At 42.8% G+C, this 71,695-nt stretch overlaps 4 protein-coding genes across 6 annotated transcripts in view; 1 reads left to right on the forward strand and 3 right to left on the reverse strand.

The window, feature by feature from the left end:
- Positions 1–1,883: 1,883 nt before the first annotated feature.
- LOC110501057 (ataxin-7-like protein 1) lies at positions 1,884–24,322 on the reverse strand. Of its 3 annotated transcripts, XM_090214176.1 has the most exons (13): positions 24,133–24,274; positions 23,620–23,688; positions 20,707–20,811; positions 20,557–20,599; positions 18,116–18,220; positions 14,002–14,191; positions 13,393–13,796; positions 12,001–12,083; positions 11,507–11,799; positions 10,845–11,061; positions 6,495–6,616; positions 5,407–6,139; positions 1,884–5,172 (listed from the first exon to the last, which is right to left on the reverse strand). In XM_090214176.1, the coding sequence occupies exons 5-13, from the start codon at positions 18,129–18,131 to the stop codon at positions 5,155–5,157; spliced, it is 2,076 nt and encodes a 691-aa protein (XP_090070302.1). In that variant the 5' UTR covers positions 18,132–18,220; positions 20,557–20,599; positions 20,707–20,811; positions 23,620–23,688; positions 24,133–24,274; the 3' UTR covers positions 1,884–5,154. The 3 variants fall into 3 exon arrangements, with proteins under 3 accessions (XP_090070302.1, XP_036813481.2, XP_036813479.2); XM_036957586.2 differs by lacking the exon at positions 20,557–20,599 and having other exon boundaries at positions 24,133–24,280; XM_036957584.2 differs by lacking the exons at positions 18,116–18,220; positions 20,557–20,599 and having other exon boundaries at positions 24,133–24,322.
- A 1,336-nt stretch (positions 24,323–25,658) lies between these two features.
- Positions 25,659–38,141, reverse strand: LOC110500206 (synaptophysin-like protein 1). The gene is made up of 5 exons (XM_090214177.1): positions 37,371–38,141; positions 35,121–35,239; positions 33,276–33,480; positions 27,368–27,559; positions 25,659–27,131 (listed from the first exon to the last, which is right to left on the reverse strand). The coding sequence occupies exons 1-5, from the start codon at positions 37,440–37,442 to the stop codon at positions 26,991–26,993; spliced, it is 729 nt and encodes a 242-aa protein (XP_090070303.1). The 5' UTR covers positions 37,443–38,141; the 3' UTR covers positions 25,659–26,990.
- Positions 38,142–46,452: 8,311 nt separating this feature from the next.
- On the reverse strand, positions 46,453–64,179 carry LOC110500207 (nicotinamide phosphoribosyltransferase). The gene is made up of 11 exons (XM_036957589.2): positions 63,951–64,179; positions 60,437–60,593; positions 58,123–58,226; positions 56,809–56,937; positions 54,181–54,339; positions 53,406–53,542; positions 51,422–51,647; positions 50,804–50,923; positions 50,575–50,715; positions 48,423–48,557; positions 46,453–48,245 (listed from the first exon to the last, which is right to left on the reverse strand). Exons 1-11 carry the CDS (start codon positions 64,002–64,004, stop codon positions 48,132–48,134), a joined length of 1,476 nt encoding a protein of 491 aa, XP_036813484.1. The 5' UTR covers positions 64,005–64,179; the 3' UTR covers positions 46,453–48,131.
- Positions 64,180–66,123: 1,944 nt separating this feature from the next.
- The window catches only part of LOC110500208 (phosphatidylinositol 4,5-bisphosphate 3-kinase catalytic subunit gamma isoform), an 8,262-nt gene continuing 2,690 nt past the window's right edge, over positions 66,124–71,695 (forward strand). Inside the window, exons 1-10 of the mRNA XM_021577421.3 lie at positions 66,124–66,371; positions 66,988–67,387; positions 67,497–67,759; positions 67,943–68,300; positions 68,507–68,802; positions 69,011–69,537; positions 69,760–69,994; positions 70,794–71,003; positions 71,381–71,462; positions 71,560–71,663. Of these exons, the coding sequence (XP_021433096.2) occupies positions 67,000–67,387; positions 67,497–67,759; positions 67,943–68,300; positions 68,507–68,802; positions 69,011–69,537; positions 69,760–69,994; positions 70,794–71,003; positions 71,381–71,462; positions 71,560–71,663 (2,463 nt within the window). The 5' untranslated portion in view covers positions 66,124–66,371; positions 66,988–66,999. The remainder of the gene's footprint in view (positions 66,372–66,987; positions 67,388–67,496; positions 67,760–67,942; positions 68,301–68,506; positions 68,803–69,010; positions 69,538–69,759; positions 69,995–70,793; positions 71,004–71,380; positions 71,463–71,559; positions 71,664–71,695) is intronic.

Genomic DNA, 71,695 nt, shown 5'->3' on the forward strand with positions numbered 1-71,695 from the left:
TTAATAGTGAAGAGCTAGGCTAGGTGGAGAGATGGGGCTACCCACAGGTTCCATGGAATGCCATGATGATGGTGCCTTCCAATAACCGTATGGTCCTCGCTAGCAGGGTGTTGCAGCATTTTGTTGCTATGCTACCGCAAACTGTCGCGTGAGCACCGAAAGTGTCGCTTAGCTAATCACGTGCTGAATAAAAATGTGGACATGGCAAACAGTGCACTCTAGGCCTAATGGTACGAAGATTGGCGCAAAGATGGTATATTATTCATTATAAACTGGGTGGTTCGAGCCCTGAATGCGGATTGGCTGACAAAACATTTATTATTTTTACTGCTCTAATTGCGTTGGTAACCAGTTCATAATAGCAATAAGGAACCTTGAGGTCTTGTGGTAGATGGCCAACATACCACGGCTAAGGGCTGTGTCCAGGGTCTCTGCGATGTGTCATGCATAAGAACAGCCCTTAGCTATGGTATATTGGCCATATACACCCCCCCACGTGCCTTATTGTTTAAATAACTCAAATATCAATAATTTTAGGCTAATCATTCAAACATAGGCCTAAAAGTCATGGCTGTAGGACAGCAATATCTCACCATGTGATATGTGTTTTAGACATTATTTAACAGGTATTATTGGCCTAAATATTGTTTAGCCAATGTCCACGTAATATAGTATTAATAACTAGTCGAAAAGTAGTTGGAACCAACTTCTTGCATAGCCTACAATTTAGGTCTTCTGAAAAATATAGTTGTGGTATTTGAGTAGACCTCTTGAGTTATAATCCCCCAAGACCAGACCCTGTCCTTTAGGCCCAGTGAGAAATACAACAAAAGGTGGCCACCGCTATCGGCCAGACAATTAACCAAAGGACCAGCATTAAACTATTATCATAAGAATGCTGTTTGCAATGGGGGGGAAAGCCCTCGGAATTCATTGACATGCTGCATAGTGTTGGAAACCTTTTATGTCATCAATTACATGCAAGCTGCCTTTGCCATTTAACCTACTGACAGCTTCTTGACATTTTGTAGCGCTAGTTGTCTATTTGCTATAATAACCACTTTACAACACACAAATATATTATTTTAAAAGTGAATAGAAAAGGCTCCAGCAAGCCTACCAATTCTGGCACTGAGGCGGCACCTGTTGCTGCACAGTCTATAACGCAGAACTTTTTACAGGTGAACGGATAGGCTACTGTGAAGAATAGGATGAACACAGCTCTGTATTCGCTATCCCCACACACCAGGACTTCTTGTTCACTTCATTATGAGGGGAAGGATGCACCATGCCTAATACGGCTCAGATGCCAGTTTGTTCACCAACGCAATTATCAGGTCTGGTTCCAAAATGGATTCTTGCTCACCTACTAGACTGTATACCAAGTGATCGTTTGTGGTCACTTGTACAGGGGGACACAAAGATATCCTAAACATCAATACTACGCCCACCTCGGCCTTTTCTCACTGCTCCAGTCCATATGGCACAATCCATACATTTTATATTAGGTGGGCCTTTAAAGTGCCACCCCTGCAGGAACGAGGGTAATTGACTTTGCAAGTGTACAGGGGACTAATTCAAGTAAAGGGAAATGTGTGCGTGTCTGTCCTTCTTTCAGGCATAATTCATTGTGTACATCTGCACCCCACGGGAAACAAAGAAATCTCAATTGCATACTCTCGTTTACGCCTTCTAAAAACCCATTGGAGGAGAAGGTCAGAGGGGTGGGACCTCTGACTCCTCATCCAATGGGTATTGAGGAGGCAAGGAGAGAGGACGCTTTTGAGTATGAAATTGAGATTCTCCCACGGAATTACTATCCTGCTATGCTGAATCATGCACCTGGGTGGAGTGATTCCACCAAGAAGGGACAGGACAAAACAGCAGGTAAAAAAAATATTTTATATATATATTTTTTTAATCCAAAACATTGTCAAACCTGAAAATACACATCTAAATGTGTTGATAACACCATGGGGACAACAGGATAAAAGAGTCACCCAGGAGTAGAAAGCACATGATGGACGCCACCACAGACTGATAAAATGAACCAGTGACTATTTCATAGTAAGAGCTCAACAAGAACCTGGTTCTGCTTTATTTACAGTGAATACAAAAATAAGGCCTTACTAACAAAGAGACATCCATGTCCTGGGTTAGTGAGGAGACTGCACTGAACCACTAGTCTACTCAAGTCTGCGTCATTCTCTATAGTGCACTACTTAGGCACTGTATTTCCCCGATACAGTGCCTTTGGTTTGATCAGGGCACGCATATTAGGGCATTGGTCAAAAGTAGTGCACTACAGGGAACAGCGTGCCATTTCAGACCAACACATAGGGAAGACCTCAATTGCATACTCCTCGTGTCCTCTCTCTTGCCGTCATTATCGAAACCCATTGGAGGAGAAGGTCAGAATGGGCGGGACCTCTGGCTTTCTCATCCAACGGGTTTTGAGAAGACGAGGAAAGAGGACACGAGTTCAATTAGACTGCTTATCTGCTGTTCCACACTCAGTAAAAAATAGTGAGGAGAGGAGAAGCAAAGTTAACATTCAGGAATAATACCTAGTCAGTCACGTGCCGTTTGCTTACCTAAATGACTGGAGAGGGGCATTGGTGGCTCCAGACCTGACCAATCAGTAGTGCACACATTTTCAGTGATCGAACAGTAACTTGTAATTGATGAGTTATAAACTGATATGTATTCTGTAGGTCTATTACTATTTTGGGACAAGTTACATGCCATCGACATTGACCACTAGCAGAAAGCGAGCATATAGGAGTCATTTGAGTGTGTCGGAGGTCATCCAAGATGGTGAAAAGAGCCAATACTTTCACCTACGAGAACTTCTAGAAATATAGAGTGCTGCAGGTGAGGGCCTAAGGACTTGGAAGAGAGTGCACTGCTGCAGAGGCAGGGTCTGAAGGCAAAACGGCAGGCATAGAAACATTCCCCCACTGTACCTACTTTTCCCAGCCCCTCCCCCTGGACCATGCAGACCTACAGTGTTTGTGATTTCCCTTAGCCATGGAGACACATTCAGTAAAATTGTAAAAAATAAAACATTTAAAAATTACCTTGTCTGAGATTCAGATAGCCTATACATTTCAAACTCTGGACCTCAATGTCAGTTCCAATGCATTTTTTCATTGTTCCCATCTAAATTGGGGACTGATTTAGACCTGGGACACCAGGTGTGTGCAATTAATGATCAGGTAGAACAGAAAACCAGCAGGCTACAGACCTCATGGGGTAAGAGTTGAGTACCCCTGCCCTACACTGTAGCCTAAAGTACACTGGTTTATAAAGGGGATTGAAGTCACAAGGAATACAGGCCTAGTCTTCATATTTACTGTTGTTGACAAAACACCTTTACAAATATATACAGTGCCTAGTGAAAGTCGACACACCCCTTGCACAGTCTTCGCATTGTGCAGCCTTACAATTCCATCTAAAAGGGGAATACATTAGATGTTTTTATCCTTCCGATCTACAAAACCGTCAACGTTTTCAAAGCAAAAGAAAATGAAAGAACATTTTCCAAATTCATTACAAATAAAATAAAATAAAAAGTTGTTTTGATTGTGCGTGTCTTCCCACCCCAGAGGTCATACTTGGTGGGAAGCAAATATCTATAGAAATAGAAGTAGATTAACGATCTGGGCATATGAGGAAAAAGTGCAAAAGAGAGTATCTGAAAAAGCCTTATTCTTCCTTCAGGCAACCACTGAACATCCCCATGTATGGAACAGTAGGGGCGCCACCGCTGTTCTGAAAAACACATCTAAATAACCTAAAGTAACTTCCTATCACAAGAACTCTCGAGACGGAAGTCAAATTCCTGTCTGGCAACCACCACATTGCTCTAAACGCCACCTTCGTTTTCAGATCCGGAAAGACAAAGGAGGAGAGGAGGAGAAGATTAGACTATTGAGATGCAGCCCATGTCAGTGATGTCCCTGTAGAGCATCTATCACTGACAGAACAGAAGAACACACTGCAGTGGAAACCAGAGGTATTAAAAGGACTTGGCTAGTGCCATATGTACATTTCTGTAATGTACATATCAAATCAAGCACGTCTGTCAGAGACCAGTGGAAGAGAAAGAGAAGTCATGTTGAAAGGTAGAAACATTGGAAGAAGTGTGAAAAGGGAGAACCGCCGGCAAAAAGGACTCTTAAAAATACAAGTCACCAAGCGGTTAAAACACTTTAGCTCGAGTTCTTTTAGTAATAGGAGGCTTATAATAAATATTAAAAAAATAATAAAATATACGTACACATTTCAACAATAACAACTATGATAATAATAATACTGTTTAAAAATTGACATACAAATATAATTTTGCTCAATGTCTGTAGCTCTACTCTGGTCAGTAAGAAAATTAAGAAATTATAAATTATTATACATTAAAAAAAAATCCAACACCATCGTTTTTCCATTTAGGGTGTAGGTCCTCTCTGTGTTGCAACATTTGAGACAAAGAATAAAAACAATCCTCGATAACCTGAATTCTTCCTATTTGAAAGACATTTCATGAAAAAGTGTCAGTATAAAGTCTTCCCTTGTGTGACAGACAGGTTGTTGTGTAGCCTCTGGAGTCCAGGAGGAGGAGAGTAAGTGCACTTTGAACTCTGGCATGCTGGAGAGAAGGGTGTGTGTGGTGAGAAGTGGAGGTCTGCCTGAGGAAGTTTTTGGACATGGGAATTCCTTCCTGGTCACCTGACCACACAGGAACGGGAAGCTACAACAACAAAATGTCTAAATGCATGTAGAGGGGTGATAAAGATATCAACCTAAAGCAGGTTCCCTTTTCAGAGGGCAGTTTGTGATGATGAGTATCTTGATTTGAGTGCTTCACCCTGGAACCATGGAGACTACCTCTGCAGAACCGCCCATTGGCTGATCAATGTGTGGGCGGGATTGTGAGGAGGGACCACACATCCTAATATGGGATGGGCAGTGTGAGAGGAGGAGCCAAATCATTCTGACCCACCAATGACTCCAAGTCCCAGAATCCCTCATGGGTACAGGTGCAGAGCTGAGTGACATCACTGTTAACAGGGCAGGGCCCCGTGGTACTGACATTGGGTCAAAGGTCACAGATACTAGTCCAGCTGCCCAACATTCTGTCCATGTCTCCTGTTATTGTCAATGATGCAACTTGGACTGCAAGGGGAAAGAGAGAAACAGGGGGAGAGGAAGAGCAGGGGGAGGGCAAGAAAGGGAGATTCAAGTTGACAGTCAAGCTCAACCCATATCCAAAGACGACATCAATCTGTATAATCCATGACAGTAAAAATAAATATGAGGCAGGCTATTTTTTTGTTGAGCCAAGGTAACTTCAGTTGTCAAGTGAGGTGAATTACCATGTGAGTAACCAGGTGAGTTAGGTGTGTTTACCTGTCGAGGTGACTCGGGGCCTGAGGCCAGAAGTCCAGTGCTGTTCCTCCTGAAGATGCCGTCCAGCCCTGCTGCTGCTTTGGTCACCTTACTGGGCTTTCCTCCTCCTCCGTACGCACTGGGGCTCCTCCTCTTTCTCCCCTCCACCCCTCCTCCGTAGGCCAGGGGGCTGGGAGGAGGAAGGGAGCTGGGAGTAAGGGGTGAAGGGCTGGGGTGGTCTTTAGTGAGGGGGTAGGGTGTGGTGGTGGTTTGGTCAGGGTTGGAGTACCAGTCCTCAGCCCTGACCCCCACCTCCCTGGTACTGTGTCCTAAGGTATTTCTCCTACCACTAAGGGGGGGCACGCCAGAGCTGAGCATGGGGGTGGGAGTCAGAGTGTGGTAGCTGCTGTTGTTCCCCCTGAGAGTGTCAGAACTAGGTGGACGGGTGGTCCTCCTCTTCTTGGCCGCGCCACCATTGGCCCCTGGGGGCCTGATGGGTTTGGTGGTAGTGCCATTACGGGGTTTCCCTAGGGCAGAGACAGGGGCCACGGGCTGGGAGGGGTCCCTGATGCCAAACAACCCTGCTGCTGATGCATCCTGGGGAAAGGCTGTGGTGTAGGGCCCAAGGGAGAAGGCTCCGTTGGTGGAGGGAGGGAAGGAGAGGGGGGGAGGAGGGCTGAGAGGGCTGGGGGAGGGAGTGATGATAGGAGGGCTCCCGAGGGAGAGAGGGCTCTCAGCAGCCAGGGGCACCTTTCTGTAACACAGCAGAGGACAGGGACGTTAGAAAAACCAGAGCAATAATGAAATACATATGGATTTACAGGGGTTCAGAGACATTTCTGTCTATAATATGAGCTGGCTGCTGATGTCCTATGCCAGAACCCCAGCAGAACCAGGTCATACTAACATCCGCCATTCCACACCTATTAATAGTGTCTATGAGTATCTGTGTGTCTTCCCCAGACAGCTGAACTCACTTTCTCCATAGAACACCTCAGAAGTCTAAAGCTGGATGTATATACATTGGAGTTTGTCCCAGAGCCCCAGAACAACGGGTCGACAAAATCATTTATGCTGCTACAATTAACACACGCACACACTTTCCTCACCTCCACATCTGAGCGTTGACATGTTTCTCCACCATGCAGTGTAACGCCAGCCTCATCCTGTCCCACCGCCGGTCAAACACATAGTGACCACGCCCCATCAGCCTGCTGCTGAACGCACAGCACTGAGACACGGAGGGAGGGGTTAACACGATCAGAAACAAAATATATAGATCAAAATCAGCCTGTATGGATGGCTTCAAGCTAGGGGTGTAACAGTTCACCAAACCCATGGTTCGGTTACGTATTGAGGTTTTGGGGTCATGGTTCGGTTCGGTTTCGGGACAGCGGGAAGACTGAAATGACATTCACAATGTTCAGCATTCACAATGTTCCTGGCATTGTCTGTTGTGACAGGATTGTTATGTTGGTTTCCACTCTGACGAGGCGTTTGTAACCATGTGGGAGGTGGGAATTTACCAGTTGTGAAGTCGTAAATACCAGTGAGCTGCATTCATGTGATTTGAACTCATTGAGAAACGCAGATTGGCTAAAAGTACAGCTATTATACAGTTATATAGTTCAAATCCACATCTTCTAAATCATGTTTTGTTGTCGCATTTAACTTCATAAAAACGCTGTTATAGAGGCCATTTCCTTAGTAGGTGACGTCAAAGGTCAGTATGTGGGAGAAGGGGAGAGCTCAGGATGATAGACGAGTTTCCTACGAGTAATAACGAGTTGGAGGGCTGTTTGAGTGGTAAATTCCCACATCCATCTTGGTGACGAAAGCACCATGACACGGTCTCCTTCAGTGCCAGTGAACATTGCAATGTGACTCGGGCACTTTCACAAGGTGCTGCCGGAAACCCCCTATTTTCAACCACCGAAAACAGGCGCATATCCGCGGCTATAAACCAAAGACAGTAAAAAAAAATATATAAACATAGCCTACCTATCGCTCTTGTAATTTCTTCAGCCCGGTCAGAATCAGCTGCCAAGGGCTGCTTGCATGCGGTATGATGAGGTGATGTCAACGTATTTGTCAACATTTGAGGTGTTGCCAGCTGCATAGGCTATTCTCGCTGACCAGTGGCGACATACTGTTAACGTTTTACCCACAACTCTATGTCCACCGCTAATGTAATCTACTAGGAATGCAAAATGTTCCCAAACGGGAGATGTAAAACGATGGAGGATCCTCCAATTCTGGTTTATCGACCCCACTATAGAACTAGTTCCTGGCTGCGCCTCACAAAAAGGCACATTGAAATGCGCACATTAATCAAAATTAAAATCTTAATTGGCGCATAGCTTGTTTTAATGGAATAGGGGGGCGTTCGGCTCAGATTTACTCAAGAGGCGTAGGCCTGCAATGCAGCATAGCCTATAGGTCTAGTGCTTCTTATCTTGTAATATTTGTATGCATTCATTTGTGTTTACAGTGCGGAACAAACTGAGGTCTTCGTACCGAATGGTTCAGTACGAATACGTGCATCGTTACAGCCCTACTTCAAGCAGTACGGTGACATGGCAATAGATCCGCAGCCATTACTAAGGCATTGCTCTGAAGCATTACCATCAGGCAGGCCGGATGAGGTTTCCACCATATCGCTTACACAATCAAATCTCTACAAATAGTGCGCAGGGGGGGGGTTGGGAGATATTGACATAAAAGTAATTTAACGATACATTTGGTTCGATAACAATAAATACACTCTTTTTTTATTATTTAAAAAAACAAACTTTCCATTAGGGGCAGGGATCTAGTTTTACAGTGCCAAGTTAGACATGAAAGAAGTCAGCTATTTCATCTAACATGTTCAGGGAATGGATGGATACTTTGAAATAGGATCCAGAATGATCAGATTTATTTTTGGCTGCTAGAGATTAATTTGCCTGCATCCTTTTTTTTTTTGTACATTTCATACATCATTTACCACCTGAGGAAGTGGGAACTCAAAACACATGATCTATATTGCTAACCCTAAATATATAATACTGATGCTAGACAGCCATGTAAAGGATCTAACAGTAAATGTAATGTCCAACAAAAACCTTCCATTGGTAGGCATCAATAGACGACTTGATGTATTGACTGCAAATGGCACATTCCGGCAGCTCATCATTTTAATTACATACCCTGTTTGGAAAGTGGTGTACGTTCCTCAATATTGAGAGTTGAGAAAAAGAGAATTTTTTAACAACAGTAAAATACTATTTTAAAAAGTTGTTTTCCCGCAATTCCATTTTGAAACGTTGCGGCAATGGTCGTATGCTTGCGCTTATCAGAATGCATCTGTCCCTTCACATGGTGCGCAAAAGTGGGGAGAGAGAGTGAGACCGGGCAGCAAAACAGGGACAGGGAAGATACTGTACTTTCAACGCAGAAAGCAGGTTAATGCACATTACAGTTAACAGAATAACTCTTTAGAACAAAAACATTGTGTAGCATATTCACCGAAAATTACAGACGTAAGCAAAATGCTTCGGTAAGAGGGCAATGTCCCTGCCGGTAGTTTTCGGTTTATCTTCCCAGCTCTAGGGAAGGGGCTTAGGGCTGATTTCAGTCTGGGTGTTAGACTGAGATAAGGGAACACTTTATAAAGGATTTACAATTAGTTTATCAACCATTTATTTGTTTACAGATATTTTAGAAGCAGCTGAATTTTTGTGATTACTTACAAACCCTTCGTACAAATTATACAGTTGAATTCGGAAGATTACATACACCTTAGCCAAATACATTTAAACTCAGTTTTTCACAATTCATGAACATTTAACCTTAGTAAAAATTCCCTGTCTTAGGTCAGTTAGGATCACCACTTTATTTTAAGAATGTGACATGTCAGAATAATAGTAGAGAGAATTATTTATTTCAGCTTTTACTTCTTTCATCACATTCCAAGTGGGTCAGAAGTTTACATACACTCAATTAGTATTTGGCAGCATTGCCTTGAAATTGTTTAACTTAGGTCAAATGTTTCGGGTCGCCTTCCACAAGCTTCCCACAGTAAATTTTGGCATATTTCTCCTGACAGAGCTGGTGTAATGGAGTCAGGTTTGTAGGCCTCCTTACTCACACACACTTTTTCAGTTCTGCCCAATACCTTGACTTTGTTATCCTTAAGCCATTTTGCCACAACTTTGGAAGTATGCTTGGGGTCATTGTCCATTTGGAAGACCCATTTGCGAACAAGCTTTAACTTCCTGACTGACGTCTTCTATTGAAGCTGTTGCTTCAATATATCCACATAATTTTCCTGCCTCCTGATGTCATGTATTTTGTGAAGTGCACCAGTCCCTCCTACAGCAAAGCACCCCCACAACATGATGCTGCCACCCCCATGCTTCACATTTGGAATGGTGTTTTTCGGCTTGCAAGCATCCCCCCTTTTCCTCCTAAAATAACGATGGTCATTATGGCCAAACAGTTATATTTTTCTTTCATCAGACCAGAGGAAAGTTCTCCAAAAAGTACCATCTTTGTCCCCATGTGCAGTTGCAAACCGTAGTCTGGCTTTTTTTATATGGCGGTTTTGGAGCAGTGGCTTCTTCCTTGCTGAGCAGCCTTTCAGGTTATGTCGATATAGTACTCATTTTACTGTGGATATAGATACGTTCATACCTCTTCACAAGGTCCTTGGCTGTTGTTCTGGGATTGATTTGCACTTTTCGCACCAAAGTACGTTCATCTCTAGGAGACATAACGCGTCTCCTTCCTGAACGGCTGAGTGGTTCCATGGTGTTTATACTTGTGTACTATTGTTTGTACAGATGAACGTGGCACCTTCAGGCGTTTGGAAATTGCTCCCAAGGATGAACCAGACTTGTGGAGGTCGACAGCTTTTATTCCTGAGGTCTTGGCTGATATCTTTTGATTTTCCCATGATGTCAAGCAAAGAGGCACCGAGTTTGAAGGTAGGCCTTGAAATACATCCACAGGCATCAAATGATGTCAATTAGCCTATCCGACGCTTATAAAGCCATGACATGATTTTCTGGAATTTTCCAAGCTGTTTAAAGGCACACTCAACTTAGTGTATGTAAACTTCTGACCCACTGGAATTGTGATACAGTGAATTAATTATAAGTGAAATAATCTGTCTGCAAACAATTGTTGGAAAAATGACTTGTGTCATGCACAAAGTAGATGTCCTAACCTACTTGCCAAAAGTATAGTTTGTTAACAAGACATTTGTGGAGTGGTTGAAAAACGAGTTTTAATGACTCCAACCTAAGTGTATGTAAACTTCCGACTTCAACTGTACATATTTTTGCACATAGCTACCTTAATGTTAAATGTTGGGTAGACAGGTACAGAGATAGGTACAAGACACTTAACCCAAATTGCTCCTGTAAGTCATCCTGAATAAGAGCGTCTGCTAAATGACTAAGGGTACAGGTACATACCCCCAGTGGTCGAGGGTGGTGAGGGGAGTAGTGGCAGGATGGTCGGTCATCGTCTCTGTCAGGGCCATCTGGTGTTCCTGGGTCGCCCTCATCACTGGACAGACGACCGTCCCTGTCCCCTCCTGCCCTCTGCCAGACAGGGACTGGGGGGTCCTGTGTTGAGCCTGGGGGGACGGGGGTGGAGGATAGGACAGCAGCACCCCCACTACCAGGTACCCTGCACACAGAGAGGGAGAGAGAACGAAAAAGAGACAGGCAGAAAGAAGAGAAAGTGAAAGGAAGAACATGTTTAGAACTAGACACTAACATGACTTACAAATACTAACAAGTGTCAAAATCAGTTTGTTTCACTTTGATTCTATCAACAGTAGGTTACACTCCCTAGTGGTGTGAGTTTGAACTGACAGTGATTTTCACAATCAAATAAGTTAATTGGTTGCGTACACAGATTTGCAGGTGTTGCAGAAGGTGCAAGAAAATGCTTATGTTACTAGCTCCAACAGCACAGTAGAATGTCTTACAAATATGCAACTTTGGTCTAACTTTGGTCTAATATTACTGAGCAGCAAAACACAGAATCTTCATTGAAAAATGTAACAAACATGATTCCATTGAATGAATAGAAGCCATACATTGACTTTGGCCTCAGTGCTGCCCCCTACCTGGGTCTGTGTGCATTAGCCAGCCGCAGTTTGAGAGTGGAGACGGTTCTGCCATTGTGGCAGTGGGGGGGCAGGGTGGAGGGGGTAGTATCATTGGCACGGGTGCTCTGACTGCCTCCCTGTGACTCCCTCCTCTGCCCTCCCGCCTTATCTTTCTCTTTCGCCCCCTCCTTATCTTTCTCCTTCGCCTCCTCCTTATCTTTCTCCTTCGCTCTGCCCTTGTGTTCCGCCAGGAGGATATCAAACTCTTTCTGCCTGCCTGGGACGGCCCGTCGGTGGATCAGGGAGTGAGTCTGGAACACACACACAATATGATAACAAAGACAAGTGGACACAAAAGGGCAATAAGAACACATTTAAATGAGACTTAAATTAGTTTTACCCTGGTATCAAGGAAAATAAAGCACACAAGGCAAAATGAAGTAATGCGCACGTATGGTCAGAATAAGCTGTGTAGCCAATCAAATGTGAGGTCAGAGGTCAGTGTGTCTCACCTTGCAGGTGAGTGATCGCGTGCAGGACCGTTTGCTCTCTGGGTCTTGGACTCCACAGTGCTTGTTAGGGTCAAACACCCTCCCTGTAAACACCAGACAGTCATCAAGAACCAAACCAGGTCATCACAGCTGATTTCAGAATTTTGTCTTCCAGAGTACCATGAAGTCATCTTTTGCCAAGAGATATTGAATGACGGGAGAGAAGTGTCTTACAAAGTTGTCTTATAGGACCTACAGTAGACTGTTCTTTGACTGAAACTTCCCAAATTCCACTGAGAAGTTTCCCCTACGTTAAACAGTTCAATTGTCCCTGTAATCTCTACATGTCATCTCTATAATCTAGGTAGTTATGGGAGTGTGCGTGTGTTTGGGAGATGAGGCGTGTGTGTGTGCATGCGGGAGATGAAAAGTGTGTGTGTGTTGAGATGAAAAGTGTGTGTGTGTCTCTCATGTGTTTAGGAGATGAGAGTAGAAGAGGCCAGTTGGGAGTCCCAAGCGGTGGGAAGGTTTTTAAGGAGCAGAAGCCTTGGCAGCAGTAGCTCATGAATTACACTTGTAAATCAAAGAGTTGGAGTGACGCACAGCACAGAGACAACAACATATGGGGGGGGGGGAGACTGGGAAAAGAGACAGGCAAGAGGAGTAAAGGAAGAGAGGAGAAAGGCAAGAGAGAGAGAGGGAAAAGAGAGCGGCGGAAGAACAAAGAGATAGGAAAGTTGGAAAGAGATGCACGAGGGAAGTCTCCTCATCCACAGCAGAATTAGCAAGGCCCCAGTGCATAGGATTAGTGTTGAGCAACAGCCTCCACTCTCTCTTCTTTCAAAACAGCCCCCACCCATGCCAAGTTCCTAACCCATCATATGAATCTGTTCATGCCCCATCACTCTCATGACTGGGCAACTTTCAAAGGTTAGGGGAGATAAGGAACATGGAGGGGTTTTACACTTATAAACATAGGCTATATATTTATACCATGACCTTTATAGTGCTGAGCAAGACATGCACATTCCTGGTGGTAGAATTGAAGTTGCTCCACCTTAAATTCTTCCCTACCAGATAAAAGGTACATTAATACATTGTATGTTCTCTCCATCCGCCTTTGTGTCTGTTCACCTCGGAGGAGGATGATGTTGGCTGATCTCTGGTCAGTTTTGATCCCTGATTATAATAATTTAGATATAATATATGCTATTTAGCAGACACTTTTATCCAAAAAGCAACTAACATCAAGCATTAATACATTTTCCGTGTGGGTGGCCCCAGCGGGAAATCAAACCCATGATCATTGGCGTTGTAAGCACCATCCCACCAACTGAGCCACACATGGTAATGAAGGTAGGATTGGGGTTAGGGTACACTGATCCTAGATCTGTGGTTAGACTGTGTTCTCACCTGACAGTCTCCTATGAGGCCTGGGGGTCTTGGTTCCATTCTGCTGTTTCCTGTCCAGGGGGGAGGGGGTTGCGGGGGTCCGAGGGGTATGAGAGGGTCTGCGGTGATTCAGGGGGGAGGGTGAGGGGGTAGAGGAGGGTTGTTTGTCCAGGGGAGAGCGAGCCGGGCTGGGCCGGCGGTCCACCAGGGATGGGGGTGTTGTGGTGGAGCAAGGGGTGGTTGGCCCGCGGCCGTTCACCAGCTTTTCCCGAGACCCCCTGAGGGGAGCTGGGGGGATCAGGGAGGGTTTGAGGGAGGAGGGAGAGGAGCAGGAGGAAGAAAAGCAGTTGACTCTGACGTGTGTTCCCCTCTCTGCCCGGCCCAGACATGGCATCTTCTCCAGACTCACTACTGGCAACGACACACTGATGGGGGGAGAGAGAGAGAGGGATGGCGCGACAGATAAAGCAAGAGAGTGAGAGGAACGATATAGAGAGAGGAGGGGGGGGGGTGCTAATTGATTGAGTAGAAAGTTGTGGGATTGTTTTTATTTAAAAAAATAACCATGACAGGGATTCGATGCAGGAAGTGTCTGCATGTTCACAAGATTTGGCCTGTTTGTGCACCCACCATGTCTTGCTGCGGACACCCTTGGGAGGGTAGACAGCGAGCGGGGCTTTGTTGAAGCGGGAGTGGGGGTAGTCTCTGGGGACCCTGAAGGGCAGAGGGGGAGTAGGACCCAGGGTGGGGGACACTGCCACATTGGGCTTCACAGAGACCACTGGACCCCTGGAGGGACACGGGGAGCCGTGCCGACGCTCTGAAACACACACACACACACACACACACACACTGTCAGGAGATATACAGACTGAATACAGACTGAGCGTGAACCCACCTGGTAAACACCCAGCATCATGAAAATGTCTTAACACTGTAGATCACTGACTGGTCAGTTATTCACACAATGAATCTGTGATGTTTGTAAGTGATCCATGGCTCCAGACTGCAACCATTTGAATGGAATTTTATTAGTGGTCACATCGGTGCAAGCTTTGCATTGTCACTCACTCAAACCTTCCCCTTTTTTGGGCAGCTAAAAGCACGATTTTGTCAAACAGTGAAGTACATTATACTCATGATTCCTATAAAGGAAGTGTCCGATTGTATAATATCTCAAAATCCAATTGCAGGAAAAACACAGCTTTGGAAGCAACTACTGTTGTCCCTGTCGAAGAGAGGAGGGTCTCAGCTTTTTATATGTATAATTTTGTTGTGTTACAGCCTGAATTTAGCACGGATTAATTTTAGATTTGTTTGTCACTGGCCTACACACAATATCCCATAATATCAAAGTGGAACAATGTTTTTCAAAATGTTTACAAATTAATAACAAATGAAAAGCAGAAATGTCTTGAATCAATAAGTATTTAACCCCTTTGTTATGGCAGGCCTAAATAAGTTCACGAGTACAAAATAAGAAGTTGCATAGACTTACTCTGTGTGCAATAATAGTGTTTAACATGATTTTTGAATGACTACCTCATCTCTGTACCCCGAACATACAATTATCTGCTAGGTCCCTCAGTCGAGCAGTGAATTTGAAACACAGATTCAACCACAAAAACCAGGGGGATTTTCCAATGCTTCGCAAAAAAAAGGCACCTATTGGTAGATGGGTAAACATTTTAAAAGCAGACATTAAATATCCCTTTGAGCATGGTGAAGTTATTAATTACACTTTGCATGGTGTATCAATACACACAGTCACTGCAAAGATACAGGTGTCTTTCCTAACTCAGTTGCCGGAGAGGAAGGAAACCACTCAGGGATTTCACCACGAAGCCAATGGCGACTTTAAAACAGTTAAAGAGTTTAATGGCTGTGATAGGAGAAAACTGAGGATGGATCAATAACATTGTAGTTACTTCACAATACTAACCTAATTGACAGAGTGAAAATAAGGAATCCTGTACAGAATACAATTATTCCAAAATATGCATCCTGTTTGCGACAAGGCACTAAAGTAATACTGCAAAAAATATGGCAAAGCAATTGACTTTTTGTCCTGAATACAAAGTTATGTTCAGGGCAAATCCAATATAACATATTACTCACCATTTTTTTTAAAGCATAGTGGTGGCTGCATAATGTTATGGTTATGTTTGTAATCGTTAAGGACTGGGGAGTTTTTCAGGATAAAAAGAGAAACGTAACGGAGCTCAGCACAGGCAAAATCCTAGAGGAAAACCTGATTCAGTCTGCTTTCCACCAGACACTGGAAGATGAATTCACCTTTCAGCAGGACAATAACCTAAAACATGTAGCCAAATCTACACTGGAGTTGCTTACCAAGAAGACAGTGAATGTTCCTGAGTGGCCGAGTTAGTTTTTAATTAAATATGCTTGAAGACCTGAAAATGGTTATCTAGAAATAATCAACAATTTGACAGCGTCAAGTTTTTAAAGACAAATTGGCAAATGTTGCGCAATCCACGTGTGGAACGCTCTTATACTTATCCAGAAAGACTCACATCTGTAATAGCTGCCAAAGGTGATTATAACATGTATTGACTCAGGGTTTTTTTTTTTAATTTTAATTTTTTTTATAAAACGCTGTATATGTATATATATATATATATATATATATATATATATAGAGAGAGAGAGAGAATTTTTCTTCCACTTTGACAGGGTATTCTTTTGTAAATCGTTTACAAAAATGAAAGACAATTCATTTTAAATCCACACAACAAAACGTGGAAAAATTCAAGGGGTGTGAATACTTTCTGAAGGCACGGTATCCCTCTCATTATTAAATACTTTTTTTCTTTACATAGTTGAATTTGCTGACAACAAAATCACACAAAAATTATCAAATGGAAATCAAATGTATCAACCCATGGAGGTCTGGATTTGGAGTCACACTCAAAATGAAAGTGGAAAAACCACACTACAGACAGATCCAACTTTGTTGTAATGTCCTTAAAACAAGTCAAAATGAGGCTCAGTAGTGTGTGTGGCCTCCACATGCCTGTATGACCTCCATACAACACCTGGGCATGCTCCTGATGAGGTGGACAGGAGGATGGAGCGAGACATGATGTCCCAGATGTGCTCAATTGGATTCAGGTCTGGGGAACGGGCGGGCCAGTCCATAGCATCAATGCCTTCCTCTTGCAGGAACTGCTGACACACTCCAGCCACATGAGGTCTAGCATTGTCTTGCATTAGGAGGAACCCAGGGCCAACCGCACCAGCATATGGTCTCACAAGGGGTCTGGGGATCTCATCTCGGTACCTAATGGCAGTCAGGCTACCTCTGGCGAGCACATGGAGGGCTGTGCAGCCCCCCAAAGAAATGCCACCCCACACCATGACTGACCCACCGCCAAACCGGTCATGCTGGAGGATGTTGCAGGCAGCAGAACGTTCTCCACAGCGTCTCCAGACTCTGTCACATGTGCTCAGTGTGAACCTGCTTTCATCTGTGAAGAGCAAATGCCAAACGTCCTGCACGGTGTTGGGCTGTAAGCACAACCCCCACCTGTGGAGGTCGGGCCCCTCATGGAGTCTGTTTCTGACCGTTTGAGCAGACACATGCACATTTGTGGCCTGCTGGAGGTCATTTTGCAGGGCTCTGGCAGTGCTCCTCCTGCTCCTCCTTGCACAAAGGCGGAGGTAGCAGTCCTGCTGCTGGGTTGTTGCCCTCCTACGGCCTCCTCCACGTCTCCTGATGTACTGGCCTGTCTCCTGGTAGCGCCTCCATGCTCTGGACACTACGCTGACAGACACGGCAAACCTTCTTGCCACAGCTCGCATTGATGTGCCATCCTGGATGAGCTGCAGTACCTGAGCCACTTGTGTGGGTTGTAGACTCCGTCTCATGCTACCACTAGAATGAAAGCACTGCCAGCATTCAAAAGTGATCAAAACATCAGCCAGGAAGCATAGGAACTGAGAAGTGGTCTGTGGTCACCACCTGCAGAATCACTCCTTTATTGGGGGTGTCTTGCTAATTGCCTATAATTTCCACCTGTTGTCTATTCCATTTGCACAACAGCATGTGAAATTGATTGTCAATCAGTGTTGCTTCCTAAGTGGACAGTTTGATTTCACAGAAGTGTGATTGACTTGGAGTTACATTTCCCTTTATTTTTTTGAGCAGTGTATATATATATATATATATATATATATATATATATATATATATATATATATATATATATATATATGAGAGACAATTCATTTTAAATCCACACAACAAAACGTGGAAAAATTCAAGGGGTGTGAATACTTTCTGAAGGCACGGTATCCCTCTCATTATTACCTTAGGTCTACCATATTTGTAGGTTATTAAAAAACAACTTTAAAAAACTTTGAGATAATCTAGCGGAGTTCTAGGCTAATTGTTTGAACATGCGCGGTGATATATAAATATATTTTGATTTGTTTAACACTTTTTTTGGTTACTACACGATTCCATGTGTGTTATTTCATAGTTGTGATTTCTTCACTATTCTTCTACAATGATGAAAATAATAAAAATAAAGAAAAACCCTGGAATGAGTAGGTGTGTCCAAACTTTTCATTGGTCCTGTATATTGCGTGACAACGTTTTTTTTTATGGGTGAGACCAAATCATGAACTGGTGATCCATATTGCAGTAGAGGGCATTGGAGAGAGACATAGAGAGGAGAGGATAGAGAAGGAAGGAAGGAGGACTAAAGGAGAGGAAACTTACGGTTCTGGCTATGCATGTCTTTGAGGGAGGTGAGGGGGGGGGGGTGAGGAAGGTGGGGAGGTCCTTTACTCTCTCTGCCTCACTGGGACTCTACTCCCCAGACACCTAGTCGGGACAGAGGGACATGTCAAAAACACACACAGCCACACGGGCGCTCCCACACACCCCCACACGCTCTCGCACACCCACGCTCTCCCGCACACCTACCCGCGCTCTCGTACGCACACACCTCATTAAATGCTTATTGTAGACCTACTACGCATGCAGGCTTTGCACTAAAATTAGTGAGGAAAGCTTGTGAATTGTGCAGCGGGGATAAAAATAATGCATTATATCACTGTCAGCAAATAAAACTATTCATGATTATTAATTTTGTTCTGCCCTGGCAATTTCCTAAATAGACTTGGCCCCGGCACCACAGCCATCCTGCCAACTGTCCTCAGCCAACTACTGTCTGACAGGCTGTATCGCCCACTCCACAGAATCTGTCTCGTTGGTCACAGTTTAGTGACTGAAAGTGTGAGGAGCCAATACGATGACAGTGTGTGGGAATGACAGGGAGATTGCCTTACCCTGCCAATGAGTGCTGAAATACCAACAGCTCGTTAGAACAACAGGGATGAATGAGCACACAGATTAAGCAGGTGTCAGGGCGTGTGTGTGTATGCCAGGCGGCAGTCGTGCGTGTGTTCCAGGTGTGTGTGAGCGTGAAACTGCATCCGTCAGGCAGGTGTATGTGCAGGTGAGTAAATAGGCAAAGGTAAAGCAGAGGGGGCAGCTGTATTGGGAGCTAGGACCAAAGTCCACCTCATTCAGGTATGCAGCAGTAGTTACACAGCAGCCAATTCAGATTCACACACAGATGGGTTACTTACAACTGTGGTTTAGAGTACATTGAACAATGCACGCAAGTCTAAATCTTGTGCATCTGCCCTTCCAAGGTACAAGCAATCCCCTAACACAGATCTAGGATCAAAATACCCCTATCCTAACCTTAAACATTATTCAGGGGATTTAAAACTATCGGAACCTCTATCGGGTGGTTAGAGGCAACGTCTACAGAGTCCCTCAAGCCCGTTGCCATGGCATTGTCGAGCGAGTGAAGCGGTGGCTAGCGTGAGAGCCCTGTGAGCCTAGCAGCCACAGGAAGTAGGAAGCTGAGAGTCAGCATCGCACTGAGAGCTCAACTGGGTTTGTTTACATCCTCACTGCCACCGCTAGAGGAAGACACCCACCACAGAGAGAGAAAGAGAGAGAGAGAGGAGAGAGAGAGGAAATCCTTCTGCAACAGCCAATACATTTCATAACATGACACACAACGCAGCACATCACTAAACTGCTCTATACAAATCAACACTACACTAAACCTCACACACACACTATCACTGCAGCTGCTTCAACACAACAACTGCCCGCACTGGCACCAAAGCAAGCACACAAACAACTAACTGCCTCGCCAACACACTACACTGCAGGGAGTGCCAGCCCACACATCAAAGTCAGGAAACGAAACTAAGCTGAGAGGAGAGAGCCTGCAAGGAGTTCAATTAATCCAGGACCATAAGGGCAGTCACCAGACAACCCTATGAATAACAGTCTAGCACACACACACATTCTCTGAATGACACACACCCAACCTCTGAATAACATACAAAAGCTTTTCCGTTAAACTGCTTAGTCAGCCTCCGCCGCCAGCTACAGATGGGCAGAGAGAGAAACAGAGCTGGGTATCAACGGTCTGTCTGACTCCTGCAGACTGGCTGGCTGTCAGAAAGAGTATTTCTCCACACACACACACACACACACACACACACACACACACACACACACACACACACACACACACACACACACACACACACACACACACACACACACACACGAGCTGGAGGAGCATAGCTGAAAGGCATTGACCCCTGAGCAGAGCTGACCTCAGAGCCTGTCAGTGAACAGCTGTTGTGAGAGGAAGATTTCCTGTTTCCCTTAACCACAGATCTAAGGTCAGATTTACATGCGTTATAACCAGATTGTCACGTCTGAGAGGACTGCAGCTGGAGGCAGCAACCTGCAGGGGGCAGGAGAGAGCACTCAAGGGGGGCGTGTGTGTGCATATGCATGTGTGTTTTGCCTGTCTCTTGGCACAGACAGACTCCTCGCTCTAGGACATGTGCAGCCAGCCAGCAGCAGATGTAAGTGCGCTCCGTTCACTGGGGATCAACGAGAGCGTAAGCAGACGGACAGACAAGAGCTGGTTTTCAATTATTATTATTTTATCTTTAACTCTGCGTTGTTGGAGGAGGACCTGTAAGTAAGCATTTCACTGTTAGTCTACACCTGTTGTCTACAAAGCATGTGACATATAAAATGTGATTCTGATTTGGTCCAGCACTGACCAATGTTGAGGGACTCTTACTGTAATGGGTTAGAGTTAGGGGTCTTACCATAGTGGGTCTGGGTCATGTGTCAAGGTCAGGGTGGTTTGTACTGTAAGGGTAGTGTCAGAGTTAGGGTGGTACGTAAAGCTAGTGTGTTAGGGTTCTTACTGTAGTGTGTTTGGGTAGTGGGTAGTGTGTAGGTGTTAGGGTTCTTACCGTAGTGGGTGAGGATGCCCTGGGCTTTGACCACTTGGTTGCAGACATGGCAGACGACGAGACAGAAATCCTCCTGGTTGGGAAACTGGCCAAACACGTGCATCTCTACAGAAGACAGAGACAGGAACAGAGGTGAGTAAAGGGACAGGGGCTGAACTGGGACTAGAATCAGAAAGCTGCCTAGACATTTTTTTTATTTAACTAGGCAAGTCATTTAAGAACAAATTTTTATTTACAATGTGGGCAGAATTGAAAAAGCGTGTGCGAGCAAGAAGGCCTACAAACCTGACTCCATTACACCAGCTCTGTCAGGAGGAATGGGCCAAAACTCACCCAACTTATTGTGGGAAGCTTGTGGAAGGCTACCCAAAACATTTGACCCAAGTTAAACAATTTAAAGGCAATGCTACCAAATACTAATTGAGTGTATATGAACTTCTGACCCACAGGGAATGTGATGAAATAAATAAAAGCTGAAATAAATCACTCTCTTTACTATTATTCTGACATTTCACATTCTTAAAATAAAGTGGTGATCCTAACTGAACTAAGACAGCGAATTTTTAAAAGGATTAAATGTCAGCAATTGTGAAAAACTGAGTTTAAACGTATTTGGCTAAAGTGTATGTAAACTTCCGACTTCAACTGTATGTATGTATGTATGTATGTATGTATATTAGAGGTAGACCGATTATGATTTTTCAACACCGATACCGATTATTGGAAGACCAAAAAAAGCAGATACCGATTAATCTGCCGATTTGTGTGATATATATACATTTGTAATAATGACAATTATTTTTCACATTGTAAATTCTGGTCCAATGCTTTTAACTGCTAGGCTACCTGCCGGCCCTATTTATTAACAATGAAAATGCTTTGTATGAAGTACATTTAATTACCCATGTGACATTATTAAATACAAGGATGACATTTGAAATTGTTACTTGAATAAAAACAAACAACTTTTAAATGTAGTGTTTATGACGTTCACTCCATAAAAAAAAGACATATCTGTAGCCATCGATGATGGTAGCCTATGCACGTTTCACGCTTGTTGATTTTTGTCGGCCAATCAAAGCTGCTCCACGGTCAGAGGTTCCATGTGTGGCAAGTGAAGTGAGAGATCTCTAATCAATGCAAAATGGAATTAAAAGTTAGCTAAATAAGAAGGAGTGGGCTTCAACAAACAACCAAGAGGTGGGCTGTTGTTTAATCTGAATCACGGTGTTGCCATTTGTTTACAAGGATGGGGAGTGCAGTAATTGTAGCCTCAATGAGCTAGTTATCTAGCTGGCTAACTTGCTATCTTAGCTATCTTATGTATATCGATTGGATGCAGTAAAAACAGGCACTGTCATTGGATGATAAATAAGCAGCAGCTAATGTTACAAGTTTGCCTAACTAGCGCGGGCCAGCGTGGCTACTTTCTGGTCTCTCAGTCTCATAAATACACACCGGCCCCTCCTCCGAGCAGAACCATCTGCGTCTCTCCCTCACGCGAGATTAAAAAGATACATAAAAAAAAATATTAAAACATGTATTTCGACTATCGGGATATGCGAGGAAAAACATTTCTGATATTATTCTAATAGTGAAATTATTTCAAATGCCCATCCCTAAACAACGAGTATAGTACTTGTAAAAGCGCAACAATTTTTTTTTTTCATCTGTCTCTGCCAAGACAAATGAGAACAGTGTGTAGCTTACTGCCTCGCTCGCCTGCCAGAACAACAGAAACTGCCAAAACAGTGCTGCTGAAACAATCTGTCTTTCGTGAATGAGCGCTACCCAGGCAGAGAGAAACATACCGTCTGTCAGACACCCGCTGAGAAATTTTGTAAAGAGGGGATAACATTTTTCTATATTTGTGCATTGTCAAGTCTCACTTATCCTCGTAAACAACATTGTATGATAATGAATTGAATTATAGACTACATCAGCTGTTGACCTATGTAGCGGAGAGAAGGCATAATGCTGAGTTCACCATATGACTATGGGCATAATCGCTGTCTGGCACTAATCTCAGAGATGATTAGGCTATAGGTCTGTAATGATGTCACTCAGTCATTTTCAGCACCAGTTAGCTATTACTGTCTGCTTGACACATGGTATGACCTCATCAGCTGATGGTGTGTGTGTGTGTGTGTCTCACAACCTGCCCGACTCTTGGCCGGGGATCAACAACACTGGGAGACTCCATTCTGGCTGAGTGAGAGGATCTCCTTACCTTAACCATTAGGGGGTCCAGGGGAAACACAACTGGCCTTTGATCAGTATCTGAAGGGCAAGTCAATCTTACTCTGTCTCAGTGTGTTAGCCTGGGATCAGCAGTCAGAACATATTGGTGATTAAGTGATTCCAGTCTAGCTGGGACTGAGAGAGGCTGCTTTCGCACTCAGAGTCTGGCTGAACTGAAGACTGGGGAGTTAGTACTGAAGTTGTACTACACTTGAATGTCTGTCACTCTGGGTGGCCCTCCAACCTATAGTCATCAAATCCCCTCATTTTTACAGTGTAGGTAGAGCCAAGAGCCTCTAGGGTACAAACTCTAGGTAAGCAGGAAGGGAACATACTCATACACGCGTGACATTTCTTGCTTGACCAATATCATGGCACTAAATATCAATCCATTTGTAATTAACAAACGCGGAAATTCATTATCATGCAAAAAAACACATTTTTATCTTCATAATAAACAGTTTTAGGAAAAATGTATGCTGTGGTCGTCCTTTAGCTTTGAATTTGACAGGCTGTGCTGTGTTGTGTGGCTGTAGTGTTAAAATATGCAAGAATGTTGGCAAGAATGCTGGAGTGACAACTGGAGCGTCTTCAGTCCACAAGAACAAGAACAAGAAAAACAAAAACAAGGCTCAGGTGACAGTCACCACAGCACGTTTTGATCAACCTTACCTTCTTTGCTGAGTTTAGTTCTTTCCCAGTTGTGGTACAGCTCTTTCAAGCGGTTTTCGACGAGTGAGTCTGTATTAAAAGAATATAAGAAAATAGAGTTCATATTAGAGTTCATGTGCGATCGGTTAGTTGGTGGTTGGGGGGAGAAAAAAAAACAAATCTCACGCACGCCACGCTGAAACGTGTCATTACGTCTAGCTAGATAGCTAGCTCGCAGCTGTAACGTTATCTGACGAGCTGCCTTGATAAATCAAGGAAACTGTCACCAACAAGCAACGAAAGTTATCGTAGCCAGGACAGACATCAGTAAACTAACCCATGCGCATTACGAACATATTGAGAATGCATCAATTGAATACCGAGCATTTGTAAACATGAGTTTTATAGATCTGTAATGAATTTGGTAACTAGCTAAATATTTTTCAGTTTTGACAGATGCATGGAGGACAACTCAACACTGTTCGCACGTGCTATTTTTATAGAAATGAATGACAACATTGGACTTGCACTTACTGTCAGAATAGTGTAATTTTGCTGCGCTGATAAAAGTTGACCAAGGTTTACACAGGAACGTATCCGGATTTGGTAGTTGGCGAATCAATGTCGCCATTGCACTTCCTTCTAGTTGCTTGATTTTTTTCCATCTACTTCGCAGTAAGCTAAACGAGACTAGCGAGGCACCTGACGTCACCTTCGTCATGTTCCGTCTTCGCTCGGCTTCTGACGGCAAGGAGTTGAAAGGTTGCAAAGGGGTGTGGGGGTGCGCCTCTGAAGTTCATAAGTTCAAACGTTTGTTTTTCTGATACATAAATTACACGTGTGTTGTTTTTTCTCAAATTGCATTTCACCCATTTTTTATTTGCTGAAATATATTCCAATGTCTTACATTTTAAATATGTTTTAGTTCATGTTTCAGTAACAGTATAATATTTTAGGCTGGCAATAGCAAATGTAATGTACAGCACACTTGACCAATATATTAGTAAAATTACAGTATAATACAGTATAATACAGTACAGCAACGTGCAGTCGATACGTTGCGTATCCTAGCAATATCCTAGTCGGTCAATAGTAATTGTACTACAGACAAAAATGTTGGACACTTTTGCACTACACAAAGAAAATACCCTTTGCTGCCCACACACGTTATAATATAAAATGCCACTTTTGCTGATCACAAATTTGGCATAGGAATTATATAAATTGTTGCAAGTGCTTTTCAGCTCCATGGCACAACAACAAAAAATGACCCAGCATTGACCTCGTGTGGTTGGAATTGGAAATAGCGTCTCCACTCAATGATGGACAGACAGTAGCCTACGACATTGGTTCATTGATCTGGTGATGTTTGTGAAAATATCCATAGTCAGTACCCATCCAACATTCAGCAAGTGATTGTTGGAGAAATGTGTGGCTGAGTGGTCAAACCTGTGTTATATTTACAGACTGTGTAATAACAGTAGTAATAGATCAGTGATAGTCGGCTGGTGTGGAACAGGAACCAAAGCCAATAGGGCTCCATGCCTTCTGCACGTGTCCGTTTGGCATACCACAGACCACATGACTGAGCATGTAACAGTGGTTCTCTAGCTGCAGGGCATCACTGGGTGGAAAACCTGAGCCATGTTCCAATAGGCTACTATAATATTGCATAATTTCATCCTCCCCTTCCAGGAAGTAATTGTAACTCTCAAAGACAGTCTGGTAGGTCTAAACAATGATCACACAGATTAAAATGATCCAGTCATGTCAGATGAGTACTTTAAGGAAGGGAGGAATGATGCATTAAGGATGTCAGTGATCAGCTCAGACACACTGGAGCAGCATTACCAGATAGTGTCCTGTTTGTTCTCCAGACAAACAGTAAACAGTGAGGTCACAGGACAAATCATGAAACAAAAACTGCATTATGTCTTCAGGAGTCTTTGAGTCAGAAATCTCCCGCAACCTCCCCAGTATGGCTTGTCAATTAAGTAAATATTACCAGAGAGAGAAAGGGACAAATCTACTTTTATATGATAAAAGGAAACAGACTGTAGGAAATTCATTGGTTTTTATTCAAAAAGAAAGAAGACATTATTTGCATATTGTGGAAAGGACAGCTCTGTCTCTCTCCAGAACAGGGCAGAGGCATACAAGTCCTCCGTAAAGCTAAAGTTGGTCTAATGATTACAAGAGGAAGACAGCGGCATAACCAGTATACCAGACATTACAAACACACATACACTCAACATTGGCCTTCCATACATACACAAGCACTTCAAGTTACACTTTAATTATATCAAAGGTAATAACATAAAATAGATCAGAAATGCAAAGGTAATGACAAGAAATAATCATTGAAAACATTGTTTAAGCAATCATCAAAAAAACAGGAGATTTCAAAACATAAAGCCAGCACATGCACAGACAGTGCACAATTTCTTAGTGGCTGAGGTTCAACAAACAGCATAATACAAAGTAGAAAAAACATGGCAGACTAAAGAACATATTTAAACATCGGTCTTCTCAACAGAAGATGACATTGAAAGATACAAGATCGGAAAGTTCTACTTAAGTTTCAAATGAAACAAACGTAAAAATGGTTTAAAACATTTTTACATTTAAGAAAGCACAAGGCCAGCGGGACAGTCAGGGACACATGCATCCCTGTGCAAAATGGCTAGCTAGTTAGCGGCGCGCGCTAGTAGCGTTTCAATTGTTGACGTCACTCGCTCTGAGACATTGGAGTAGTTGTTTCCCTTGCTCTGCAAGGGCCTCAGCTTTTGTGGAGCGATAGGTAATGATGCTTCGTGGGAGGCAGTTGTTGATGTGTTCAGAGGGTCCCGGGTTCGAGCCCAGGTTGGGACAAGGAGAGGGACGGAAGCAAGACTGCTACACTTGGAAAAAAGAGGCAAGTTCTAGGCCGGGAGGTGAAAGGACGCATTGTTTAAGAATCTGAACTATCCCAGATTAGGGTTTGGCAGAAATGCCCAGCACAAAGATAGTTGCAGGTCAAAGTGCACAAAGGCTGTCAACACAACAGCTTAGGAGAACGTACCAGGGCTTCGTGGGGTTTACTGGTAAGAGAAGGCACCGGTTTAGAGGTTAGAGAAGGCACGAGGAGAGAAAGCATTGGCATGCTAAGGCACATAAAGGCATGGGCCAATACTGGGATAGGTATTGAAGGCACAGATATATTTGACAAAGCATAGATATTGATAATTAAGGCACAGTATAGATATGGCCCATTTCCACCCAGACAATCAGCAGGCAAGATGAAGCTGCCTATTACCATAAAGCTTATAGTGTATCTATCCAATCCTCTCCGATCTACAGGAGTACTTAGGGTGTGTCAGGGCTATTTTGTGCATTGGAAGTGCAGTAGAGTATTAGATAGCAGCAGGGACTTGTTGACCACGCCCGGCCCCAGCCCCATGCTGGGCAGTGTACTTCTGAGAATGCCAGCGGGTCTCCTTGTACACAAACCAGGCGTTGCCCGCCCACACGATCATATTCAGGTACCCAAACACCTAGAGGAGAGAGGCAGAGATCACTTTAGTCAGAGTGAGACCATATGGTCAAACATAAGTGAGCATGACAAACACAGTATTTCTGTTGGATGTGTAGAAAAACTAAAGGAAAATGTTACATTTTATCTCTTTTTTATCTATGTAATTTTCATGTAATTCAAGTGAATGTGAACTTGATACATTCTCATTAACAAGCATCATCTGTAAGAAGATAAAAGAACGGTTGAGTTACTCACCACAGAGACATTGAGGGTGCGCATGTTGGCAAAGTCAGTGACCTCGCAGGCCACATCGCTCTCCTTGCAGAGTGCCAGTGTGGAGGTGATGCCCGCTGTCCCGGTGGCATCCTTCACGTTCTGCAGCCCCTTGGCCCATGCTGAGGAACACACTAGCCACAGGAAGGCAATCGCTGCCGTCAGACCAAAATCCTGGGGGAAGAGAGGGAAGAGGGAACCGAAGTCATCATCACTTACTTTGACCTCGTTGGAACCACTTTGTTTCAGCAAGGTTTAAAATGGATAAGGAAGTCCATACAATTGTAGCCTGATCTATGTGTGATGTCTTGGTTGGCGTGACAATGACCAGAGGAGTAATCAAAAGACAGAAAAAAAACAGTTGTAGGACCATGCCAAATAAATTGTTCACATCCTACTGGAAGATATGCATGAATAACTCAAGACATTGGCTTAAAACATGTAGGCCTATTTATTTATTGCGTTTTTTTGGACAGAGACGATGTACAACAAAATCATAAATCTCAGAACGCTGAGAAATTATGTGTTGCACAAGACTTATGATGTCAACTACTCCCTTCACAGAACAGCTCAAACTATCTCGAGACAGAATTGAAAGAGGAGTGGGAGGCCCCGGTGCAAAATTGAGCAACAGGACAAGTACATTAGAGTGTCTAGTTTGAGAAACAGACACCTCACAAGTCCTCAACTGGCAGCTTCATTAAATAGTACCTGCAAAACACCAGTCTCAGACTGGCCAATAAAAATAAAAGATTAAGATGGGCAAAATAACACACACACTGGGATAGAGGAACTCTGTCTAGAAGGCCAGCATCCAGGGTTCGCCTCTTCACTGTTGACATTGAGACTGGTGTTTCAGTCACATCTCGCACCCTACAATACACTTGTCTGTTCAATGCATGTACATACTGTAGATTGCCCACTCCATAGCAAGCTGTTCTATTTGTTGGTGAATTAATTTAATGTCAAGCTAAATATATAGTGGGGCAAAAAAGTATTTAGTCAGCCACCAATTGTGCAAGTTCTCCCACTTAAAAAGATGAGAGAGGCCTGTAATTTTCATCATAGGTACACTTCAACTATGACAGACAAAATGAGAAAAAAAATCCAGAAAATCACATTGTAGGATTTTTAATGAATCTATTTGCAAATTATGGTGGAAAATAAGTGTGAAGGTGCGGACTGCGGCCGCAAAACCTGACTCTAAAGAGGATGGTCCGGGTGGGCATCTCTTCACGGCGGCGGCTCCGGTGCGGGACGTAGACCCCCCTTCACCCGCAGATCCCTTCGCTTTGGTGGTGGCCCTGGTGCATGGGCCTTCACTGGAGGAACTGGGCAGCAGATCATCGCCGACGGAACCAGACCACCGATCATCGCCGGAGGCTCCAGACCGGAGACCCTCGCTGCAGGCTCCGGACCGGGGACCATTGCTGCAGGCTCCGGACCGGGGACCGTCGCTGGAGGCTCCGGACCGCGGATCAATGCTGGAGGCTTCGTGCCATGGATCCTCACTGCAGGCTCACTGCAGGCTCCGGGCCATGGATCATCCCTGGAGGGTCTGTGCCATGGATCATCACTGGAGGCTTTGTGTCATGGATCATCACTGGAGGCTTTGTGCAATGGATCGTCACTGGAGGCTTCGTGCCATGGATCATCAATGGAGGCTTCGTGCCATGGATCATCACTGGAGGCTTCGAACATGGAGCCGGAACAGGTCCCACCGGACTGAGGAGACGTACTGGCAGCCTAGTGAGTGGAGCTCACACGTCCTGGCTGGATACTCACTCCAGCTCGGTGAGTGTGGAGAGCTGGCACAAGATGCACTGGGCTATGACGGCGCACTGTAGGCATAGTGCGTAGAGCCAGCACAGGACACACTGGACCGTGGAGGCACACTGGAGGTCTGGAGCGCAGAGCTTGCATAACTCGTCCTGGCTGGATACCCCCCTTAGCCCGGCAAGTGTGGGGAGCTGGAACAGGCCGCACTGGGCTTTGCTGGCGAACCGGGGACACCGTGTGTAGAGCTGGTGCAGGATAACCTGGGCCGAAGAGACGCACCGGAGGCCAGGAACGCTGAGCCGGCACAATCCGTCCTGGCTGAATGCCCACTCTAGCACGGCCACTGTGGGGAACTTGCATAGAGCGCACCGGGCTGTGGATGCGCACTGAAGGCATGGTGCGCAGACCCGGATAGCATGGTGCTTGACCGGTCACTCGCTCCCCACGGTAAGCACGAGGAGTTGGCTCAGGTCTGAACCCTGACTCTGCCACTCTCCCCGTGTGCCCCCCTCCAAAAAACATTTTTGGGGCTGCCTCTCGTGCTTGCCTTGTTGCCGTGACCCCTGGTATCGCTGCCGCTCCTCCCTTGCTGTTTCCTCCTGTTTCCATGGCAGGGTCTTGTCCCCTGCCATAACCTCCTCCCATGTCCATGAGGTCCTCCACTCACTCTTCTCCCGGTTCAAGGATCCCTGCTCCTCCTGGCCAAGCTGCTTGGTCCTTTGGTGGTGGCTAGTTCTGTTACGTCTCTCGTCAGAATGAGGATCGGACCAAAGCGCAGCGTGGGAAGTGTTCATGATTTTTATTGATCAAAAAACACTCAAACAAAATAACAAAGTGAAAAAACGAACAGCTCTGTAAGGCTGATAAACTATACAGAAAATAACTACCCGCAAAACACAGGAGGGAAAAAGGCTGCCTAAGTATGATTCTGTATGCCTCTGATTGAGAACCACACTCGGCAAAAAACAAAGAAATAGAAAACATAGAAATAAAGAAACTAGAATGCCCACAGTCACTCCCTGGAATAGACAAAATAGAAAATAAAAGCCTCTCTATGGCCAGGGCGTGACAGCAATCAGTTGGTTGTACATTTTGATTGAACAGATATTCCCATATATTTTCAGTAACTGCATATACCGCCTAAGTTCCTATTCATATTATCACTAACAAATATAATTACAAATATTTTAAAAATCCATTAAGAATGTTTTTTTTATTAATCAGTATATTTGAGTTTAACCATAACATTTGTTGTAATATTTTTTCTATCTTTTCTGGAGGATAAAACTGAAATTGTAACCAGCTTTGTTTGGCGTGTTTAAGAAAGGGCGATACTTTAAACAAAATCAGTCGGATATGAGAAGTTGTAATTTGTATGAAGGCAAAAAGGCCATTTTTGAACAAAGGATGAGCCTTTCTTTAATGATCTACCGGAGAACCATTTTGGGTTTAAGTATAATTTATGTATGAGGTGAGCTTTTAGTGAGAGGTTTAAAGCTTTAATATTTTATCATTTTCTCTGGCTTAGCATTCCAAATAAAATGAAATATTTTTTGCTCATACGATTTAAAAAACGGAGTCATCTGGAGTAGGCAATGCCATTAGTAAGTAAGTAAACTTTGATAGGACCAAAGAGTTAATCAATGTGATTTTTCCATAAATAGACAACTATTTACCTCTCCATAGTTGCAGAATCTTATCTATTTTTGCTAACTTTCTATTGAAATTATTTGTGGTAAATTCATTTATATTTTTTTAGATTTGAATACCAGGCATGTCTACTTCACCATCCACCCATTTTATTGGTAAACTACAAGGTAGTGTAAACACTGTATTTTTTAACGATCCAATACATACATATGGTACACTTGTCATAATTAGGTTTTAATCCAGAGAAGCTAGAAAAGTGATCAAGATCTTCAATGAGACTGTGCAGGGATCCAGATTGTGGACTTAAGAAAAAAACCAGAGTCATCGACATACATTGACACTTTTGTTTTCATCCCCAGGATTTCTAACCCATGTTCTTGTTGGATCTAATTTTAATAGCTAGCATTTCAATGGCCATAATAAATAGATATGGAGACAACGGACAGCCTTGCTTTACTCCTCTTAAAAGCTCAATACTTTCTGAGAAGTATCCATTATTTACTATTTTACATCTGGGGTTGCTGTACATAACTTTAACCAATTGTATAAGAGATTCGTCAAAATTAAAGTAATGAAGGCATTTATATAGAAATTCTAGTCTTACTTTATCAAACGCCTTTTCAAAATATGCTATGAAGACCAGGCCTGGTATCTTCGATGTTTCATAATGTTCAATTGTTTCAAGTAATTGTCGTATATTACCTTCAATATATCGTCAATGTAAAAAACCTGTCTGATCAGGATGAACAATATCTGGTAAAACCTTTTATATTCTATGTGATACGCATTTCACCAGGATTTTCACATCACAACATTGAAGTGTTAGAGGCCTCCAGTTTCTTAAATGGACTGGATCTTTATACTTACCATGTGGGTCCTGTTTTAGAAGTTATGAAATCAGACCTTCCTGTTGAGTACCTGAAAGTCTACCATTTGTATTAGAGTAATTAAAACATGCTAATAATGGATATTTGAGTACATCAAAAAGGTATGATATACTTCTACTGGTATACTGTCAAGCCCTGGTGTTTTTCCAGACTGAAAATATTTTATTTCCTCAAAATGTCCTCTTCTGTAAGTTGGCCTTCACACAGGTCTTTCTGTAAATGTGTTAATTTTACATTATTAGTATTATTAGTATTATTAGGAAAGAAATCCTTACAGTTAACATCATGCAGTGGAAATGGAGGATACAAAAGAAAACATATGCATAAAATATTTAGCTTCTTCTTTCAAAATATAATTTGGTGAATCATGGATAACTCCATCATTTGTAACGAGTTTCTGTAAATTATTTTTGGTAGAATTCCTGTTGAAGAGTCAAGAAAAATGTTGTGCATTTTTCACCATTTCCCATCCAATTCGATTTATTTTTGTAATATAATACACTTGATCGTTCTTGAATAAGTACCTCCATTTCTTTTCGTTTTTCCTCTAACCTATTTTGTGCCTCTATAGTAGTGTTGCATACAATAAGGGGATCTGCTGTAACTATGTTGTGCAAAAAAAAGTAAATTATGAATTATTTTGTTTTAGTCAAGAACAAATTGTCTTTCAATAGGTTTTGATTACATTTCCAATATCCCCGTCTACGTGGAATTCTGTAAGAGTTAAATGGAGGCCAATTAGACGGTGTTCCGATCGCATTCGGTCTCCTATTAATATTTTTTTTTTTACTTTTGATGTCAGCAAGAATGAGACTAGGAAGAAATCAATAATGTATTTTGCTGGTCGGAACAGTGGAACTGAACAAAAAATAATAAAGGTTCTGTTCATTTTGATTCCAACCCCTGCTTAGAACGTAAACTCTCATCAAAGAGAACTACACCCCTGAACCATATGTCCACCTGAACCTAGCAAGAAGCCAAAGGTCAGTTTGTGCACAAGTCAGATCCCGCACCCTCCCTCTGGCTATAGAGACAGGCAGACTTAACAGATTGCCTGAAGAAAAGAGAATTTTCCTAATGTGTGATCTTGGGAAAATCGAAAACAAAATCCATTTAGTGTTTTATTGCCCTCTGTATAATGATCTCAGATGTTCTTTGATGATCTGAGATGTTATTTTTTGTAAACATTTTGATGATTACCCTGAAGTATTCTGGTTACGGGACAAGCAGAGGCTTGAATTTTGTTTCAGACAGGGTGTGTTTGAGATTTCTCAGTTTGTTCACAATGCCTAGAGGAGAAGGAGAAATGTACCGTTTGTGTAGTGTGGCTAGATGGTAGCTGTACTTGTTATTGTATGTGTATAATTTGTCAAATGTTATTTTGTTTTGAGTACAAGTAAAATGGTACTATGTTTAGTAGTGTCTTGTAAGCCCATGTGGGCTGGGCACAAGTAGGTGTATTACACTTAAATAAATAATTTCAATCAAAATCAAATCACATCAATCATATTAATGTCAAGTCACATATGGGGATTTCAATCTAGGTTTTGTCCTTTTACTTTCCCAGTACTCACAAACATAGGGCCGAAGTCAGAGTCGATGTACATGTGCATGTAGCCCAGGTAGACGAGCAACGCCACTATAGAGTACAGGAAACAGATGATGGCCACACCCACAAAGAACTGGGCCGAGGAGGCGGAGTCTCCCACCAGGTGGGTGACGGGCACGGAGTGGTTACACAGAGTGGTGTTGGCCTCCAGTAGAGCAACCAGGTTTAACCTGGGGACACAACACAGCTTTATACTTCAGTGTACGTGATATAACAAGAGTTATCCAGGGTATTTCTGTAAGAGATCAGTGTCACACTGTAAATATACTGAACAAAAATATAAACGCAACATGCAAAAATTTCAAAGATTTGACTGAGTTACAGTTCATAAGGAAATCAGTCAATTGAAATAAATTAATTAGGCCCTAATCTATGGATTTCACATGACTGAGAATACAGATATGCATCTGTTGGTCACAGATACCTTTAAAAAAAAAAGGTATGGGCGTGGATCAGAAAACCAGTCAGTATCTGGTGTGACCACCATTTGCCTCATGCAGCGCGACACATCTCTTTCGCAGGCTGATGATTGTTGTCCCACTCCTCTTCAATGGCAGTGGAAAGTTGCTGGATATGGCGGAAACTGGAACACGCTGTCGTACACGTCAATCCAGAGCATCCCAAACATGCTCAATGGGTGACATGTCTGGTGAGTATACAGGCCATGGAAGAACTGGGACATTTTCAACTTCTGTACAGATGCTTGTGAAATGGGGCGGTGCATTATACTGCTGAAATATGAGGTGATGGCGACGGATGAATGGCACGACAATGGGCCTCAGGATCTTGTCACGGATCTCTGTGCATTCAAAATGCCATCGATAAATGCAATTGTGTTCGTTGTCCGTAGCTTATGCCTGACCATACAATAACTCCGCCGCCACCATGGGGCACCCTGTTCACAATGTTGACATCAGCAAACCGCTCGCCCATACAATGCCATACATGTGGTCTGCAGTTGTGAGGCTGGTTGGACGTACTGTCAAATTCTATAACATGACGTTGGAGGCGGCTTATGATAGAGAAATCAACATTCAATTCTCTGGCAATAGCACTGTTGGACAGTCTGCAGTCAGTATGCCAATTGCACGCTCCCTCAAAACATGAGACATCTGTGGCATTGTGTTGTGTGACATAACTGCACATTTTAGAGTGGCCTTTTATTGTCCCCAGCACAAGGTGCACCTGTGTAATTATCATGCTGTTTAATCAGTTTCTTGATATGCAACAACTGTCAGGTGTGGATTATCTTGGAAAATGAGAAATGTTCACTAACAGGGATGCAAACAAATTTGTGCACAAACTTTGAGAGAAATAAGCTTTTTGTGCATATAGAACATTTCTGGGATCTTTTATTTCAGCTCATGAAACATGGGACCAACACTTGACGTGTTGCATTTATATTTTTGATCAGGTTACTTATTCCCAGGGGATATATAATGACAATAACAAGAGGATAGAATGGAGACTTTATATTGTCAAAATTTCAGCTGCAAATCTTTCGGATTGACAATTAAAAAGTATCCTTTGTGTCATCTAGTTTAACCTGATACATCTTCACTGTACAGGTCACTTCCTGTTTGTGTCATACTACACCTGGAATAAACCCCAGTCCTTACACTGCACAAGAAAATACTCATTCAGTTTAATGGAGGAAATGATCAGTTGAGGTCATGGGGTCAAGTTGTTTCCTCCACCATGAACATCCTCCTACAGATGAAAAAGTTTTTTTTTTTTGTGCAGGGTCTAATAGTTGTATGGGGTATCAACCACAGTAACACACAGAGAGAGAGGACTGACTGACACCCACCTGAAGGGATAGCTAAAAGTAACATTCAGCGTCTCGTTCCTTCCTTCACCGCAGAAGAGGGACACGATATTCGTGCCAGAATACCCCCCACAGCTCCCAAACGCAAAGATGGCTGTCAGCTGTTTAAAACAGAGAAAGAAAGAGTGATTGAGAGAAAGAGAGATATCAGGTCAACTGTTTTAGCTGAGCAGGGAGAATGGAGAAACATTGCTTACACTGGGGACATACTGTAAGATACTGTAGTAGACCAGCTCAGGGGGGGGTGTTTTGATAAACGGAATGAAAGAATTGAATAGCACGCATGCAGCATCACACCCGACAAACAGTAAGCTTGCCAAGAACAAGAAGGATCTAACGGTCTATATAAAGATCTGTTCTGATCCTCTTTTCGTTCTCTCTGCTGCAAACTATGTTGTTCTCTGTTGATACTCTCTCTCTCTAGATGTAGGCTAGAGGGAGTTAGAGTGTAATAATACACTGCACCTTCAGAATGAATCAGTTTCGGGTACAAGTTGCCCCTAAGCCCAGAGCTAGGAACAGCTTTACCCTTTCTAATAGGAACTAATAGGACAAAGAAACACACAACTGACCTGAGATCAGTGTCTAGGGTGAACTTAATCTTACTTTGTGACTGTGCCTCCATTCTTTCTCGCCCTTCTGCAGATGTTTTTATTTCACAGTGTGACAACTTCTTGTTGACTGACTACCTCATTGTAGAAATGTGTGCCATCTCACAGCAATTAATATCTAGTAAGCACTGCAAATGCACAGACAGAGACAATAGCCTGTTGTGTAGAAGTCTATGGTCAGATGACTGGGGTGTTGCTGCCTGTCTGGCCTGCAGCCTGTATCTTGAAGGATTTGCACAGTGAGAGAGAGAGAGAGAGAGAGAAGAGCTAAATGTTTAACCTAATTTCCTCCTGCATAGCTACACAGGATTCATTTGACTGAGTTATGCAGACTAACGGTTTTCTTGTGGTGAAGGAGAGGCGGACCAAAACGCAGCGTGGTTATATTGATTCATGTTTAATAAAAAAAGGTAAACACGAACACTTCAAAACAATAAACGTGGAAAACCAAAAACAGCCCTATCTGGTGCAAAACACAGAGACAGGAACAATCACCCACAAACACACAGTGAAACCCAGGCTACCTAAGTATGATTCTCAATCAGAGACAACTAATGACACCTGTCTCTGATTGAGAACCATACTAGGCCGAAACATAGAAATACCCAAAACATAGAAAAACAAACATAGACTGCCCACCCCAACTCACACCCTGACCATACTAAATAATGACAAAACAAAGGAAATAAAGGTCAGAACGTGACACAGACATGTCGGTTAAACTTGATTAATGCATTTTCTCCAAAAGCATGGATTCTGAGGACAACATGGTTTCGAAAGTGGAAGGAATGAAACCCTGGCCTGAAAACTGGATCACATCTTTCAGTTCTGATTAACTCTCTAAGCCTTGGGGAGAGGTTTACTAAGCTAACATATGGAATTGTTTTAAGATGGTCATACCATGGATAATTTAGCTATTTGATTTAGAATTTTAGGACCCCTGTAGGTATAAAATAAATATAAAAAAATGATTTGATAAAATATTCAATTTGACCATTACGACTATAGCCCATAGAAACGCATTGAATAACACATTCCAGGCAAAAACACAGTAAAGAAATCTTAAGGAATAAGGTTTTGAAGTATCTGTCCTACATATAGGAGATACAGCCTAAGAAAGCTTATGAAATATGAGGTTTTTGGACACATATTTAACCCCCAAACGACCTCCAAACTTCCATTAATTTTTTAAACTGGTACGGGGTTTGTAGGTTCAGACACTACATGTGAGAATACCGTTTTTTGGGTTGTCTAATGTTAATGGTCTTACAAACACAGATGTAGCTCGGCCACCTCCCACCGCAGACTTTGCTAAAATGGAGAGTTGAATGAATGTCATACTGTAGGCTATCATTATTTTGTCATTGCAGAATCAGGAGAAAAGAGACTGACAAAATAAAACAAAACTGTGACACATTAGTTAAGAAATAACTGATGAAAGCTTGTGTGGTTTGCTCCAACATGCAACATGATTGAAGTGCAAAAAAACGTGATATACAGTATTTTCTATTTTATTTTCTCAGGCCACAGCCCCGAACTAGAGTGAAAACTCCCTCCGCTATTAGAACTGTTGAGCTGCAGATTTTCTCCAGTAGGATTCTGGACAGTGTCGCCTACTTACCCATTCTACAAATTTGATGAATCCCAGCGGTTCCTTGAGAGGCGCCAAGTTCAGTCGAAATCCTGTCATCATCTCCCCCGACTCCCCACCTATCTAAATATTATCTGAATGAAAATTAAGTATATGTTGCCAGAAAGTAACAAAACACGTTTCAATAAGTTTGACAGAATGACGTGGTACTGCGGGCAAAGCTTTGTGCGCTCCGTTTTGGTGATGCCTCTCCCTTCTACGCAAATACCGGAGGCTACAGTAGAAAAAAATATGAAAAACGGTCAAAGTTTGCCTTTACAGAGTAATTTTTACTCTCTCGGTAGATAGTTGCAGTTTAAATAAATTAGGATTAGGTCTACTTAGCAAATCCTAAAATGATTAAACAACTGATAGACTAACGATGGAAAGTAACGGTTCTCTCAACTGCGCGTCTCGAATTTCTTATCCCAAAGGACACTGTGTAAGCCTGCAGATGACTGTAAAAATTATGTCTGTCTTTCCCACTAAGCTGCTGAACCTTCGGTCTCTGTTTGGAAAAATCTTTCGGTCTCTTGTTGCAAGTTTCTGCTACTCTTGGAAAGGGAAGGGGGATACCTAGTCAGTTGTACAGCTGAATGCATTCAACTGAAAAGAAAATCACCAAACTGATAATTCTTTAAATTCCTTCACATAATATGGGGTATCGGGCAGTTCAAAAGAAGCAGGTAGAGTCATCTATATGTCTATAGCGGTGAATTCTGACCTCAATTGTAACAGTAACGGTCAGTACTGTTCAATATCAGGGAGGAAGTTTTTTTTCCATGAGTATAGCCTTAGCCCCATAGGGTGGCGCACAATTTTTCCAGTGTCGTCCGGGTTAGGGGAGGGTTTTGCCAGTCGGGGTAGGCCATCATTGTAAATAAGAATTTGTTCTTAACTGACTTGTCTAGTTAAATAAAAAAAATTATAATACAGCATATTGGATGACTCATTCATATTCCATTCACCCAGTTCAATGTAACAGCGATAGGTTTAGGCTACTACATGATACTCACATTTTCCCTATACCCATCATGAGGTTGCTACAACCTAGCCTATGAATGAAAGTTTACAACTGTAGGTGCACATAGGTCAAGAGACACATTTGAGGTGACAGACAAGTGACACATGGACAGACAGTGACATTCAATACTGCATCAAGCTGATATAGGGTGTTATCATTAGTCCAACAGTTGCAGAGGAGAGTTTTTATTGGACAAATTCAGGTATGTGTATCCCCATTTGTTCTGTTAAATTAACTTTTTCAACAGAATCGGCGGAATGAATACACCCGACCACACGTAAACACAGTTCACTTTCATAGCAGTCATGTTGTATTCCTTCTCACGCCTAAGTGCTCTCCTCCTCTCACCTCTTCCCTTGTGAACTTCAATGCACAACACATCAGCTGTATGTGACCAGGCGAAAAAAACTTTCCAAACCGCTACACACAGCCTACATCATTGTCATCATATTAGCTAAAGTAATGTCATTATCAGCATAGCTAATAGAACTAATGCGGTAGTAAACATGTTACAATCATGCAGTAACGTTGACGTACCATCAGTAAGCAGTTACACCGGCGGGCCCGGTGGCAATAAATGAGTAATACCGAAAGCTTAACTTGACTTGGAAGAGTTCCAGTGCTGTGTTGGAAAGTCATATCCAGCTAGCAAACAGTAAGCTAAATTAGCTAGCTGCATTTGCTAGCTAAGTAAGTGAAACTGAAAAAAAATGATATTCTCTCTGTCAGATTCTCTCTTGCTTCTCCTTCATTTTGGAAGAAATTAATTTGTTTAAAACTGTTCAGCTATTGTCTTGCTCTCTTTAAGTCAACTACTCTCCACATTGTATACACTGCAGTGCTAGCTAGCTGTAGCATATGTTTTCAATACTATATTAATTATCTGATCCTTTGATTGGGTGGACAACATGTCATGATGCAAGAGCTCTGATAGGCTGGAGAGGGTCCTCCGGAATTTGTCATAATTACTGTGTAAGTCTATGGAAGGATGGTGAGAACCATGAGAACCAGAACGGGGGTGAGAACCAGAACTTCTATCTTTTGTATTGAAGTCAATGTACCCAGAGGAGTGTTGTGGAAATTATACACAGGGACACTCAAATTCAATCTTAAATTAATCATTCTTTATTATCAGCGTGCTGGAGAGGTTCCAACCAACTAAATGCATCAAGTACACATATCGATCAGGAGCTTTCTTCTTTGGGGCAGTCCCGTTATCCCTTATATACTAGTTATAAACATGTTACATAGGCATAGTTAATAGGGTTGGTTCCAGCATGTCTGATTAGAGGGGGTGAGGTTCACCCTGTTCTCGGCCAAATTATCCATTCCATGCATCTAGATACCATCTGTGGTTACCTCGAGAGAGAGAGAGAGGACAGACCAGAACAACAGTTTAGTTTATGGCATTTCTGATTCAGGAAATCCAGACAAATTATTCACTGTTTGATACATTATTACTACTACCAATATTCTTAATACAAATGTCTAAAACAAATGTCAAAGAGAGTAACACACAGTTGAAACCATTTTCCCCCACCAAATGGACTTATACTCCCCTATCATCTTGGCGAGTTACAGGGTCAGGTAGTCAGAGGGCTAGTCCTTAGGGAGACATCCCAACGACCCAGCAGACCCAATCTGGTGAGGTTTTTATTGAAGCAAGACAAAACCAAACCAACAAAACAGCAGCAGCAATACACTTATTCATATAAAACTAGAGGTGGGGGGAAACTTCAATCCATTTGAAGTAACTGTCAACCATTATCAACATATTTTTTTTCCTTTTACAGTCAGGCATGCGAAGAAAATATATTTGCATATTTACCAAAGGGCCCCAGGGGACTGGTAATTTCCCCTTTTGACACATGACTCACATCATGATTCATGTATCCAAATAAACACTGGCTGTTAAATCAAAATAACAAATCAAATTAAAATTACAACCCTTGACGAATCCATCTTAACTTAATTGTATCCCAAACGGTAATTCAATGAATAGTCTAGAGACAGGTTCCCTCATTCAGGGACAGTGCTCTCTCTATCTCATTCTCTTGTTCTGAATCACACACAGGACTGTTGATCAATTATAAACTTCTTCCTAATTATCTAGTGTTTACATAGCCCATTTAAATCTAACCCAATCTCTCTAGTCTTTCTAGTGAGCGTGATCAGGCCTCACCAGGAAGTTAGAACAGAGGTCAGAGGTCATTCAACCCCATTAAGTGAGTTTTTCTCCCCTGTACCTCAGACATTATTTAAAGATATTTGGAACATTTCAACATTTTGTGTATCAGGTTTACATTGTTTTTTCAGTACATTTTGTATCAAGGTGGGTTGTCTGTGGGTGCTGGCGTGTGTGGTAAAAATCTTAGTGTTAAAAACAAACAAAATGGCTGTCACACCCTGGTCAAAGTATTTTGTGTTTATCTTTATTTATTTGGTCAGGCCAGGGTGTGGCATGGGTTTTTGTATGTGGTGTGTATGTATGGGGATTGTAGCTAGTGGGGTGTTCTAGCTAAGTCTATGGCTGTCTGAAGTGGTTCTCAATCAGAGGCAGGTGTTTATCGTTGTCTCTGATTGGGAACCATATTTAGGCAGCCATATTCTTTGAGTTTGTCGTGGGTGATTGTCCTTAGTGTCCTGATGTCATTGGTCTGTGTTAGGTTACACAAGTATAGGCTGTTTCGGTTTTCGTTAAGTTTATTGTTTTGGTAGTGTTTGTGTTTAGTGTGTTTCTTCATTAAACATGGATTGCAATAGACACGCCGCATTTTGGTCCGACTCTCCTTCTCACCAAGAAAACCGTTACAATGGCCTTTCTTAATTTGGGAGCTCCCCCAACAGCTGGATCCCGGCACCTTTACACTGCACAGTACACAGTCTCAATAACTGTACTCTTAAAGTCAACTGCCTCAGGAAGCCCCTCAAAGGGAGAGACACAGAACCATTGGCAAACATATAAAAAACTTGGTAGTGGACATTCCATGAGTCCTTAATGAAAGAAAATAAACATCTTTAATCAGTCCTAAAAAAAATCTTTACTCTTCATTGAGTTTACTGCATCGTGGGCAGGAATAGGCACCTTTTGACCTGTTGCATTGAAATACAGTTCTGTACAAACTGTTCCAGGGACATAAACTAGTCAAAATATGAAACCTGTTGTTTAACAAACGTGCTAGGACCTTCAAAATGTTGGTGCTAGCTTATCAGCTCAATATTCGGAACAAAATATATTTACTTGGATCTACTTATTCTGGACACAGTTCCACGTAATGGAAACAGATTATTGTTTTGGATGACATTACCTTCTTACTTAAATCACTGGTGCTTCCCAAACTATAGCATTGAGTAATAATAATTGGAACTTCTCAAAAACTTGTAGACTGACATAGGTAGACTGACATAGGCTAATGCTTTTGCTGTTCGTTAGGCCTACTCATCTTGTTGGCTGACGAAAAGTAAATGTGGACAGTTCTTCCAATATGCACCTCGGAATTGGATAAGGACCACACAGTTGCTTCTCTGTTGTGTCTTTCTTCATTTGTAGCCTGTGAGAAAGGCCCTATCATGTGACAGAGAGCCATGTGAGTGAGAGGGCTTCCAATTGCGCAGCACACTCAGGGAGAAGGGCACAACGCAGCACTCCGGGCCGCAAAAGACCTGGATTTTTTTTAGGGTGCATTACAGCCACAAAGGGGATGCAGTCGTGAAATTCGAGGCATTATCAAGTGCTTGTCAAATTCTGAATGAGAGACTATTGGAGTGTGTACACTCTAAAAAAAAAAAATAGGGGTTCAACAAGGGTTCTTCTAAGATCCTCAAAGTTCTTTGAAGAACCTTAGGGTTCTTGGCACTGAAAATTGCCCCCAAAAGGTTCTTCCAAGAACCCCGTAGTAGGTGGGATTCATTGATGAACCTCCTTAGTTGGTGGGTGTTCTTGTCGGAACCTAACTGCCCAACTGAAATGTTTGGATTTGAAAGGATAGCAGGTGCAGGTACTTGACTGAGGATTTCCTCAGTTTAAGGTAAGGTTTATCCCTTGATTGATCTAAATTTATATTGTTTTATGAAACAGAAAATGGACACAATTCAATGGATATCAATCAACAAAAAGGTAAGAACATGTACTGTATGCTATGAGAATATGTTGAAGGCCAGCTGTATTGGGTGCAGATGACTGAACTGCTCACTTCTGTGTCTGCAGGTATCTGAACAAAATCCAAGGTATAAATACTGTCATGTGCATGTTTTGTTAATCATCTGTATAATTACTATTTTTTTTAATTAAGACTTCACCCCCGTACACCTCTGATGAATATAACAGGAAACCTGTTTGATCACCATGCACTGGAAAATCATTCTGGCTATGGATACGGAGAACATCAACATCACCACACTAGAGCACATACACACTGGACTTGGGGCTCTGCTAGGAGTTTACCTCATATTTACTTTTTTTATTTTTTATTCTGCTTTGCCAGTTAAATCTTAATAAACACTGAAAACTAAAATAGTGTTATTGTTGGGGTTCCCCCACAGTTTTAAATTGAAGAACCCCTAAAGGATACTCCAGGAACCTTTTCTTTTTAGAGTGTACAGCCTGCGCAAAAAAACAACTCAGAGCTCAGGCCTTTCAAGCAACTTTTTTCAAATCATAATTAGAATCTCATCATGTAGCCTTCCAATGTATTAAAAACCCAAACATATAGCCCAACTAAATTAAGCATATAGCAGTACCTATTTCTTTGTTAACCGCTCAACACAGAACAGTCGCATGTGCGCACTCCCTCAAATCGTCTGGAGACAATATTTCTATTTTATTCAGCTTTGTTCAATTATATTCTTCATACTATAAAAAAATGTGTCAAATAATGACACAGAATTATAAGCAAGTCTGCTAAATGAACAAGTGTAACTCAGAGTATGCTATTCTTTTCTTCTGAAATAGACAACATTTTCTTCATATCATTTTAGGCTGGTCTAAGACCTGTCTAAAATAAATAATGGATGTATTGTGAAGTTGTGGGCTATATTACATGGATTTATTAGACTTTTTAAAATAGCTTGGAGGCTATGTGTGAAAGCCAGGGGATGCTAAATGTGTTTATGTTAATTAACGGTAAATTGCTGAGTATATTGAGTATATATTATTTGCTTGCCAATCACCAGCTGACAACATTTTGTGACCGCCACAGCCTTATGTATTACCAGGGTGGAGGAAATCTCATAAGCATTTATAGATTTATTGGTTACGGGTAATGCTTTAACCTTATCTTGAACAAATTATCCATAAAGGGACCACTCTGAACATTTCTCAGAATGTGTTTTACACCACTTATGTACAAGTTGTATATTATTATTTTTTCTATTGTTATTTCATCAGATCTCTAAGTAAACCATTATACTCAATATTATCTTACTTTAGCTCTAGTAACCCATTATACATGTGTGTTACATCACAAAATCTTCCTCTACACCAGTGTTCTATTCATTCAGGGGTTTAAATATTCACTCTAGTGTTCTATTTAACAGCATATTCAGGAATAGTCCTATCTTCTTTCATATCTTTCCATTCACTTTTCCCTATATAACTATACTTAGGTATTCACATACACACCACTCCGTGTGCATCCTATACACCATATGTATCTTCAATGGTTCTCTACACATATAAAACAACAATAACACTTGTGCTAATATTAGTAGTCCCCGACAATGAGAGGTGGTGGACAGAACCCACAGATAACGTTATAGCTCTAAAAACTCAGCTCACACAGAACTGGTTGGGGTATCCATTCAGTCATCTTACTCACTGGAGCTAGTCTGACAGTTCTCATTCACACTCTACTTCAGGGCTGCCCAACCATCTTCCTGGAGATCTACTGTCCTGTAGGTTTTCAGTCCAACCCAAATCCGATTCTGCTAGTTAATAAGGTCTTGTTGAGCAGCTAATTAGCAGAATCAGGTTTGTTATATTAGGGTTTTACTGAAAACCCACAGGACGGTAGATGTCCAGGAAGAGGGTTGGGCAGCCCTCCTCTACTTAATAGCTAAAATTAGCTAAAATTGCTTATCAAATTTCAAATCAGCTTAATATCCACATTTCTATATTTTATTATCCAAATTTCAATCAGCTTAATATGTCATATCTCACAATCACACAACTTTCACATCCACTTAGTACTAATCCCAAACACACTCAGTAATTTCCCTTATTACCCCATGTGCATCTTCAACGATTCTCCTGTAGTTACTTCCTATGCACCATATGTATCTTCATTATACATATAGAATAGCACCTTGTGCTATTATCAGTGGCTGCAGACCAGGTAGACACTTATCTTATAAATGCCTACAGACAGCTGTCAGAGGGGCATGATACCGTTACTTGCCCTTGGTCTAGTCTTCTCTCTAAGACTAGCTCTAGCCTTCTTCTGTCTTATGTATCACTGACATGGTTCCTCTATAGTCTCTACAGTATATATAGTCCCTGAGCATCCATAGTCCCTATAGCATCTATAGTCCCTAGAGCATCCATAGTATCAATAGTTTATATAGTCAAATGCTATAGCCTCTATAGACTCCATAGTCTTGCCAGATACAAATAGAATAACATGCACTTTCACACATTCACTCAGTAACTCCACACTCACAACATTCCCATCCACATCCACAACTCACATCGTGCTATTACTTGACTCAGGACTATCCTCCTCCATTTTTGTTTAGTTTAATTTGTTTTATTCTTTTAGATTTTTAAACAAATTCATTTAAAATTGACTGACTGTAATCAGTTGCAGTGTCCCTCGTTTGTTTGTGGGTGATGTGTCTCCTCCTGGGTAGCTCAGAGTAAGGGTCTGGTCTGGGGGTCTCGTCCTCTTTTGGTCAGACTGGAATTTCCCTCACTCTTCATAAAATGTGCCACCGGTTTTCCTCGCAGACCCCCACTGGAAAGCTCCGTAGGCAGAATCCATCATCCTTTTTGTGACACCAAATAGCTGTAGAAATTCTACACAGGGACACTCAAAGTCAATCATAAAGGAATCGTTATTATCTGCGTGCTGGAGAAGTTCCAATCAACTCAATGCATCAAGTACACATGTCGATATATAGCACTCTTCTTTAGGGCAGTCCTGTTATCCCTTATATACTAGATATAGACATGTTACATAGGCATAGGTCATAGGGTTGGTTCCGGCATGTCTGGCAGTCTCCTATCTTAACTTAAAAAACATATTCTGGGCGTTCTGCCAGATGGTCCTAAGGAGGAGATTGTGTTTTAATCAGTTATTTGGTGACATTATATTTTGTATAGTTTATTCTAAAAAGGATAACTTTTTAAATGTTTTACAATTAAAAACATTCTGAAATTCACAGAGGATGGTCCTCGCCTTACTCCGAGGAGCCTCCACTGAATTGTACAGGATGTACAGTACTACTCAAGAGGAAAGTATTGGTGCAGATGACTGACTTTATCAATGACAAAACATATATGAATTAATATATGTCTATGGAACGCAATCATTAGGATCCCCGCCAATAAATAGAGAACAGAACACAATAAATACAATTTTTTATCCAAAGATTCACACATAAGTTGTAATTATTTAATTATCCAACATGTGATATCAATATTATTTAATTAAATGCTAGTGCATTGAGGAAACCATATTATACTGTTCGGAAAGCAGCTAGAGAAGGGAATAGATTCCCTCGTATAACAAAATCTTAAATCAAGGGCCTCCCGAGTGGCACAGTGGTCTGTAGTGAGGTGTCACTGCAGACCCGGATTCGATCCCAGGCTGTCACAAGCGGGAGTCCCACAGGAAGGCGCACAATGGGCCCAGGTTAGGGGAGGGCTTTACTTGGCCAATCGCGCTCTAGCGACTCGTGACTTCGGTTGTCAGTTGAGCTGTGTTTCCCGAGCCCATTGGGGAGACGCAGCGATGCGACAAGATCGTAATTGGATATCACGAAGTTGGGGAGAAAAAGGGGGTAAACTACACAAAAAACAACAATTTAAATCATTAAATCAAACATTTCAAATTGACAGGATGGTGTTTTTAATATGTAGACATTGCAACAGATATTAGTTTAAAATATCAGATATGTTCAGTTTTGGGAAACAATTTGGGACAACCAACATATAACAAAACAAAAATAGAATTCACAAGTATTATTTTCTAAACAGCATTCACACAAGACTACACCAGGATTGTAAAATTCCGGTCATCATGAAATCTTGGTTGGAGGATTCTGGATTCCGAGCGTATTCCTTCCTGATTCCCGGAATTTTTCAATCGGGGTTTCTGGGAAAGTTACCAGAATGTAACACTATTCTACACACAAACAAACATTTGCTAAAAGCTGACATAACACCTGTCATACAACAAACAAGCAGTGTGGAGGATTCTGTATTGGTAGAAAATGGGAATTAGACAAAAAAATTACAATTATATCCCTATTTCTCCCTACCCTGCCCTCTCGCAGTATAATGCAGTTGTTATATACACGTGAGAAGACAGTTTGGCCACATCCTTGTAAATATGAAGATTTACTGCAAATAATCTGGCAATATTTACCTTTGTCATAAAAAATAAATGATTTCTGGAGGTAAGAACCAACCACAATGGTATCAAAATCAAGCTCTACGGGAATTTTCCCCATAATTCAATATCAGCGACAAATGCCTTTACTGTTCTCCAAAGCAAAGAAAAATGTATGTGTAACAAATATTTGCACTTTTACACAAATAAAAAGGTGCCACAAATAGAGAGATTTGACTCTGTGTGTGAGTCCAAAATGACACCCTATTCAGTGCAATACTTTTTACTGGTAAAGGGAATAGGGTGCCATTTCATACAGAGTGTGTCGTGCAGTTCTGTAGACAGTGTTTTAGCAACATGATTAGCGGACTTCTATATGGCGACTTGCTCATGTGTGGGTAGTGTCTTCTAAAGACCCAGGGGAAAACGTATTTTAAAATTAAAAAATAAATAAAAAAAGGCCAACAACTTAAAAAGGTAGAGTATGTGTTCCCGTGATCAGCAAATTCATTTGCATAAAGGAATACAACGTTCCTTTAAAAAGGAAGAAACTGTCAGTACACACACACACACACACACAAACATCCACTCAGGAACATTAAACATATACCTCTCAGTTCTAGAACCACACAAAGTTCGGGAACTTTCATGAACACAGTAGAAACAATATCTCCTTTCCTGTGATCAATGTATAGCGACACTTGGTCATATAAACACTGTAACGTAACCGCAGTTTAAATGATTTATATACCACGATAACCTTCCATCCATCACTAAAAGACAACGCTAACTAAGTAGATTATGAATGACTTTAAACAGCTCTGTACACACAACACAGGGTATAGTCAGTGTGAATGTGTTCCTTCTATCTCCATCTCTCTTTTGCTCTCATTTATCTCACTCAACTCCCTTAATCTTTATCAATTACTTGTTTCACTCACTCCACTTGCTCTCCCTCCCTCCCTCCCTACTTTCTCTATCCCTTGGCCTTCACTCAGGTGTAGGTTTGTGTGTGTGTGTGTGTGTGTGTGTGTGTGTGTGTGTGTGTGTGTGTGTCTCCTCTCCAGTGGAGGACAGTGCTTCTGGGAGGGTGGGGTTTGAGGGAAGGGGGGCGTCATTAGCAGTGTGCCGCCTCCGGTGGGGTGATGGAGGTCAGGGGTTCAGGGGTCAGTAGCCGACTCAGTGGAGGAGGTCCTTGAGGTCACTGTCCGTTATCTTGGCATGGTCTCTGACGTCATCGAACGTGTACGTCTTGACAATTTTCCCATTCTGAAACACTGTGTGTAACAGGTCCTGGAGGGAGACGAGAGGGAAAAGAACAAATGACCGTCAGTGAAGTGTCTAATTGACTAACCTCAACAAAAAAAAAAAAGGTCACATTTGACAAACCTCAATAACTAAAACAACATTTATTTACAAAGGCTATTGGAATGCATTGATGTGGGAGTATGACATGTGGACTCAACTCACCACGCCGTACTCCTCCAGGTCTCCCTTGCCCTCCTCCAGAGTGACAAAGTCCCCGCTCGCTGTCCGGTGCAGAGACAGACGACCTTTCTTTGACCTTTTGTTAGGGTCCGCCACCGGGTCCTTGAACACATTCACCTGACACCAAATATTAAAACAGTTACACCTCTCCTTCCAGTGGAGGTAGGATGTGTGTCTGTGTTAAGAGTCCTGCACGGGCCAGTTCGTTTTGGAGATGCACCCGCCCTCGCCAGCCACGTCAATTCCGAGCCCCAACCGATACCCGTCATCAGGACAGATTTTCCTCCGCAACGGGACAAATAATAATGTATTTCATTGTTTTTATGACTCCAGAGTAGTATAGGCCATTAGGTAATTCCCCGTTCCTGTACGATTTGATTGATTGATTTGTCTGCAGTCTATTCCGTATTTGGATTTAAAAAAAGGAAACTATGCAATGAATTAAGAACGATATCTTCTTATTTTCACAATGCGATGCGGCACATTGTCAACTGATATTGCTTAGGAAAAAAATATATATATATTCTAATTAATTCTTCTTACCCAATGAAAGCCTATAGCTGACATATAGTCAATATTGTTTCGATAATCAAAATAGTTTAATTGAAACTTAAACAACTCCCAGAATCGAATAGGCTACAGGCTGCAGAATTAGCATTCATTTATTTTGTAGGGTATACTCAAAACTTTTACCAGCCGCACAGGTTTAAATGTACACGACCTGCGTATGGTCTAAACGAACAAAAGCCTGAATTAAAACGGAACAATTAACTGATAATTAACTGAATTACAGTAAACAAATACCTGCCTGCACTTTTAGCAGGATGTGCATCCACCTGCCGGATTGTTTTCATCCAATAAATGTAAAACGCCTGAAGTTTGCTAAACTGCATTGCCACGTGGATTGTACCTGGTGCCTTGGTCAGATGACATGAAAAATAGAGCTCTTTGGTCACGCACACCAGTGGTGGGTTTGGTGTTGAAATGAGAACGCATGAGCAGAAAATAGACCCCATTGTAAAATAGGGTGGTGGATCTCTAATGTTACAGGGCTATGTTGCTTCCACTAGTCCTGGGGCCCTTGTTAAAAGGTCAACGACATCATGAACTACTAGCATATGGTTTTGCCAAAAACCTGGTTGCCTCTGCCAGGTGGGTGAAACTTGGCAGCAAGTGGCTCTTCCAGCAAAACAATAACCCCAAGCGCCCACCAAAACCCTCAAAGAAATTGTTCATCAACATTTTTGCAATGGCCATCTCAGTCTCAGGACCCAGTGAAAACCTGTGGTTTGAATTGAAATGGCTCGCCCTTAAGCGCAGACGAAGGATATCAAGGATCTGGAAGGATTTGGTATTTTATTAGGATCCTCATTAGCTGTTGCAAAAGCAGCAGCTACTCTTCCTGGGGTCCACAAAACATGAAACATCATACAGAACATCATTAGACAAGAACAGCTCAAGGACAGAACTACATATATTTTTAAAAAGTCACACGTAGCCTACATATCAATACACACAAACTATCTAGGTCAAATAGGGGAGAGGCGTTGTGCCGCGAGGTGTTGCATTATCTGTTTTTGGAAACCAGGTCTGCTGTTTATTTGAGCAATATGAGATGGAAGGAAGTTCCATGCAATAAGGGCTCTATATAATACTGTACGTTTTCTTGAATTTGTTCTGGATTTGGGGACTGTGAAAAGACCCCTGGTGGCCTGTCTGGTGGGATAAGTGTGTGTGTCAGAGCTGTGTGTAAGTGTGACTACACAAACAATTTGGGATTTTCAACACACTAATGTTCTGTATGAGAGGAATGGTCTAAGATCCCTCCCAATGTGTTCTCAGTGCCGTTATTCTCGCAAGGTGAGGTATTGAAAACAGGGTGTCAATCATTTTGACCCCTACCTTTACTAGTTAAACAAGATCTCTTTCTCTGAGCAATTGTATTAGCATAAAATCATTTCCCTATTTTTCTAGCATACAATATTTAGCTCAGTATTTGAATTATTGATTTTACAGTCATTTCTGGTAATCTTCATTAGAAGTGTCAATAATTTAAGACCCCACTGTAATATAGTATACAGTATCCATGTGTGTGTGTGTGTGTGTGTGTGCATGCGTGTAATGCTCTGCTCACCCCCAGGCCGTTGGTGACCACGTAGCTGCATTTAAAGGAGCAGTTGAGCAGATCCCTGGTCAGTTTCTGCAGCAGAGCCCCTCCAGAGCCAAAGGCAATGTTCTCAATGCTCCACCGATGCTGCTTCATCCCCTCCACGATCTACACACACAGACACATGCACTGTTAATACTGACTGTGTGTGTGTGTTTGTGTGTCCGTGTGTGTGTGTGTCCGTCCATGGGTGTACCTCTTGCAGGGTGTTGATGTCCACTCCGTCCCCCTGTATAACTCTGATATAGGGCGGCAGAACTTTGTAGCCTTTGGAGTTCTCCGTAGGGATAAACTTCTTCCCCAGGATCTCCAGCACCTGAGTGGAGGAAGCACGTGTTTCTTTTTTTAAACAAGAATGCTAAAAATCTGTATGTGAGGAACATACAGCAGACTGAGAGGGCTTCCATACGGATCAATCTCAACTACAGAAGCCCGGTCATAACTCAAAATGTCACCCAAATCATTTAGCTCAGTTGGTAGCGCATGGAACTCGCAACGCTAGGATAGTAGGTTCGATTCCTGGGAACGCCTGTACATAAAACGTAGGCGTGCATGACTATAAATGTGTCTGCTAAACGGCATATGGGATTATTATTTTAGTTATATCAAATGGCAGATTACCATGGACGTTGAATTCGTGTGCATCTTTCTCAATTTAGGATCTGCCCAATAATATTCAGTATTGCGTTAGTACTTTCTCAGAGGACCTGATTGGGACCTACCTTCAGTACGTTACCCACAGGCTTCCCCAAGTCGGGCGGACGACGAGGGGCTTAAGGGGGTTGACTTAGGGTCGAGCTAGGCATAGTGTTACCTTCAGCACGGTATCCAGGGGGTTCCCTGAGTCGGGACGGACCACCAGTGGGGCGTCAGCGCTGCGCGACTCAATGAGGCTCCTCAGGTCTTCTCCCCAGATCTTCTCACAGGCGTTGTAGATGTCATAGCTGTCACTGACGATAGACACGGGCACGTTGGGGAACTGCCTCACGATGTGCTCAAAGGCATCTCGCTCGTGGTCCTTCCCCCACGCCGTGATGGTGCTGGAGAGAAAGAGGGAGAATACAAAAGTTATCAGATTTACTGAAGACAACTCAACGTATCCCTCTCCCTATGAACTCTTCCACATGGAGCTGCAGTACCACCACTAGAGGGCATCCTTATCAACACGTTGCAGAAACTGGACTTCCAGGAGCTCATGTCAACAACAGTGAACTGTAGCTAGCTAGCTATGTCCCTTTAGTTTCTTTCTGAATCGATCTGTGCATTACGCTTGCCTCACTTACAATTTGATCTTTATTTAATGCTATCAAATCTATTAGCAAAGAAATGAGGGGCGTATCTCTAAATGCATTGCTATCTACCACCTTGGAGAACCCAGAGAGTGAGGGGGATGGTAGAGTACTGTGTGTATCATATGGAGAGGAATGGGACTGTGTCTCTGGAAGATGAAACTAAAACGGACCGTCGTGATTCCGTAACCACAGTGACCAGGCCAGGGCCTCTGGAACCGAACTCCCAGAAACCAACGGGGCAAATGAATGGTGCAGTGGAGAAGTGGTACAGCCAACTCAGCTAGAGATGTACTGTACATCTCCTGTGTGTGTGTGTGTACTGTTATCAATGGCCTATACAAGCATAGCAATTGATGTTTGGATATCAAAGCCACCCCTCCTGCTTGCTATCTGGGGCTAAGAATGCCAATACAAGTGTAATTTGATTGATTCGGGACCAAGAAAGAGATGTTAGTGTGTTAACTTCTTAAGGTATAGGGGGCAGCATTTTCACTTTTGGATAAATAGCGTGCCCAATTTCAACTTCCTGCTACTCATGCCAACAATATAAGATATGCATATTATTAGTAGATTCGGATAGAAAACACTGAAGTTTCTAAAACTGTTTGAATCATGTATGTGAGTATAACAGAACTTATGTAGCAGGCAAAACCCCGAGGACTAACCATTCAGATTTTTTTTTTTTTTTAGGTCTCTGTCTGTTCAGTGAGTTCTCGTTGGCAAACGATATTTCTTAGGAACCGCTTCTACTGGATGTCACCAGTCTTTGGAATTTGGTTGAGGTTATTCATTTGTGCAATGAAGAAGTATGGCCATCTAGGAACTGCGTAACACTGTTGAGAGTTGCGCAAGACGTGAAAAGTAGCTTGGTTTGTTGTGTTCCTGTACTGAACACAGATAGACCCGTCTTCAATTTGATCGATTATTAACGTTTAAAAATACCTAAAGTTGTATTACAAAAGTAGTTTGAAATATTTTGGCAAAGTTTATAGGCAACTTTTGAAATATTTTGTAGTGACGTTGCGCATTTTGGAAGCTGCTTTTTTCTGGATCAAACGCGTCAAATAAATTGACATTTTGGATATATGTGGACGGAATTAATCTAACAAAAAGGACCAATTGTGATGTTTATGGGTCATATTGGAGTGCCAACAAAAGAAGCTCGTCAAAGGTAAGGCATGTTTTATATTTTATTTCTGCGTTTTGTGTAGCGCCTGCAGGGTTGAAATATGCTACCCTCTTTGTTTACTGTTGTGCTATCATCAGATAATAGCTTCTTATGCTTTAAAAGCCTTTTTAAAATCTGACATGTTGGCTGGATTCACAACGAGTGTAGCTTTAATCGAGTATCTTACATGTGCGATTTAATGAAAGTTTGATTTATTTTTTATTTTTTAATTACTTGCCGTGCTGCATTTTCTCTGGCTTTTGACCAAGTGGGACGCAACCGTCCTATATACCGTAAGAAGTTAACTGTGAAGCCACTTTGTGTCCTGACATTTTTACCTGTGCTCCGCGGCGGGCACAGAGAAGCCAGGCACGGGGTCTTTGGTGCCGTAGTACTTCTTAATCACGCCGATGCCAGCCACTGTGTCTGTGCCCTTAAAGTTCACCAGGTGGGCAGAGGCTCCGATACCTGCCGTCTGAAATGGGGAAGAGAGATGGTGAGTCAAATGTCACAAACACACCTACGGTGCATTCAGAAAGTATTCAGACCCCTTTTCCCACTTTGTTACGTTACAGCCTTATCAATCAATAAATGATATATATAATTTTCAACTCAATCTACACACAATAACCCATAATGACAAAGCAAAAACCCTAACCCAGATCTGTGCCTCAACACAATCCTGTCTCGGAGTACTACGGGCAATTCCTTTGACCTCATGGCTTGGTTTTTCCTCTGACATGCACTGTCAACTGTGGGGCCTTATATAGACAGGTGTGTGTCTTTCAAAATCATGTCCAATCAATTGAATTTACCACAGGAGGACTTCAATCAAGTTGTAGAAATATCTCAAGGATGATCAATGGAAACAGGATGCACCTGAGCTCAATTGAGAGTCTCATAGAAAAGGGTCTGAATAATAATGTAAATAAGGTATCTGTTTTTTTCTGAAAACCTGTTTTCGCTTTGTCGTTATGGGGTATTGTGTGTAGATTTTAGAACAAGTCTGTAACGTAACAGAATGTGGAAAAAGTCAAGGGGTCTGAATACTTTACGAATGCACTGGATATAACCCCCCCTCCCTCCCTCCACACACACACACACTTCCTCTACCTCTTGTGAGGAAACTCCCCTGTAGCCGAAGTCGTGCAGCTTGTACTCCAGCTTGTCCAGGTTGCCAGAGGTCTCCAGCAGGTACTTGGCCAGAATCTTCTTCTGCTCCCTGGAGTTGGTCGCCACGGTGATAGGGTACCAGACCTGGACAAGGATGGTCTGGAGGGGAGGAGGAAGAGGGGAGGTGGTTAGTAGATTGCCATGCTAGAATGGGCCCAAGTCTGGAGCTCTCGAAGCACAACTTTCTGTGCTTTCGAGGCGTCTCTCTCCATCAATCTTACCTCCCTCTCTGATCCCTCCATCCATCTCTCTCCCTGCCTCTCATTCATTCATTTCTGATCCCGCTCCCTCTCTCCTCAATCTTTCTTGAACTGTAGTGTGCCTGTCCATGAACCCAAAATATCCCTCTGATCCCACCACAGCCCCATCCACACCCTCCAGTCACCCCATCACAGTGTAGTGAGCTGGAACATGAACCCAAAACCAACCCTCTTGACAGACCCTTTATACTGCTATGTGGAAGGGGAAGTGGGCTGTTTGGGAGGCTCAGGGGCTAGATCCACATTCCCTGGCAAAGGGACAGGAAGAGGTCATGTCAACACTGGGTTCGATGGGAGGATTCCTCACATGGCAAGCCCAGGACAGAGTTACTTAGCCGTGGCCCGCTGGCAGCTAGAGATGCCTGGGTCTTTGTCTCAGTCCAGTCATCGTTGAACGGGCGAGTCAATATTCTCACGCCATGTCTGAGTGTGTGTTTAGTCATATTTCTCCCTCTAAGAGCTGTGTAGTGTGCATGTACGTGAGAGTGTGTGTACGTGTGTGTGTGTGCAGGGTCATGTGTGCGGTCCACATGGTCAGAAACACCTTGCAGAGTTACCGGAGTGCTCACACGCTACCACAAGATGTTGCCAGCCACAGCTCCAACAACTTCAACTCAATATGTGAAAATTATCATAATAATCTACAAACAAATGAATTATCTTTAAGGAACTGAAGCCATACAGGCCTACTATATGACTGGTTGTATGCAGCGACGCTGACGCTGTGGTGATCTACAGCAGTAATGCCAGGTGGAGACTGAGGAGGGCGCCATTGAGCACCGTAGTGTGGACGGGGATAACAGAGCCACACACTTCCAGAGCCAAACCATAATATACTGTTTAATAGAGCAGTCACCAACCTTTGAGTCAAAAAGCCGAGATCTACCACTCAGAAAAACAACAAAAACATGACTTTTAAAAAAAACGTACATCTGTGCACTATTAACTTACGAGGCACAGCTGAGCATAAATTGAAATAATTTGCTTTTTTATTTTACTGGACTGATGGTACCTGCATCAGATGGTCAGTTTCAGTGGCGGGAGGAACCACCTCCCGCGGTCTCTACTCCCTCCCTCCGGTGAGACTGACCAGTGAAAGGGGACACCGTCTTCCACCTGATGGCGAAACTCTAGTCGCACCGCATTATTCATGCACAAACCCAAATGTTGTTCTTATGACCAGAGTTAGTGAAATAGCGTTCCATGATATTAAAATAGACATGATGAGCTGCCAATAATAAAAACACAGGCCTATCGATATACTTGGCTACTCATTCATTGCAGCTGCATTGCTGGTTGTAGCGGGTGTGGAAGCAAGGAGAAGAGCGCCATAATGTTTTGTAAAATTGTTGAATAAAAACTTAAAACATGAACTTACTCATAAAAACAGCATCTCTTTGCTGTATTCTTTGAGTCTCTCTCTCTTGGACATGTTTTTAAAGCGTATGAAATGCGCAGTAGGCGCACTTGATTTAGCTCTCTCTTCAGACAAATGAAATAGTTCAAAATGGGAACACTTTACTTGTCCCTCTGAATCAAGTGCACCCACCATCAACAGTGCAAGACAAAACATTTTTTTTTTTTTTTTAAAGGAGCGCAAGGCTTTATCGTTGGCTTTTCTACAGAAATGTTTGGCGATCGACCGGTCGGTGACCAGTGTTAATATGCTCACGTGACGGTGTCAGACCAGCGAGTCTACGGTCTGCTCTTCAGTGGAACTACTCTGCACGTTCACGGAGATCGGTCTGAGAAAGACACCGCACAGATTCACTGATCTTGATCGCAAAATGAGTAGTCATCCGGGAGGCAAGATGATTTGTAGATCAGTGATTCTGCATAGAGTGGCTACTGAGAGGTGGAAATGGGGCTTAGCTGACCTAGCTCAAACGGCACCCTATTCTCAGGGTTCTGGTCAAAGAAGTGCTCTATATAGGGAATAGGGTGCCATTTGTGATGCAGAACCCATAGAAACCATCCTAGTCAGAGAAGCTAACTAGTAACACTCGAGGCTAGACAGACAGAGGCAGGATATGTGAGGAAGAGGTTTACAGATAGAGAGACTGATGGCTCTCATCATGTGAATTTTAAAAAGTGCAGAGTCACTGTGGCAATGTGGTGTGCTCTAGAGGCAGGGCCTTGGTCAGTGAGGAGTGAAGTTAAATAAACATTACAATTTATTTTTAGATCAGGCACAATCTCAGACAGCCACACTGACTCTAAGGATTCATTTGGAACAAACAGGAAGGCCCCAATCCAGTCACATTGATGGAGAGACCTAACCTACCTGCTGCCCCCCACTGACACTCACCTCCACCCAGTTGGTGAGCCAGTAGCATTCTGGGTCGGTGCTCTCCACGGTGAAGAGGACGTTACCCCGTGGGATCACACTTCCCTCCGGCACCGCCTTGATCTCTATGGGTAGGTGGCCGTCATACTTCTGCAATACACACACACACACACACACACACACACACACACACACACACACACACACACACACCAGCCATTGCAGTTAACACACAACATTCACCCTAAAGCCCACGGTCTGATCCATTTTCTTTATCATATTAGTCAAATAAAAATATGTTTCAAGTATCTTAAAATTCTATATGGGGGAAAAAAAATTGTGATAGGACACTAATCAAATTAAAGTGACCCTGATCAGCACTAGTAACCCAGAGAGCAAAATTGATTGAAAGATGTATTTTCCACCAAAAATACGTAAGGGTTAGGGAAGAGCTCCAAAAGTATTTACGAGAGTGACACATTTGTTGCTTTGGCACTTTGGATTTGATACAATGAAATCACATCCTTTTTGTACATAGTCCCCCTAAACAATTGTATTAAAGTAGTCAAAATGTTGTATTTGGTCCCATATTCCTAGCATGCAATGACTACATCAAGCTTGTGACTCAAAGCTTGAGTCACCTGTTTGTTTTGGTTGTGTTTCAGATAATTTTGTGCCCAATAGAAATGAATGGTAAATAATGTATTGTGTCATTTTGGAGTCACTTATTGTAAATAAGAATAGAATATGTTTCTAAACACTTCTACATTAATGTGGATGCTACCGTGATTACGGATAGTCCTGAATGAATCGTGAATAATGATGAGGTTACTTATCCGTAATCATGGTAACATCCACATTAATGTAGAAGTGTTTAGAAACATATGATATTCTTATTTACAATAAGTGACTCCAAAATGACACAATACATTATTTACCATTCATTTCTAATGAGCACAAAAAAAAATCTGAAACACAACCAAAACAAACAGCAAATGCATCCAACAAGGTTGTAGAGTCACAAGCGTGATGTCATCATTGCGTGCTAGGAATATGGGACCAAATACTAAACTTTTGACTACTTTAATACACATAAGTGAATTTGTCCCAATACTTTTTGTCCCCTAAAATAGGGGGACTATGAACAAAAAGTGATGCAATTTTTAAACGGTCCACCCGATATGACTGAAAATAGCCTCAAATTAAAGCTGACAGACGGCACTTTAATCTCAGAGTCATTGTATAATTTAAAATCCAAAGTGCTGGAGTACAGAGGCGAACCTGTCCCAATTCTTGTGGAGCTCACTGTAGTAAAAAACAAACGTGAATGTGTACCTCCAGTATGTAGTTCCAGCCCTTCTCGTTGAAGACGTCATCCTGGAAGTGTTCCCTGTACACCTCCTTCGCTTCCTGGATCTTCTCTGGAGTCACCACTTTCCCTGGAGGGCGGGAGGGAGTGAGGGAGTGAGGGAGGGAGGGAGGGAAAGAAAAGAAAGAGGTTCAAATGGTTGAAGCATCAGTGAACAAGTGGTGTATAGGATAGAGAGAGAGATATGACAGTTTGTGAGAGTAAAAGAGTGAGAGAAGGGGGAGGAGAGAGAGGAGGAGGCGACAGAGAAGCATTGGAATCCCAAACTCTAGTCCATCCATGTGCTATTAAATTAGGAGCTTCTCTCTCCCTCTTACAGAGCGGCTTTGTCCTGCTGCAGGACATGCTAGGGACGCGGACACACACGGACACACTTGATATGACCTCTTGTTGCAATAAAGTAATAAGGCTGGTATTTTCAAAAGGTTATTTGAATACAAATAAAAACTTTAAAGTTTAGAAAATGTTATTCCAAGGTTACTTCTTGCGAGTAGAACTCTGTATCATTGTAGTGAATCAATGCTAGTAGCCCCAAGTTGCAGCTGCCCTTTGTGTTGCTGGGGCTCAAAGAGCAGATGTTCCTTTGTCTCCAGTCCACGCTAGTCCTGAAGCTGTCTACAGCACCTCTCCCTGCCTCGCCGTGAAATCACTTTGAGCTCCATTCTCTAATGCTGTGCGGAAGAACAAAACAACAGATCTAGGATCAGCTTAACCTTCTACAAAACGTTAACCTTAGGGTATGGAGTGAGAAACTGATCTTAGATCAGTGTCTAGGCCAAGGCTGCACAAGGTACGACATCTAGCTAAACCTCTCAGCTCCCTTTACAATAACTGATGGCCAGAGGAGGAGCTGTAGTCTAGGCCCTGTATAAATATAGTGAAAATAAAAGACGTCCTCTTTCCCTACTTCCTACCGTGGAGTAATCCCTGACCGGACATTACTGGATAGTGAAATCCTAACCACTGACGTTCGATCAATCAAAAGGTAGGATTCCTTTTAACCGTATTGGAACGTGATCCTGGGGAGAATCTCAATTGCATTTCCTTGATTCCTTGCATCCTCTCTCCACGAATCCTTCTCAAATTCCATCGTATATAAAAGTAATCAAAAGATGAGTATTTGGTCCCATATCCCTAGCACACAATGAAGACATCAAGCTTGCGACTCTACAACCTTGGATCCATTTGCTGTTTGTTTTGGTTGCGTTTCAGATTTTGTGCCCAATAGAAATGAACGGTAAATAATGTAGTGTCATTTTGGAGCCACATTTATTGTAAATGACACAATACAGTATATACCATTCATTTCTGTTGGCCACAACATTATCTGAAACACAACCACAACAAACAGCAAATGCATCCAACAAGGTTGTAGAGTCACAAGCGTGATGTAATCATTGCGTGCCGGGAATATGGGACCACATACTAAACTTTTGACTACTTTAATACACATAAGTGAATTTGTCCCAATACCTTTGGTCCCCTAAAATGGGAGGACTGTGTACAAACAGTGCTGTAATTTCATTGTATCGTTTCATATCCAAAGTACTGGAGTACAGAGCCAACACAACAACAAATGCGTCACTATCCCAATACTTTTAGAGCTCATCGAATCCTTGTAGGGACCAAACAATTGATTCCCATTCAAAATTCTATTTTCCCTAACCCTTATCCGAAACTTAACTTCAAACCTAACCTTAATTGCAACCGTAACCTAGCCAAAAATATACTTTTTTTCTTGTCTGTGTGTTTGGTTTTACTATCCTTGTGAGGACCAGAAGTTTCCAGAAGGAGAATACAGGAACATTCAGACAAACACACACACTTCAGGTCAGATCTTGAAAGCGAGAGGACTGATCTATCATAAATTCCAAGTGAGGCAGAAAGGAAGGATTGCTTTTCAAAGTATTGGAAGATGATCCTGGGGGAGGGACCTCTGAACTTCTCATTCAATGGGTTTTGAGGAGGCGTGGAGATAGGACGCGAGGAATCAAGGAAATGCAACTGAGATTCTCCCCTGCTCAGTCTAGATGTTACAGATCCTCCGATGCTGCCGGTCAATGCTGTAGAATTCATCTGAGCACCTATTCAATTATATGCTAGCCTTGATCACATGACAGTGATTCTCCTGCTGGCAGAGACAGGAAGCATCACTCAGTTCACTCCAACTCTGCAGACTAGTAGCAAGGCCTGGTAGAGAATGTTAACTCATAGAGGAGCTATGCATAAAAGGCTTGGATGTCATATTTTGCATTATGAGGACATCAATACAATCCTTACCTTTTAAGTATTTGTTGGTGATGTACTGCAGGCCGTAGAAGACCGTCGTCTCATACTTGACTTTTCTGTTCTTGGTCGGGTCAGCTCTCTTCTCGCGGCACTCGAAGTAGGAGTACACTTTACTGGTGTTGGGAGGGTACTGCTTGTAGTGTGTCACCTGGATCCAAGACGGAGGAGACAACATGGATAAAATACATCACAACTTCAGGCTATAAAATGACAGTTAAAGAGATTGAAAGGTACTTTGGTGACTATTATTTATTTTTTTAAACCTCCCGCTTTGGGCTGGATGTGCCCATGTGTGACATTCCCCCCCCCACGTGTGCCAGCCTAGGAAATCCAGTTCTAGCCAATGAACTTCTGCTAAGAAAAGGCCTGCCCAGCGTTGCCCAGCGAGGTTGCAGGGCGGGCCCAACGGCTCAGCGGACACAGCGGAGATAGAGAGCCAGCGCAACGACGTGGCGCACATGCAGTATCCGCAACATCTGTGACGTGGTACGCATTTTCCGGGGACCACTTACGGCTTGTGAGCACTACTTTCAAAATGACTGGCTGAAATTATACTACGGTTTGACCGTGCATCTTTAATAACAGTTTAAATAGCCTAACTACAGGATAAAATGTCACAGCTTCCGATTGTATAGCTAGTTGCCCTCAGGTATCCTTCCTAGAAGTGATATAGATATGACATTCTCTTGGCAGTGTTTAACTATAATTTTCACAACCGGAGGTTGCTGGTCGCAGCGTCACAGGCTTTTCCTATGCAGCAACAGGAAGTTGTTGTGGCACAGGTTCGCACAGAGAAAGCAATTGGCTGTTTTTTTCCCTCATACCTCGAACACCACGGAGACATAAGAAAGGTTATGCTGCCATTTGTCCCCACATAAACACTCCAAAATGTGTCCCCTTACTGAGTGGACGTTCTCGCACTCCACTCTAAGGTGCTAGATATCAGTCTGCTGGACCATGACAAGACTGAGTGACCAGGCCTGGTCCCTCTGTCTGTGTGCCTGTACCACACAGGACAGATGGACACTGGACAGATACAGGGATGATTGCTCCCATCCGCTATCCAATTACAGGAACACCTCCTCCCAAAGCCCTCAAAGTGTTGTCATCTGACAATTTACTAACGTGATCTTCATTAGTCATTTTGAATGCAATCCGCAGCCCGTTTCTGTTCCACACCCACACAGAGGTGTCTAGGGCTCGAAGCCTACTGAGCCGACTAGATATCACTGAAGTGATGGACTGATATGATGTATTCATGATCAAGTCAACTCCTCACAGAGTTAGGCTAGAGGAAGTACTAACAAACATCTGTATCTCAAATGACCCACTATTGGTCACAGGTTGGCTCTGGTGAAATGTAGTGCATTCGTGTCATTTGGAGGGATACCAAGAGCTTTCTGCTACGTCATCGTCACCCCCCCCCCCCCCCCACCACCACCCTCCTCTCTCTCACTAGGTGCACCTGGGACACCCAGGTATGTGTAGAGAAGTGGAACAGAAAGAGAGGATGGGCACATTGGGGGCGGTTTAAAAAAAAAGTGAGGGACAGAGACAGGCTGTGGAGCAGATGGAACAGTAAATAACGCAAACAGAGTAATGAGCAAATCTGCCGCCGATGCTTTTATTGATTAGCCACGACCACTATGTACATATAATTACACTGGCCTCTCTACAGCGGCAATATCTGTCTGGCACAGTCCCGTGTCCTTGCCTCTGGGCACTCACACATACGTCCATCTCTCTCTCACTTTCCGGGAATTCAGTCAACTGTAAAACTGTGTTAGTTCTGACCCTCGCCCCGTCCTTCCTCTGGGCTGCACTGGCCTTGCACATACAATGACATAACCTACGCAACAGGTCACTCGGCCTAGGTTATTAACCAATGCTGTCCCATCCTTCACTAGCCCCCCCACAAGATCTCATGAACTAACCGGTAACCGAACCAATGAACCAAAGGTCCGTTTTGCACCCCCCCCCCACAAACAGCAGAGAGAAAGACTAAATAAAATATTTCCGTGAAGCACAATTGACCAAGATTAAAGCTAATGTTCAGAGCTGTTTGACTCCATTCTGTTCACAAATCTCAATTTTTAGGGGGGTATTTTACCAGACCGGGGGTTGTGAAACAACAGTTTGCATAAGCTTTGCCTGGCAAAGACAGAACATGCTGATAATCCAATATTCCTCCATGGTTTTAGGACAGCGGTTAGGAACTTTAGGGCCTACTTTATTACCCCTTTATTAGCCTCCATCATGTTATGGTGTATAAGTCACAGTAGCCAGTGTCCTGCCTTTAGTTTCCCACCCGCTCTCTCTATATCCTAACAGGCCCTATAGTTCCAAATGCCTACCAGTCACTGTATAGCATTGAGCCCAAAAGGACTGGTGTTTCATGCCCCCGCGACACACACACCAGTCCAGAAAACAGCATCATCACAGCACTGACCAGGAGGGAGAATGATTGACAGTTGACACTGGCTCATCAAATATAATAGGATTAATTTGCTTTGTGCAGCCTTTATTTTTGTCCCTCTGGTAAAGAGGAAACATAGCAGTTCCACTATGTTTATATAATAGTGTGGTGCCACAGTTGTATAAAATAAGACTAAGCAATATTGTGTTGTGACCTGTGAGTGAGAGATTCAGCTGATATGACAGTTTGGATGACAGGACACGGGGCCACAAAGAAATGAATACATTTCTCGTGGTATTGTTATTGACAAAAGCAGTCAGTCATATCTATATAATTTTGCTTGCAAGGTATATAAGTGTACCTATACCTACCTACCTAGCAGACAGCTGATTTTTTTCATTCAAATAAAATAACATGTAAAACCGAGTCAAAAACAGACCGAATCGTACAGCATGCATCTCTCATTTGATTGCACTCATCCCACCTCCGTCTTTGACAACATCGACGGTCAAAAAAGGATTGCACTAAGACCTGGAGCGTATCCAAAGGCTTACCAAAGTTTCGATTTTGTTTCAGGATCTGCCATTGCTTTTTATAAAGTAAGGAAATGGATAGTAGCACAATAGACGCTGGCCTGTTAGCTACGTCTCTTGCAAAAGCTAGCCTTCCCACGTTTTGGTAGAAAAATCACCCGCTCCATTCAATACTTGCCTGCGCTAGCTACCGCCTTTCCAATGAGCTGCTATAGCGTTCCCATTCACAACACATATTTAGCCAATATATCCTCTGCTCATTCATTAGCTGCCTGCCTTGCAAGCGCAGCTAGCTGCGCAAAGGTGAGCATCTTCGTAGATTCGCTGGTGGCAATTCCGTCATTTATCCAGGATGAAAATAGGCTAAATTTGGTACTACCTTTTCTACCTGCCCCTCTCTCCTCCCCATTTGGCCTAACGATCTGACACAGACAGCCACCAAGGCACGCGTGATGGCCTTGGAGGATGCAACCACCTTGGCTGATAGAATTACACGCACACTGAACCTACGACTACGCAGACAAATCGCACTAACATACCGGTGTCGCCCACTCACCTTATAAGAATCGGTAGCTAACAATATGTTGAAATGAGGGTCTCTGTGCTCCATCTTCCCCTTGGTTTCAGTCAGTCGCGGGTGTCAGTATTATTACTCCGTGCCGGGGACTCAACCTAGCTCAGTCGCTGGGGAAGAGACCGTAAAGAGACGGAGGGGGCGGGCATAACGCGGGCGGTAGGGAGGCGGGCCTCGCGTCACACAAGCGCGGACGATGACGTAGTGTGTGGGGGGGGGGGGGGGGGGGGCAAGGCCACAAAGCAGACTTATGGTTTGCCAAAATTCAGCGGTGAAAAAAAGTAGGCACAAGTCATACTTGAGTGAAAGTAAAGATATCTTAACAGAAAGTTACTCAAGTAAAAGTGAAAAGTCAACCAGTAAAATACTAATTGAGTAAAAGTGTAAAAGTATTTGGTTTTAAATATACTTAAGTATCAAAAGTTAATGCAATTGAAAAAATATACTTAAGTATCAAAAGTAAAAGTACACATCATTTTAAATTCCTTATATTAGGCAAAGCAGAGGCACCATTTTTTTTGTTTTTAAAATGTACGGATTGCCAGGGGCACACATTATTTACAAAATATGAATTTGTGTTTAGTGAGTCCGTCAGTACAGCGGCAGTAGGGATGACCAAGTGTTCTCTTGATAAGTGCGTAAATGTAACTATTTTCCTGTCCTGCTAAGCATTCAAAATGTAACGAGTACTTCCTGTTGTCAGGGAAAATGAATGGAATAAAAAGTACAATATTATCTTTAGGAATGTAGTGGAGTAAGAGTACAAGTAAAAGTTGTCAAAAATATAAATAATAAAGTAAAGTACAGATACCCCAAAAAACTACTTAAGTAGTACTTTAAAGTACTTTACACCAATGCCGAAATTCTTAATCGAAAGGACTGATCTAGGATCAGCGGCCGATTGGAATTAGCAAATATGTAACTGAAAATATATATTTTTTGCAGAATGCAGATACCATGACAATTAAGATGTAAATGACTGCATATACAAATGTATAGATACAAATATGAGACCGCTGAAAAATGTATTATTTGTGAAATACATTTTTTCTCAGGAGCCACCATTATTGTTGTAACATCTCTGAAATCAGGGACGGAAAAGGAAGCGAGACATCGCACTATTTTTTACAGTCTATGCATCCCACTCCTTAATTTGTTTCTGTTTCAATAGAAGTCTATGGGCCTGTTCGAAATTGCATCCGTCTTTGCTGGAATCATTAAAACGTTGGTGAAATGATAACCACCATAACCAGAAGAGAGCGCTGTTATTTAGCAAACCCAAACCTCACTGACAGCAGTTGTAACCAATGACGTATATAAACCTTGGATTGATTTGGCCATGTTTTGTATTGGCGAGTATAAGGCTTTGAAACCACCGGTCGGCCATATTGGCCCTCCTAAGTAGGCCCGGTCCTCCATAAGAATGAATGGAATTCTACATTGTTTCAATTAACATTTTCAAGGACAAAACTGCATGCATTTAAGTATTTTTGTTGTTGTAATGGGGCCATTTAAAATTATAAACTTGGATTAGATAACACAACGTGCCAATGGAACACAGGAGTGATGGTTGCTGATAATGGGCCTATGAACGCCTATGTAGATATTCCATAACAAATAATCCGTTTCCAGCTACAATAGTCATTTACAACATGAACCATGTCTACACTGTATTTCTGATCAATTTGATGCTATTTTAATGGACCAAAAATGTGCTTTTCTTTCAAAAACAAGGACATTTCTAAGTGACCCAAACATTTGAACATAGTATATATATATATATATATATATATATATATATATATATATATATATATATATATATATATATAAATCATTGGTTGTAACTGATGGGATTCAATAAGAACATTCATCATGCAAAAACTGCATAGCTTAGAATCTTTGCTATATTTACATAATAGTAGGAAGTAATACCATGCCAGAGAATGACACATTTTTCTTTCTTTCTTCTTTTTTTTCAGGAGAAAACGTTTTTAGTGAATATGACAATAAAAATTGAATTTAAACCCATCAATCTTGGCATGGATACAATAACATAACGGCTTCAAAAATCAGTAATAGTAAAAGTAATGATAATTTACAAGTAAATTGCTTAATCATAATGGCATTACTAGGCTGTGGGTTTCTGTAGTCCAGTTCCCTCAAAACTACAGTCATGGCGCCTCTGAGCGACCAATAAGAGCGCAACATGTAGACTTGCATGGGACTCGGCTTCACACATCACGGGGAGGGGTGAATGGAATAGCAGACAGAAAGTTTTAGTACCACGGACTCAACATGAACTAAGGAGAAACTGGGACCATTGTACAAATATTTACAAATGCCTAGTGACCCACCGTGTCATATTTCTGCTGGCGTGAGTGTGTTTAGGCCTACCGAGCGGTAAGTTTTCTTCATTGACTTTCCCTGACCCATGTAATCGGTAATACCGTTATTTTCTGTTTTTGAAAACTAACGGCTCTGGATTTTCTCATGGAAACTATCAGTAACATTGAAGTTTCATCAATGATTTTTTATATTTTTTATATAATGTATGATTTTATTATAAACTGTAGGTTTGTTTTTGTGGGCAGGTGTAGGAGACTTGTCAATTTATTTTCAAGTTTTTTGAAATATGTTCTGAAATGACTAAGGTGGAATTTACAATTTTGCGAAATTCTGGTTGCTCAATTTTACTGCAACATTATCATATTTTGATGAGTTATACCAATGACTGTATGGGGTTGATACATTGTTACTGCTGACAGTGCTTCTCCTTGCTTCCTGCTTTGCAACTTCCTATGCAGAGAAGTTGATCTGAAAGAAGAAGTTGAACAAGCTTGATACGCAACATCATAAAATAAAATAGAATTAGTATAAGCATAACATATCATGATAGAGCATCTTATTTTGGCTAAGTTTACCAACATGAGATAATTATACATGCTACATTTAACATCCCTTACAAATCCATCTATTCTAATCTAAACAAATCTATTTTATTCTTCATTGATAATAGATAACTCGTGTTATGGAACAGCAAGTGAGCGATGAAGAAGAATCTCAACCTGTAGTCCTTAGAGAAGAGAACCGGAGGAGGAGAAGAAAGATGAAAGCCTTCACCTCCACCTTCTCCGTGGCCATGGATCAGATAGCCATCGAGTTCGTCCTCCCCACCACCACTAAGAGTAGCCGCAGCCCGGACACCTTGCTCCTGGAGGTGGCTGGGAACTGGACGGTGGAGCAGGTGAAAGCCCAGGTGTGGCTGAGGGTAGTAGCCACCAACCTGTGCCCCGAGTTCTATCAGAAGTACTCCCCTGACCACTGCATCCTGCTCTACCAGAAGAAGGGCAACTGGTGTGAGATCTACGATAAGCACCAGGTGTTTCAGACGCTGGACTGCATCCGCTACTGGAAAGGTAGAAGATTTTAGTCTTAAATCTTTCTTTTATACCCTTGCATTTTTTGTATATATTTTATTGTGAGGTGTATTGAGATGTTTTCATAAAGTTGTATTTGAATCTAAAGCTCTGAAGAAAGATGTGGGGAAGATCCACCTGACGTGCCGGCCTCAGCCCTCTGAGGAATCTACACAGTACCAGAGGTACCTCAACTACCTGATTGGCTACGACGTCACCGACGTCAGCAACGTGCACGATGACGAGCTGGAGTTCACCAGGAGGAAGCTCCTCACACCCCGCAAGATAGAGCTGGCCGACCGGGACCCCAAACTCTACTCAATGGACCCTTGGATCACATCCAAGCACCTCCCAGAGTACCTGCTCACCAAGGTATGTAACCCCTAACCTGGCTGCTCCAGGGGTGCAGCTCTGTGGGCGACCCTGTGCTGCTTGCCTGCTCCCAGCCTGTTCTGTATTGGGTGATGTAGCTGGGTACTGGGACAGCAAAAAATAGCCAATTTCCGTTGCCTCTGTATCATGGATCAATAAAGATTGAATAATATTTTATTCTAGGTGACCAACAGCCACATCCTGCTGGTCATTCACAGGAACAAGGCCAGCCAGACCATCAAGGTGTCCATCGACGACACGCCCGTCCAGGTGCTCCAGACCTTCTTTACCAAGATCTCCAATAAGAGGGCTCTGCTGGGAGTTCCTGAGGATGTGTGTGAGGCAGACTATGTCCTGAGGGTGTGTGGCAGGGAAGAGTATATCTATGGGAACCACCCGGTCAGGGACTTCCACTGGGTCCGACAGTGTCTGAAGAACGGGGAGGAGATCCATCTGGTCCTGGAGTCGGCTCCTAATCCAGGTCAAGACCTGGTCCAGAAAGAGGACTGGGCACAGGTGGATGACTGTACTGGAGTGGCAGGTAAGCTAGCATCAATATTCCCAAAGTAATCATATCAGAATATTTCACCAATAGATTACATTTTACAATATGCGCTTTTCATAAAGTTAACAAACTCCCCTAGGCCATAGAGTTGTGCCACAATAACCAATATTATAGCACATGATTTTCCTTTGGGGAATATTTATTTGATGATTAAGATGATTCATATTCCTCTGTTCCAACAGGCACCCATGAGCAGCTGACGATCGACGAGAAAGACCACGAGCGGGTCTTCACAATCTCTCTGTGGGACTGTCACAGGAAGTTCAGGGTTAAAGTCCTGGGCATAGACATCCCGGCCCTGCCGAGGAACCCTGAGCTGATTGTGTATGTGGAGGCCAGTATCTTCCATGGCCAGCAGCTCCTGGCTCAGGAGAGGACCTCCTCCAAGGCTTTCACTGAGGAGGTGCTGTGGAACACCTGGCTGGAGTTTAATATACGCATCAGAGACCTGCCCAAGGGGGCTCGCCTCAGCCTACAGGTAAACTAGGAAACCGTATAATGTTTTTTGGTTTAGTCTGGCAGCTGTATCTATATTTGCTTTAGCCAACATCTTTGTTGTGATCACGCTATTATTTCTGGGATTTTTTTTGTAGAATACCAGTATATTATTTGGAGAACATAGTATGAATCACAACTGAATTAAATGAATTGCAATTTAACTCTATTCTCTTTTCCCCTCTCCCCAGGTGTCCTGTGGGAAGGCCCAGACCCAGATCTCTAAGGGCACCTCCTCCTACCAGGACAACGGAGGATCCCCAGTTGGAGGTGGCAGCGGCAGCCATGATTGTAATAAGACTAAGAGTCGTCTGCTGTACTACGTCAACCTGCTGCTGGTGGACCACCGCTCGCTGCTGCGCCAGGGAGAGTTCATCCTCCACATGTGGAAGATGCCTGAGAAGACCGAGGACAACAGCAGCGTCAATGCAGACAAGCTGACCTCAGCCACCAACCCAGACAAGGCCTCCTCCATGGCCGTAGCCATCCTGCTGGACAAGTACTGCTACCCAGTGGCCCTGCCCAAGAGCAGGGAGGGCAAGGAGGCTGGGGGGGAGGGCCGGGAGGCTGAGGGAGGGGAGAGGGGGCAAAGGGAGATGCCTAACCACCTGAGGAAGCAGTTTGAGGTAATTGTTGAGACCGATCCACTGCACCCTCTCAGCCAAGAAGACAAAGAGCTGCTGTGGCACTTCAGAGAGGAGTGTATGCGTCACCCCAGGTAAGACTGACTGGCATGGTCATCTAATACTATATTACTGAATAAGTCATCTGAGTTTATAATACAGAAGCACTTGTTTCATCCCAATTCCATCTTTCTTGTTTTTATTTTAAATATGTTTTTCTAGAAGAGTATCACAGAGACCTTCCTGTGAATATGATTCAGTGCAATTTTTTATTTTTTTATTGAAATGTTGTAAAACTCCTTACTGTCTCCTCCCAGGGCATACCCCAAGCTGCTGGGCTCTGTGCGGTGGGGTAGACAGGAGGCTGTCCTGGCCACCCATAGGCTGTTGGAGAGGAGCTCTGTATGGGACCGTAGTGTGCTGGATGTGGGCCTGGCCATGCAGCTGTTAGACTGCCACTACTCTGACGCTCACGTCCGCTCCATGGCCGTACGCAAGCTAGAGACCCTGGGGGACGACGACGTCCTCAGGTACCTGCTGCAGCTGGTCCAGGTGAGTTAGTCGGACTTGATGGAACCAAAATTTGGCTGAGAAATGTCTGATGTGTTTCCGTCTTGGTTCTGTCAAGATTCGGTCTGTGCCATAGAGGAACCGAGTTTCGTTACACAGCCCTAGTCATGCAAGTTGACATTTTATTGTCATGACTCTTGTCCTGGAGGCAGAACAGAGCGATTTCACCAGAGCGATTTCACCTAAAGTCAAAATTGCCGATATTGTAAAAATTCATAAAAACAAACATTTGCTTTTTTGTTCTTAATTTAAGGTTAGGTTAACTCATTAGGGTTAGCAGTTTGGTTAAGGTTAGGTTAGGTTTAAAATCTGATTTTATGACTTTGTGACTGTGCTGGCTATAGTGACCTCTCTGCAGAGCTGCCACCAGAACAAGATTCATGACGAGAAAGACTAAGTAGCCCTAGTCATAGGTGGTTGGTCTACCTGTCTCTGAAGCACACATAAAAACAAAATAGCTGTTTCATACATTGACTAGAAAAAAATACAAGAACAACCTTTATAGACAAGGCTTCCTTTTTACCTGGTGTTTTCCCAGAAGGGAGCACCTGTGGGTGGTTTTACATGTGTCATTCGTCAGTGTAGAGTCAAATAAGCCATCTCTACTGTCAACAATGAGGCCTTAGTTAAACATGCAAAACAGTATGAGTATGAAAAAATCCCCAAACGGGAAGATACTTTATAATGTCGCATTACAGTTTACTGAAACATTTTGCTTGCATTTATTATGTGTTTACGTTGAGAGGAAAAATGCATATGTGTGCTCCTCTGTGTTTTTCAGGCTGTGAAGTTTGAGCCGTACCATGACAGTGCCCTGGCCAGGTTCCTGTTGAAGAGAGCTCTCAGGAGTAAGAGGATAGGTCATTTCCTTTTCTGGTTCCTGAGGAGTGAGATCGCCCAGTCCATGCACTACCAGCAGAGGTACGCTGTGCTGCTGGAAGCCTACCTCCGAGGCTGTGGAGAGGACATGCTGCAGGACTTCAGACGCCAGGTGGGTGAATAGCCTTAACCCCAGCCGTAAACAAGAGTACGGTGTGATGTGTGATCGGACACAGTAGGAGTGGGGAGTTCCTCCTCCGTACAATGTGACTGTAGGGCTTTGACGTCGTAGCCAATCAGGTAGTTGAGGTACCTCTGGTACTGTGTGGCCTCCTCCGAGGGCTGAGGCCGGCACGTCAGGTGGATCTTCCCCACATCTTTCTTCAGATACAACTTTATTAAAACATCTCAATACACCTCACAATAAAATATATACTGTACGCAAAATAATTGGAGGATTGAAAAGACAGATTTAAAAAGACTAGGTCGCTAAAGTGTCAGATAACGAGGATCTGAATAAAGAATAATCCAATTCGTTATCATCAACAGGTGGAGATGACAGAAGCCCTGCAGAAAGTCACCAGGGAGATCAAGGCCATGTCTGCTGAGAAATATGATGTTTCTGCACAAGGTGAGCCTGTCGCCTCAGGTCAACGTACCTCGTATAAGAGATCAAGATAAAATCATATAGAAAGGAATACGTATATGAATCCTGGTGGTCTGTTCAGTTGTGTTCCAGCTGCGTCAGAAGCTGGAGAACCTGCAGACGTCTGGGCTGCCAGAGAGCTTCAGAGTGCCCTATGACCCGGGTCTACGGGCTGGTGCTCTGGTGGTGAGTGGAATAATACCGATCCACCTCTATTC

Source organism: Oncorhynchus mykiss, chromosome 21 (genome assembly GCF_057628025.1).
Source record: "Oncorhynchus mykiss isolate SJ-2025 chromosome 21, ASM5762802v1, whole genome shotgun sequence".
NCBI lineage: Eukaryota > Metazoa > Chordata > Actinopteri > Salmoniformes > Salmonidae > Oncorhynchus > Oncorhynchus mykiss.

Bases quoted from the DNA above. Each gene is read 5' to 3' on its own strand.
- LOC110500206 (XM_090214177.1), bottom strand. From the start codon at position 37,442: ATGATGACAGGATTTCGACTGAACTTGGCGCCTCTCAAGGAACCGCTG. The intron at 33,481-35,120 runs GTGGGTGTCAGT...TTGTGTCCCCAG, and splicing joins ACTTTTAGCTATCCCTTCAG to GTTAAACCTGGTTGCTCTAC. The intron at 27,560-33,275 runs GTGAGTACTGGG...CTCTTCCCCCAG, and splicing joins CTGACTTCGGCCCTATGTTT to GATTTTGGTCTGACGGCAGC.
- LOC110501057 (XM_036957584.2), bottom strand. From the start codon at position 24,319: ATGACGAAGGTGACGTCAGGTGCCTCGCTAGTCTCGTTTAGCTTACTG. The intron at 14,192-20,706 runs GTAAGAACCCTA...TGTGTGTTTCAG, and splicing joins GGGCATCCTCACCCACTACG to AGCGTCGGCACGGCTCCCCG. The intron at 11,800-12,000 runs GTGAGACACACT...TGTGTGTTCCAG, and splicing joins CGCGATCACTCACCTGCAAG to ACTCACTCCCTGATCCACCG.
- LOC110500207 (XM_036957589.2), bottom strand. From the start codon at position 64,004: ATGGAGCACAGAGACCCTCATTTCAACATATTGTTAGCTACCGATTCT. The intron at 58,227-60,436 runs GTAAGGATTGTA...CCCGCCCTCCAG, and splicing joins CACCAACAAATACTTAAAAG to GGAAAGTGGTGACTCCAGAG. The intron at 48,246-48,422 runs GTGAGTTGAGTC...GTCTCCCTCCAG, and splicing joins ACCTGGAGGAGTACGGCGTG to GACCTGTTACACACAGTGTT.